Source organism: Uloborus diversus, chromosome 5 (assembly GCF_026930045.1).
Source record: "Uloborus diversus isolate 005 chromosome 5, Udiv.v.3.1, whole genome shotgun sequence".
Lineage (NCBI taxonomy): Eukaryota > Metazoa > Arthropoda > Arachnida > Araneae > Uloboridae > Uloborus > Uloborus diversus.
This window is the reverse complement of record NC_072735.1, coordinates 76,711,705-76,783,793: the sequence shown is the minus strand read 5'-3', so window position 1 is coordinate 76,783,793 and position 72,089 is coordinate 76,711,705. Positions and strand designations below refer to the sequence as shown.

Sequence of the window (72,089 nt, the reverse complement as noted above, 5' to 3'; positions counted from 1 at the left end):
TTCATACCGTATAATATCGAATCCGTGTTTTAATAATCACAAATTGTGTTCCGTGTAACATCGAAGCCGTGTTATACGAGATACTCCTATATTTAAATGTCGCACCTAATTCGGGACAGACGGAGTATCTTAAAACAGCAGAAATTGTATTTTTACTTTGACTATATTTACTTTTATAAAAATCGAAAGGTTCTTGTACCCTTCCAGTCAAAATATGACTAATTGCAAAATTCTGCAGGAGGTCTTCTTTCAAATCTTTTAATGAACAAGCTGTTACTATTGGATGTTCGTTAAATTGCCATTTCAAGAAGCAGAGTAAGTTAATTGCGCAATTTTCTTCTCATGTTTTAAAATCTTTTCGTTTCCTTTTGGAACACGTGATCATATAATTTCATGTATCCATGAATTATGTTGTTAAAAGATGCATTTGAAGTTCATGTTATGCCAGGCATAATGTGTTCAGAATAACAATAGCTGGGAACGAACGATTTTGAATTACAGAAAATTGATACATTTTATAACAAGTTTGAATAGCATTTTGTAGCTGATGTTTCGTTTCTAAGACCTCGAAAAAATGTTGAACCTTGTTGTTTCATAAACATCACGCTCCATAGCAAAATTGCATTCACGGTAATTTCAATAATGCATAGGTTCACAAAATACTGCTGAATTATTTGAATAGCATAAATTGTTTTTTAATTTTTTCAATAAAATAGAACATTGTTTTTAAGAAATTATCTTTATTTTAATTTGCTAAAATTAAAGTATTAATATGTATGAAAGAAAAAAATATGCACAATGTAAGAGACTAATGCATAGTGTAAGAAATTCTAGATTAATTTTAGAAAGGTTACTGACTTTTAACGGGAAACTTTCCGGCGTTTTGCTTGACAGGTCATTGGAAAAAATTAGTCACAATACTTACCCCTTTTTTTCAGTGACGTTTTCGGTTTTTTTATTTATTTTTTTTACAGTGTATAAGTACGTTTATTCTTCATGTACATCTTTCTGTTTTACTTCTTATTTGTACCAGATTCTAGAGGTACTTTGTTATTCCGAGATTTCAAGGCCCGTAAACAGTTACAGTCAAAAAACTTTACAAATTAAAATATGACAAATGATTCGAATACATTTCACAAAACCTTCGTAAGGGAGATAATAGTGGTAAATAACTAGTATTTAATAAAGTCTGTAGGTTTTGTTTTCTCCTGCATGCTTTCTATTCGCTTTCTCTCCCAAATTTGCTTCTATCTGATCTGGATCTATGAAAAATTTGTAACACCACAAAGGTGTATGAAAAGTTGTTGCCATGCAAGGTTTTCTTGAGATTAAAACTGGAAAAATAAACTTTCGTATTTTCTGAAGTTTAAATCATCCAAAAAAGCATACTGTTGCATTTACTGATGTTTGCATTTACTGCGTAAATGCAAACATCAAGTTCAAAAAGAAAGCATCAAATTTAATTTTCGACCGTAAAAGAATGAAAATAGAAGTACATTATGGCTCAATGTTTTTTTTTCGTGAAGAATTGAATTAAATCAGGCAACCAAACATTAATCTTAAAACATGATGTAAAAAATTGTTCAAAGTTTTTTTTTTTTTTTTTGGCGGGGTTATGAAAATAATATGAGCTTAGGTATGTAACGAAAAATAATTCAAATTTCATTGGCGAAACTGCTTTAAAAAATTTGATAAATATTTTTGTTTAACAAAGTCACCGTGCCTCAAAAGTTAAAACAGAAGACTATGAAAGTTCATAATTATAATATTTTCAAAGTCCTCATTTAATATTATAATAATTTTTTCTTTACTTTTTTGGCTGATTAAAACGAATTTATAATTACAATGCTTGTGTTTCTATTTTTTGCAGAAGTATATTTTTATTTTGTACGTATCTTATCCGAAATCTAAACTATTACTAATCAGAATTTCAGGTGTCAAATCAGATGAATATATAATTAAAACTGTAATAAAATTTAACTTTTGAAAGTTAAAAAAAATGCAATAACATTTTTTTCTTTATTGCAATACATGACCGCAATCATTTATTTCTTCTTTTTTTTTTTAATTTTTTTTTCTTGCTTTTGAATTATAAAAAACTTGTTCAATTACTTTATTTTATTGTTTATACTCAAAGATTTCACTTTCAAAATATTTCTTCTTCCTCTTTAATGCTTCGAAAAGCATTTACCAATATACACATAATTGCACATGTGACAAACTTTAGCGACATGTCGGTGAAAAACTGAGACACTTTTAATAAAACTGCATAACTTAAATCTTCATGAATGTCTGAACTGTCACTACGAAACAAATTTAAAAAACTCTGCATGCTGTCTGAAAATTTCTTACGAACTGTCAAAGATAGTTTCCAATATCAGTTTTGATATTTTTAAATGATAAGAGAAGATTAAATTTTAAAGTTTATGCGAAAAGAAAGTTCAATTAATTTTGAAAAATATGCGGATTCAAGTTTATCTATCCACAACGAAATTGGAAAAAAATAAGAAAGCACAAAATTGATCTTAAAGGTTATGAGATATACTGAAAGTATTTCATCTTACGAGGAAATACGTAACTACAGTAAATATCTTGAAAGAAATATTTACTGATACAAGCAAATACAATCAAATTCTTTAAAACTATTTTTAGACACTTTGAGACTAACTGTTGGAGGAGAATTTATATTCTTTAACATCTTCGTTCAGTTTGAAGCAAAATTTCAAACAACAAACAACTAGTTTTCTTATGTGTGGATGCATACTTCAAAGTAACAAATGAGAAACTAAATATACAAAGAAAATAAAAATTGAAAGTTACAGGTGAATGAAGAAATATTTTTTGTAACAGTAAAACATATCAACTACCAGGAAATAAGAATGCTAGAACATATTTTCAGTTTCCAATAGTGCACTGATTTGTATTTAACAGTTGTAACGATACAATGGAAATTTTAAAGAGGAATGTGTGGTTTCCTGTTGTATCATTTCCAGTAAACATTGTTCTTTGAATACTACTTTTCTTCGAATTTATGTATCAGGGCCACTCTCAGAAAAGGTAGTAGGTACTTTCATGAATTGTTACAAAAAAAAAATTCCATAGTCCTACAAATTTTTTCAGCTTATTCACATTACTTTCACAGACCACACAAGTTTTTTTCAAGATATTTTACATCAAGTTTGTTTTTACGTGTTAAACTTTGAAGTAACTCAGAAGGTGAATCTACATTAATTAAATCAAGCAGATTTACTTTTCTCAACTGCATGCTAAAGTTACCATATTTGCCACGATTGCAAGTATTTCAGTTTTATCAATGAGGAGAGACAATCAGAACTGACCTTTAATGGTAGAACTGTAAGTACCTAAAATGTTTCAACTCTGAATATGCAGTACTAGTATTAAATAGAGGAAAAAAATATTTAAAATTATAATTTTAACTTTTTGTTCAAAGTTTCTAAATGATTTGGCTGCTTAAATCGTATCCACATTGCCAAAAAGACAAAAAAAATGCCAAAAGCTCAAAAGTAAGTATGGTAAACCACAAAAAATGAACTTGTAATTATAGCTCCAAGCAAAATATATCTCCAAGAGAAGATATTCATCACAGAAGATGAAACCAAATCCATAAGTCGAAAAAAGTCCCAGAAAATCCAAAAACTCAAGAGGTTTAGAAAGCACCTCGTCCAGTTTAAAATCGATGCACTTTAAAATATGCACAGGTGAAGCCTGACCAATCTTACGCTTGCTGCAAGTCTTTAAAATTGCTGTCCTTATTCAAAAGAGAAAGTCCTCAAATGTCCACTGGAAAAATGTGAAATACAAGTTTTCTGGTGTCTGTTGCCCTCGAAAAATATAGCCCCACTAGAGCGTCTTCTTAAATACCAATCGTATTCCAAAGGAAGTTTCCCCAGATATTTTTCTTTCTCTCCGAGAATACTTCTCTAAAGCTAAAACTCATATCTGGTATAGGAATAAGCAAAGTTGTGAAACATTCGCCTGAGTATCCGCTATCTCATTGGCTGTAACACCGACTTGGGTGGAGCTCATTGGATATGCACTTCAAAATCACGTGTTAGTCTGTTTATTAGAGTTAAAATATACGTCCCAGCTCTGTCGTCAATCTCCCTCCAATACATTGTTACTTAAATTGTTACTTTTATTTCTGCAGATAGACTTGAGTTATTACTTCGGATAAATGCATTCATTTAGAAATTACAGGTATAAAGTTTATAATAAGATTTCGTTTTGAGTCAAGTATTTTTTTACACTCTCAATCTAAAATGTCATTAATTGAAGTTATTTAATTTTTTAAAAGAAAAATATGATAAGCCTGGAAATTTGGGAAAGAGGGCAGTGTGACAGTCCACAGACGTGACCAATCAATCTGTAAACAAGTTTTCAAACACATTTTTTTACTCAATTTTACCAATTACAATTTCAATGCATAGGTACTGTTTCAGATTTATTCAAAGGTACAATTTTTTCAATTTTTAAAACATTACTTTTTATTAGAAACATCTGATAACACAGATTAATTTTTCTGAGAATGATCCAGCAAAGTTTTACAGTATCTTAAATTAAAAATACAATGCGTTCCAATTTCATATTTATTAACATTAATACAAAAGCTCTACATTCTGAGCAACGCACATTATTTTAGAACAAGTGGCCGTTTGCCAAGTATAAACTACTATGTTCTTGGTACCATTCACGTTTGGTCCTAATGGATATTTTAAGCAAACTAAAAGTTTAGAAAGGTTATAAGGCTGTTACACTGTTGAATATTTATTCAAGCAGAAAGATTTTTGTCTCAGAGGCTACATCAATTTTCCTTAATGGATGTTGTTGTATGATTAAGTGAAATAAAATTATATGTTTTCTACACATAGCACGGAGTAGTTTCAAAACACATGATAGGATCTTGAATAAATGTTTCACCAATGCTATAAATTTTTAGGCTTCGTAAAACGTTTAGTAAATGACTAAAAATAGAAATGTCTACATTTTGCGACAGATTCAGTGCCTGACAAGATTGAAAAATGGAAATTTCTAGATTTTACGAAGCGTTCCATAAAGAGATTGGAAAATGCAAATTTCTGTTTTGTCAAACATTCTGCTAAGACATTGAAAATAGAAGTGTTTGCTCTTGTGAAACTTTAAGTTAAGTGACAGAAAAATAGGAATTTCTTTGTTACGACTATTTTTAGAAGAGCCTGTTGTTTTTGTATTGTTTCTTTTGTTATTTTCGTGTGTTAAAGTTTGAACTTATTTGAGCTTGTAATATCAGTCTATAATCGCTGTTATTTCAGTCAAATGAATAAATTTAACATTCATATGTGTAGTGCTTTCTTGGACTGATCGGTAAGGCATCGGACTTGTGAGCGGAGGGTTACGGGTTCGGTCCTAGCCGGCCGAAGATCTACAGTCTTCACTAAGGGGGGATGTTAAATATGCTCGTGGACACAAAGTCCTCCAAGGGAAATGATACCTCTGGGGGTACTGGACCAGGAATTGTTCGGTTTCTGTTCTGGATCAAAAAATTATAGCTGTCTTCAGGGTCTCATCCAACTGGTTAAACCACAGATAGTGGTACGTGTAAGTACGGGGGACTCTTGAGCGAAAAGTGAAAAGGGTAGTGCTGTGTACTAAAGACAATCCCAATCGCGTGTGGAGGGAATGCGCAGTACAGGTTTTGTTCCGTCATCTGCGTGTTCTGTATAATTGTTAGAAGTATGTGTTTTCAATGTCCATGCGAAAAATAAGTAACTTTAATGTCAGCCTGGTGTGAATGTGAATCAGTCCACCTTCAGCGATAAAAAGTGAATCATTTGGGGCTTTCCATATATATATATGTATATATATGTATATATATATATATATATATATATATATATATATATATATATATATATATATATATATATATATATATATATATATATATATATATATATATATATATATATATATATAAATGATGTCACACTTTTTTAACATTTTTTGTCACATTGTCACATATCTTGTTATTTTTATGTCACACTTCTTGTTGCCTCTTCCCTTTTCATTGTCCCAATTTCATGACTCCCCCTCCCTACCTCTCAAAGCGTGACTTCATTTGTGGACAACCTCTTACTTACTGCGAACATCGCAATTCATTATTCCGCTAGCTCACTTAACGAATTTAACTTTTTGAAATTCTGAATTTCCGTCAAATTCCTTTATGATGACTGAACCAATTGGAATCTTGCTACGAGTTTTATAGACATCAGGTGCATTCCTATGATTTAAACTCTGACTCCATTGGGTTCGTCTATCACATGCTAAATGTCTATATCAAATTTATGTTTATGTTTAATATAGCGTTATATCATTGTTCAGTTACTCTAAACATTTCAAGGTTTCATTTAGGAACTGCACACCGTTTCTGTTTTTAAACAAAGTTGAATGGTTATGGGAATGTCAGTAACACGAATGGTTTTCACAGTCGTCATGTCAAAAAGCAAAAAAAAAAAAAAAGAAAGAAAGAAAGAAAATGCACCGTGAAAAGGTGAATAACATTATTTCATTTTGCATTAAAATGATCAAAGATTTTGGGTTCATCTAACAATTATTTTTAGTAGTTTGGAAGCTTTAATCCTTTAAGGACCAAGATAGCTTACGTGTCCCTTATGCTAAAAATTTATTTATAAGTTACCGAATGAGAATAGTCTATAAATTATGTTTACTGAGACATCAAAATCTAAATTTTATCAAAATTGACAAAATAAAAAAATAAATAAAAGAATTGAATTAAAATAAATTAATAATTATGAAATGTTTTTTAAAAAATTACTGTAATTGCTTTTTTTAAAAAATCGCAAATCAAATACATCTATATGCATACTCTCAGGTTTCTTCTTTTATTTAAGATTATACATTACATTTTTGAAGTTGCAGCGTAATAATTAAAGCAAAACCAAATTTTCTCCCTTTTAATAACTTAAAATGAATTTCTGCACATTTTATGCAGTTTAAGAGTGATTAAACACATGTTTATTACATATAATTTATTTTGTTGCATTAACGTTAAGTAAAATTTACTGAAATATACACAGCAAGTCGTATACATATATATTCATAATTAGTTCTGTCAAACTGTTCTTTATGCTAAAGCACGTGTGATAAATTTAAATTAGATTTCTAACTCGATTCTTTCAACTCTTACCATTTACTGCAAAGGTCAACAAATGCTCTCTTTAGAACAAGCGGTCGTTTGCCAAGTAAATTATGTTCACTCTGGAGGTGACTTTTAGCCTTAATGTATTCTTTAAATTATCTAACATTTTTAGAAGTTTGAAAGTCCGTTAGATTCTTCCTAAAAGCAGAAATGTCGCTCTAGAGTTTAGACCCTGAAATTGCGCCATTTTCGTTAATGGATTTTGTACAACTAAATGAAATATTTTATGTTATGTTCGAAGTAATGATGTGGTTTTAAGTGACCAGGAAGAGAAAATATGCCACAAAATAAATGACTTTTTTTATTCTCAAGAAATAGACGATTATGAGGATACTAATGACTCTTATTAAGTTCATTTTAAAAGTAATTTTCGCATTTTAAGAAAAATAATAAATAAGACTTATAACACATTAATAGTATTTATTTTTCTTTTATCTAAATTAAGTTCTAAACGTTGAAAAATTTATAATCTTAATCAAAAAAAAAAGTTAACAACTAAATAGTAAATAAAAGAAAGCAAAATTAAAATACGGTAATTTTTTTTTTAAAGGGAGGGGGGTATCAAACAACTAAGTTCGTTTTTCTTGGTTTGAAAATATTACATTTCATATTCGGTCAAGTGATGAATTTGATATCAGATTAGTGAACCGGAGGAGGTTTTGTCCACGTGACTGGTCAAAAACGACAGAAGAAGAAGTTCTTTAATTCAAAAATAATGATTTTTTTCTTTTTTTAATTCTTCATTCACTAGGGTGTGCGTATTCTCTGGTCAGATTAAGCTAATTTTTTGTTAAAAAGTACTGCTACACTTAACATACCATGAACTTAACATCATATCAGCAAGAAATTTAAAAAAGAAATTTTGTCTCCTTATGCAGGAAAACTTTAAAACGCACTTTATTTTTCGTGCGGCATGTAAAGCCTTTTCCTTGACAGGTATTGAGCCTCTAAGCTTTTTGTGACACATGACAAAACCATCTCTCGAGCTTGTGGTCTATAAGAACGGATTTTTGAAACTTCAAAATATGTGTTTGAAAAAGGCGCAATCTTCTCGAAAGCTTATCTCAAATCAATCCGTGAAAAAAGTTTTATATTTGCACTCTTTTCAATATTTCGCAGTTTTAACAAGATTTCATTTTTAGATGTGTTTTCAGAGAAAAGATTGCCGTTTTGTGCGACTAGATGGGGAAAGGTGATTTGACGCTAAAATTCAGAAGCTATTGTTAAAGTTTGAAATATTCATACACTTCCAAAATAAACTTCTTTTATACGACGGTGCAGTGTTTTCATACCTATCGATTGTGCATTTTATTTTCGCAATGCCTTTAAGCTTTTATTTCATGATAGATGAAGGCTTTTTAAGAAATAAATAAATTTGGGCTAATAAATGTTGGTTATTTCCTGCTGCTATTTTTTAGTTTTAAACTATTTTGGCTTCGCAAAAAATATCAATTTGAACAAAGCCATAACATGTAACGGAATATATAAATTCAGAAAAATATACAGAGTGTCCGAAAGGTGCTTGACATATTTTTAAAATTCATAGAAATCAGCAAATTGTCGTATGAATATGCAGTTTGTGCCACATTACTTCACGGGTTCCAGAATTTTGAACGACATCGTAAAAAAAGGAGAAAAAAAAGAAAAAGTGTAATTATGAGTAATCGCAGTATCGTCACAGTAAAAAGACAACTGTCACGTGAGATGTTTAATCATTTTATTAAACAGAAAGCAATACCTATCATTACCATAATTCAGTGTGTGTACCGTTTGTGGACATGGGATAAGCTTAAGTGCCGTTTAGATGTGGTTCAAGATCATACGGTGCACACATTGGACTCTAGTAATAAAAGGTATTTTATCTTAATTACACTTTTTTCTGTTTTCTAAGCCTTTTTTTTCTTTTTTTGAGAAATCACATTGCTTATTGTTCTTATTTGACTGTTTTTGGCGTCTTTTGATTTTATCCCCCCCCCCTCTTTCCTCTGCAGCACCACCGTCAACCGGCCCCTCTCGGTGCTGCTCTTCTAGCGAACACCGTCTCCAGGTTGCGTTCATATCCTACACACACACGCATACATATACACACCTACAAACACGCACACGTACATACGTACACACACCTACATAAACACACACATACACACACACATACCCACACTCGTGCCTGTTGCACACAGACAGAAACACACACGCCTACATACACACACACTCGTGATTGCGAAAAACATAATTGAATTCAAGATATCAAAATTCAAACTAATCTTTTTTTTCCGATGTCATAAAAAAAATATTCTTGAACCTGTGAAGTATGACTGCGCAAACCTCATATTGATGTGACTGTATGTTGCTTTTCTATGACTTTTTAAAATGTGTCAAAGATATTTCAGACACCATATACTTTCAAATTATGAAACGTTGCTAGAACATAACTATCTACTTTATCTTGTAACGCTAGACGTTAAAGTTTGCTCCATATTGTAAGTCCTACTCTTAAGCCCAGTTCACAGCAGTAGACATACTGTGCGACTTCAGTAGACATACTGTAGACATAAGATAAATAAATACCTTTGTGCTGAATAGTAAAGTCAGAACAAACAACGTAAGTAGAAGCACAAATTTGAAAATAACCGCAGACACGTGTTTCGGCGTTACAGGGAACGCCTTTTTCAATGCAAAAATAATGAGCTTATGGATGAAAAGACATCCGACAAAAGCCAAAAGCTTTTGTCGGATGTCTTTTCATCCATAAGCTCATTATTTTTGCATTGAAAAAGGCGTTCCCTGTAACGCCGAAACACGTGTCTGCGGTTATTTACAAATTTGTGCTTCTACTTACGTTGTTTGTTCTGACTTTAATACTGTAGACATACTGTGCGACTGTGCGGTCTCTCGAGACGTGTCTCAGGTTGTCTGCGTTGACATGTTTATAAACCAACCCCCTTTCTAGAGGCTTGTTGCGAAACCAAAATTATAGGTATAAATTATCCCGATTGGAATGGGACACCGTATGCAACTTTTAGGGATGCTGTGGAAGGTTTTGACAATGTAGATGTAACTAAGTGTCATGAGGCAAAACGCGTCTCAGTCTTTCTTCAGCTTTCGAGTGGTGTAATTCGGCTTGAAAATTTATTTTCCAAAGTTTATCAGTTCTTTAGAAAACATGTGATCTGAAGAGAAAGTTTAGAAACTAATTGAAGAATACCAGGACTTGTAATTGTTTGTGGCATGGTAAGAGTCCCGACTGCAAAAATCGGGTTAAAAAAAAAAAGAAGTGGCTCTGAAAACTCTGGTTGCAAAGTATAGTGTGACAGTGTCGAAGGTCCATGGTTTTTAAACATCATTCAACCGAGAGCGAACTTTCACAATTAGTAGGCGTCAGCCGGTAGAAATTCTGAAAATTCAAGTCGTCTTCAAGTTTTAATTTATTTAATAATGCATTTATCAAACCTAGAACCTTCCACGAGCACTTCACTCGTCCATCAACATCTATGTTTTCGCATTCTTTTAAACAATATCTTTGAGAATTGAGACGATTGAACTGAGAAGTTCACATGCTTTCTAAAGAAAATCTGCAGATTTCATCTGTAGATTTTTTGCAGAAAGCTTGTTCCAAATATGCTCAAATTTTCTGCAGATTTTTTCTGCGGATTTTTTCTGCAGATTTTGTGAAGAAAGCATGTTTCAAATATACTTAAATATTCTGCAGAAAATCTGTAGATAAACTGCAAAAAATGTACCCAGCAAATTAAAAATAGTAGATAACAATTAATAACAAATGAAATCAATGCAATAAAAATCCGAAAACATTTTTAATTTTAAGTTTCGACATTTCTTTAATAAAAATGAGTAAATTCACTGCAGAGTGGTGTTTCATGTTCGTTTAACAAAACATATGATTAAAACTTGAACTACGCATCCAAAATGAAATTTTAAATTTTATTGAATTGAAGCTTATGCAAATTGAAATAATTGAACCAAATTTGTCACAAAAATACATCGCTATGATTGTAAAATTAGTATAAAGTTTCAAGACGAAATAATAAATAGAACTATTTGTAAAAATAAAAAATTCCGAAAAATTCCTCCAAATCGACCACGTGGTGGAAAGTAATTAAGTTAATTAGGCTGGTTATTATTGAGACATCGTAACACATTTTTTTTTATTAATAGATATTGACAACGTAAATGTTCGCTCAAAATTTTAAGTCAATCGGTGAAAAAGAAAAAATTTCAAAAATTAAAAACCTCCGATTAGGCATAACATTTCAAACTAACCCTAATATACTATACACTTATTAAATAAAACTTAATTTAATCAAATAATAATTGGTGAATTTTAAAGTGTCTTACCTTTTTGTGAACGAGGTATGAATCCAATATGTTTTCATGGGTTTCCAATGATGGAACTTAAAATTTCCCTAATTATTTGTTTCCGTGACGGAGCAAAAAAACAATACGCGTCACCTGGTCGAGGGGTAATCTACTCTCGTAGCCTTGTGCTTGTGGCACCCGAATATTGCGGGACGGACCGAGGCCTCCGTGGACGGTAAGAGGCTTGGCGTTCGGTGCGTTAGTACTCGAACGGCGCGCCGTTCGAGAACATTATTTCAAGTCATATTTGTTCTTATTTAATTTCAATTTCCTGATTTTTCTCCAAGTGAGACAAATTTGACTCTGTTCTAATCCGTATCCTTCTTGAAAATGACATTTTTGAAAGCCCTTTCAAACCATGTAATAACTTGCGTTATTCAATATCGTTTTGTTTTCAAAAAAAAAAAAAAAAAAGATGTATTGTAATTTCATTTTTATTTGATTTGAATCATGCACTTATATTAAAATTGATTTTCATGTCATATTATTTGTATAATACAATAAACAGACATTTTTTATTTGGTAAATGTTTCAAACGTGTTGAAATGCTTTTAAATTTCAATTTAAGTTATCAAAATATAAATCAAAGTTCTTGGGGGAAAAGTTTAAGTAATTTATTACTGATTTTAATAAGAAAAACAAAGAAATGTGCTAAATTTTCTAAAAACTGAAAAAAAATATAAAAAAATTTAAAGTGTGAAAAACTTTTATGCTGTAATAAAACTTTAAGAAATAATTTGAATTGAAATACAGCTTTCTTTTTGGTGACCATAAAATATCTACAAACGTGCAAACTATTTAGAGAAAACTAAGAGAATTTTTTGTGTAGATTTTCTGTAGATCTAATTGAAGAAAATTTGCAGATTTTTTTTACCTTTAAAAAATCTGCAGAATATTAAAAGAAGACTAAAAAGAAAACTTTTTTGCGTGGATTTTCTGCAGATTATTTTGAAGACAAAAAGCAGATTTTGCTTGTCGTCTAAAAATCTGCAGAAATCTTGAAAAATACTTCAAAAAAAATTTTTTCTGCAGATTTTCTGAACATTATTTTTAGCTGGGGGACAAGACAAAGAACGATTTTTCTAGCCGCAGAGACCGTGTATTGAAACGTTCTAGAGTGACTACTTTTGAAAAACGTAATAATTTCTACATTTTTGGTAGTTAAGGTTCAAAAATAAGCATTTTGTTTGGATGAGTTATTCTGAAATCAAACCTATTATATAACACCAAATCTGTAGTAAAAAAAACTATAAGCATTGTGTTTGTTAATATTAGACATTTTTCGATTGCAGCAGTTTTACTTCTGGTTGGCTTTTGTTGAACAACTAGATGAAAAGGAAAGAAAATTTAACGCGAATGAATTGCAAATAGAGATTTTATTTTCCATACTTACAATTTTATTACTTTCAAAAACTCGCTTTTGTGTAGTAATTTCCACATCATCGGAACAAGACAATTCCTGAATCAATCGAGGCAAACGATCTGGTTTCTTTTTTTATACGTTTTCCAATACCGGTCCTTTTTGAAGAATCACTGCAAAAAATATATTTCTGAAAATTGGAAACTTAAAAAAAACATAGGTCACTTTTGTGTTATCTGATTGATTGTTTCAAATCTGAAATTGTCATTGAGAAATGAAAATTACCGGTTAGAAACATCAAATATGTGAAAGAAGGGCAGAGAAATGAGAAAAACCACTACAAAACATTGCACTTCCGAGACATGAAAATTTATACACAGTACAAGATTAAAACGTGTTTTATCTGTATGAACATGAACGACATCAATCAACTGACCAAATAACCAAATTCTACGTTCAAATTTTTTCTTGAAAGGATTCCATTTAGTACTGAGTGCCCAAATGAATGTGGAATATTTCTTTATTTGCTCAAATTTTGCGCTGCTATTTAACGATGGCGGATTGTGAAATATGCAGTGAAAATTGACATCTACATCACGGACTTCTGCAGTGAGTCTTTCGAAATATAGACATCGAGTGAGCTAAAGTGCATAGAAATCGACGACGCACGAAATTGAAATGCAGCAGTTATGCACATGACAAAATACTGGATGAAGATAGAATTGCTTCCATTCAGAAAACTAGTAGGGCTCGACCGATGGAATTTTTTGGCCGATGGGCCGATGCCGATTGTTGGCCGATTGTTCAAAGATGGCCGATGGCCGATGGCCGATTGTTTTCCTCCAAATGGCCGATGGCCGATGCCGTTGGCCGATGGCAAAAAAAAAAAAAAAATAGAAATAAATTGATAACAATGTCAGGGATTTAAAGGATCATTGATTCATTTCACTCTACTTCCTTTCTACGAATAAGGAATTGTAATCACAAAAAAAAAATCAGATTTCGATCTAAATTTCTATTTTACGATCACCCAATTGAAACTTCACAAGTTTTTTTGGCACATTTGTACACGCATATGTACCTAAGAACATATAGATGACCGAAATATCCATTTTGAACGCCTCCTTAGTTAATTATCGTAAATTCTCTTGTGATGTTTTCATGCGCGTAAACTTGCGTCACTCAAAAACGTTATGAAATAGTAAGTTGAAAACACATACGCACGTGGTATCATCTAAAAGTTCGAGGGCAAGTTGTATAAAACCTTACCCTGAATAGTTCACATTACCGAAGTACATCTATCTACAAAATAGTCACCTTGAACGACTATGCACTTGTGCCAACGTTCGTATAGCTTTTAGAAGGACTCCTGGAAGACATTTATCGCAACCTCTTGCGCTACTGCTTTAACTTCATCGTGGGGAAGAAGGCGACTTTCATGTTGAGGATGCACGGTTTGATTGGTCAATACTCTGATATGACAAACAAATAACATAACGTTTTATCGGACTTAGCTCCGTGTGACTTTTACCTGTTCCCAGCAAAAAAAAAAAAAAACATTTGCATGGACGCCGCTTTCTTTCGTCAGGAGAAGGTAAAGCAGCTTCACAGAACGTAGCGAAAAATGGCTTCCAGGAGTGTTTCCAAAAGTTATATGAACACTGGCAGAAGTACATAGTAGTTCAAGGGTAACCTTTTGAAGGTGGATGTGCTTCGGTAATGTGAACTATTCTGGGTAAGGTTTTATACAGCTTGTCCCCGAATTTTTGAATCGTACTACGTACAATCTGTATAGGGTGTAGTTATACTTCTCCTTTTTTGACTGCTGTATGATGGAGGACAAAGAACAACAGCTATAAAAAAAAAAGAAAAAGAAGAAAAACAAAGAGACTGTTTAATAAACAACTGATTTTTTTTTAAATTGAACATATAACTAAGATTTCAGTAATATTTTAATAATGTATGGATTTAGGTACACTGAACACAGTTAAAAACATTAAATTATATTGTTTAATTATTCGAAAAGTAAATAAATAAATAAGAATAAAACTATGAAACCGTCAACAAATTACGCAATTCAAGTGGAAAGATTGCACGTAGACATTTTTTAGTCATCAAATTAAACAAAAAAGGTAACAGATAAATTACAATATTAAATCATAATAGTTATATTTTTATACTTATTTAAAATTTATGAACTGAAAAGTTTGCATTTTTCATAAAAGCTATAAACAGTGGCATAAATTTTGCGAAAAAAAGAAATAGCCATGAAAAGAGCGAGGTTCTTAAAACGCAGCCACAATAAACAAACTCAATATTTAGACCAAGTTAATAACTGAATACATATACTACTCGATCTGATGTTTGCACACGTAATATTGAACAATTTGATTATTTAATCTCTTATGAAGCACTACAAACAAATTCAAATTAAATTTTTCAACTAAACAATAATTTTCTGAAATTCAAAAATTTGCATAATAGAAAATCCTTGAAACTGTTCTATAACATACTATTAAAAATATGATGAAAACAAAAATAACTTATTCATTGATTTTATACAAATACATAAAAATAGTTACTTACAAGCAGAAAAAAAAATCGATCGCTATTAATGATGCCAAAAAGATAGCGTATTACGAAATATAGGTGAAACAAGTATAAGAAATACGCAAAATGATATTTCTTGATCAAAATAAATAATTGCTAAATATTTAAGAAATAAAGTAAGACAAAACAACGTAAGTAGAAGCACAAATTTGTAAATTACAGCAGACACGTGTTTCGGCGTTCCAGGGAACGCCTTTTTTGGCTTTTGACTTTTGTCGGATGTCTTTTCATCCATAAGCTCATTATTTTTTGCATTGAAAAAGGCGTTCCCTGGAACGCCGAAACACGTGTCTGCTGTAATTTACAAATTTGTGCTTCTACTTACGTTGTTTTGTCTTACTTTACTGTTCAGCACAAAGGTATTTATTTATCTTATTTAAGAAATGCTTGAAACGACGAGTGTGGGTTAGGGGGTCACCCTCTGATTTTGGAGTAACTCACAACATTAAACTTCGACCCCAACTTCGGCCACGTTTTTTTAGTACAGAACCGCTACCACCAACGCCTCAAAGAGTTTTTGAAGCTACTTCAGCATTTCCGAAGAAAAAAATTCAGAAGTCCTTTTGATTTCCGAGTTATGCCACCATTGAAAACGTCTTTAATCAATTTCTTACATTAATGCTCTAAATTCTTCCTAAACAATAGATAAAGCTTGAAAAGAAACTCTAATTTATGGATGATGTTAGTTTTAAGCAACTCGGATGTATAACTATAGTTTAATTTCAGAATTTGAGGGGGGGAGGGGAAAGTGTTCTCGGAAATAAAAAAAAATAGTCGTAAAAAATCGAGTTCAAAATAATCATAAACATTGAGCAGAAAAACCCTTTTAAAACTTGCACCCGAGTTTGTTTTGACATGCAGTGGCGGATTTAAAATATAGCAAATGTTGCAATTGCGCGTGAGGCCCCATAACCATAGGGGAACCGTAGGAGTTACAACAATGCTTATGATAAATGTTTTACAACTTCTGTGATAGAGAAATAGCGCCCCAAAATGTATTTCGACGGGCCCCAAACTTGTAGCTCCGTGAAAGCGATACAGAAAAGACTGCATAACTGTGATTCATATTACAAATATAGAAAAATTAAAAATTACCTTCGGTTCAACGGGAATCTAACAAAATGAAACAAAACCGGTTTCGCCATCTCATATTTGTTTCCATATTCTCCAATTCGGCAATATATCACCAAATGATCGTCAGTCTGAGACGGTATATGAGTTTTGCATTGAAATAAGTAATTTTTTATCCACAAAAAATGAGTAAATAGGATTTTTAGAACATCCGATCGAAAGCAAAAAGGGAAGTGCACAACTGGAACGTACGCACATCCCATAGGCGAAAATTTAGCCTTCTACAGCTTACCATTTTTGAGTTTTGACTTATAAAAGATAAATACGTACATCCATCCGCAAGAAACAACGCAACAATTAACGTTGCTGCGTTGTTTGGTACTTGTTGTAGTACTTGAATGCAGTAATAAAAACTCTTGCAGTTGTGACTAAAATAGAAATTCATACTGAAATTTAAGTAAACTATTTATATAAAAACAATAACTCCCTTTACTTTGTATTAAAAAGTAAAACAACAAAGGTCCTTTTTTTTCAAAAACATCGGCCAATTCCATCGGCTTTTCGATGTTTTTTAAGGCCGATGGGCCGATGTTTCCTGAAAGTTAGCATCGGCCGCCGATGCCGATGCCGATGGCAAAATTGTTGAACCATCGGCGCCGATGCATCGGTCGAGTCCTAAAAACTAGTATGTTGTGGCTATCACGAAACTTTCTTCTATATCTTTTTTATAATTCTGATCCTTCAGGATACTTGACGAGGAAGCAATATTCCCAACAAAAACAAAATTACGTACGCCAAAACTTAACGACCATCCCAATTCCTGATTTATCTCAAAAGCGAAGCAAAGAATGGAAATTGAAAATTATTTTAAAAGCCTTGCTTAAAAAAATTACAAACATTTATTTGTTAACAAACGCAAGATGGCAACAGTTAAAAGGTTTAAATCATCGCGATTTTCTTGTCATTTTTCAACGATTAAAATCATGCGAATTACGCAGATGAAAGTTTATTACGATTTATCTTTCTTATTGTTGCAATTATAAAATTATTTTTATTCACACAAAAAAAAAATCAGCTCACCATGGAGCGATTCTGATTGGCGCCAAATTGAACCAACGCCTCTTTACATATGGATTCACATTTATTTCAAATTTCATCCAGAACGTATCATTACTTCTTGAGATATGGCACTCACAATGGAAAACAAAGAACGTTCGATTGCGCCACCCCCTTTTCAGCTATTGACGCCAAAATAGAATCAGCTCTTATACCCTCTAAGGGCTACTTGTCGATAAATTTTTGTTTGATTCCGTTCATTATTTCTTGAGCAATCACAATTGACGACAAAAAAAAGTTCTATAGCTCAACCCCCGTTCGAGTTATTGACACCAAAATTGAATCAGCACCTGTACCTGTTAGGGGTAACGTATGGACCAAATTTTGTTTGATTCCGCCAGTTACTTCCTTTGGAATAGCATTCACGCATAACTCAAAAAACGTCCCATTGCTCCACTCCCCTTGGAGGAATTCGCGCCAAAACCAATGGGCACAAGTTCACATAGGGACATATATGTGTACCAAATTTCGTTCGATTTCGTGCGGTAGTTTTTGCTGTAGAGCGGCCACAAAAAATTGGTCACACACATACGTGACACACACGGACACACACATTTTCCAAAAATGGTCGAAATGGACTCACCACACCTCAAAACGTTCAAATCCGTCAAAATTCGAAATTCGAAAATTTGCACGAATCCAATACTTTTTTCTATATCTTTACTAATATTATAAAGAGAGAGGGCGGATTTTTGTGTGTTTATATGTTCGAGGTAATCTCCGGAGCCCCTGCACCTATTTGAAAAATTCTTTCACTATATGAAAGGTGCTTTCTTACTGAGTAACATAGGCTATAGTTCGAAAAAATCCGATAAATAGTTCTTTTTTAATTCCAATTTAGGCCAAAATTTCACGTAAATTGCCTATTATTGGCTATTAAAGGGGTGAAAAATTACTTGCACATATTAATATTTTATATCGTTGAAAAGGGTAGAATTTTTCGCGTTCTAAGCAATTTGTTTCAATGCTCTAACTTCATTACGACAGGAGTAATTTGCGTTTTTAGCTCGAACTTTTTTAGGCTTAGCTGAAATTTTGGCAATACTTTCTTCATTAAATTTATCAATAAAAAGTGAAGGAATTGTCCCACAGTTTTCTTTTTGACACCGTTGGAAAATGCGATATTTTTTACTCCAGAAATATCTCGACCTATGGTCGAAAAAATACCCTTCTATCTCCAAAGGAAAAAAAGTTACAAGTCGTTAAAAATAAACTTCGAATAAATCTAATCCCCATTAAAATTGCTAATGTTTTGTTTTGCATTACCATGGTTACGTCTTTTAGCTTCGCTTCATTTTAATTTCTTAAAGGTCCACAAACTTGGCGCCACGGAATTATAAAGCAGTGGGGAAATATTTTCACCAATTCTGCACATCTTACGATCTACGTTATGATAATTCCCCTGGACAATGTAGAAATTGTGGGAAGATTTTAAAAACTAGGAGACTTAGCAATTTTCCCTATTATCGCCAAATTTGTGGACGCCAAAGACCAAGAACTAATGTACTTCGGCCATGGCCTTGCTAATAATGACAGAAGCAAACGATTATAGCCCATAACTGACGATAGCGCCAAACCCCCCAGTTATCGAAATATTTTCGAAATTACTAATGAAAAGAAACCAGTCCATCGAAAAGCAGGAGGGGATGGAAGTTGTATTTGTACGCGCTTTTACATTTAATTGTAAAGAATAACATTACTATGATTTAGCTTTCAAAACTTAATGATATCCAAACAAAATATCAATGTAAAAAGTAGCCAAGTTCGATCGAAATGAGGTTCTGGATAGACGGTGTCACCGACAAGATTCAGATCTCAACGGATAACAAGTTCCATAGCAGTTTCTCATGGAAATTGGATTGCCTCGTGTTCTTCAATTCATTTTGAAAACTATTTTTTACTTTCTCTGATCCTGGATTTAAACTTAGCAAAGTTACTGTATAATTGGAGTGGGCACATGTTTTGGAAGTTGTTTTTTGACGACTAAAACTTGCCGCAATTGCAAACATGCTCGCCGATTTTCAGAGTAAAGAAAGGAAATACACCATTCAGAGCATCCGAGGTTATCGGACACACGTTTACCGGCATTGGAAGCGAAGTTTCTACCACAAGGCTACGAAGACCCCCAACGCATAATGAATGAGACATAATGAGTGATATAGTTTACAAAATCATTCCAATAAATTAATGAAAAAAAAATTCTTTCGAGAAAATTTTGGCGGACAGGGGTAATCTTTATATCAGGATTTTTCTTAAAATTACTTTATGGACTATGTTTGGAGCTCAGACAAAATTATATGTGCACATTTTAACTAACGAAACAGGATCTTTCTTTTTATTTCGGAGTGGAAGGAGAAATTTACACTTGCTCTAAGAGTTTTTTTTTTTATTTAGTTTTATAGCACGAGCAGAGCCGTGCGGGTACTCCTAGTATTAGATATAGAAAAAAGTAAAAACTAACTTATTTTCAACTAACATTAACAGTTAAAATTTCGTTTACGTTTAAAACGTATTTTTGGATTGGATTTTGATACTTTAATGTCAAAACATTTTCAGTACGTTTAATGGATGCAAAAATTCTTCCAGAAAATGTAACATCCAATATAAGATTTTGCAGCTGTTAAAAAGGAAAAAACGACATATGCTTGAAATATTTGTCACAAATAATGTATCTTGAAGAAAGTTTTATTTACTTACTTGTCAATACATTTTATCCGGTAGGATAAGGGTCTATTTGAAGGTTTAAAAAAAGAGTACTGTGGTGTGAATAGATTCCATTCGTTCCTCTCATAACGCTTTTTTCCGGAAAATATTGAATACCGTATAGCAAAAAAAGATACTTTACGTTTTATTCAGCGCACTATTCGATAAAAATAGTCTAGTTTAAAAAATGCGTTTCTGAATTTCACAAAATATTATTGACTGATACGACAGTTTTATTTTCAAATTTCATAAAGAGAATAGCAGTAAACTTTTAAGTTTTGCCTTGAAACGACAACGTAAAATGATTAAAACTTCGCTATGAACTTTGCGAGTCGAACTGTAAAACAGGTTTAAATTTCGTAAAGATTTTTTTAAACGAAGATACTTGCAAGGCCCGGCGAGAGGCCATGTCAGCGTAGTCGGAAGCTAGGGTCCCGGGCGTTAGGGGGAGCGGTGACACCGACGAAAAACGAGCTGATGTGTGCATCACATGACTTCCTTTTACTCCAATTTAATGTCATTTCCCCATTAATGGCAATTTTAATGTGATTCAATAGTTTACTCTCTAAAAATCATCAGCAATGGCCAAATTGAAACAGATTTTTTTTTTAATCGAAAAATTTACTTGGCGACAAAACTTGGTGACCAAAAGACTCGCGATATATCGCCAAGGGTTTGCCAAATTGTAACACCACTTGAGTTTACATCGAAATTAACAATAATTTCCCTCCAAAAAGGGGCAAAAGACCCTTTTAGAAACACCCGAATGCAACCAAAACGGGAGGTGCACAACTAGACCCGACTAGAAGTCTACGTACCAAATTTCAACTTTCTAGGACTTACCATTCTTGAGTTATGCGACATACATACGCACATACGCACACATATGCACATCCGCACATACTCACACATACATACATACATACGTACATACGTACATACGGACGTTACGAGAAAATTCGTTGTAATTAACTCGGGGGTCGTTAAAATGGATATTTCGGGTGTCGGTACGTTTCTAGGCATGTATCCACGTGTGATCGGGTCGAAAAAAAACTCAACATTCATTCGGGGGTGAGAAAAAAATGGAAATTAAGGTAGATTTTTGAGTGAAAATGTTTTCACGAATACAATACTTCCTTTTTTGTAAAAGGAAGTAAAAAAAAAGAAAAAGAAAAACGAAAGAAAGAGAGAAGAAAGAAAGAAAAATAAAGAGGAAGAAAAGGGGGGGGGCAAAAAAACTCTATTTTGACTAGAATCAACTACATGTTTAATAACGTAGATAAAACGCTCCGAGGAAAGGAGCACTGCAAATTTAGTAAACTATTTCCATTTCACATTGTCTAACTATTTCACTTTACCCAACATTCCGTTATTTGTCGTTTCGCTTGTTCATCGTTCGCAAATTCAATGATAAAATGATAGATGTGCTGTCACTTACACCACCACGCAATAAATATCCACTTCGGGTATGATGAAGTTTGGTTATAACTTTAAAAAAGTTGTTTCATTGTCCATTACATTCATTTGTTTTATTTGATTTTTCTTTATGGGCCGTGAAAAGCTTGACACTTAAAATATTCAGTAGGGTAAATTTTCAAATCTATAATCTTTAAATCCCTGATTGGAACTCTGTCATAATTCATACACTTAAAGAATGTGTTGTTCTAGCTATTGAATTTGTTTTTGTTAGAAATGGTAATAAATAATAAATACTTCATAAAAGTTAATATTGCGATGTAAAAGTGCTATGGATAAATTATTAGAACTTTTGGGCAGAAGATAACCATTCGTAAACACATTATAGGCATTTGCCTCTTTCCACACTAATTTACATTAAGCTAATTACAATGAAATTAATTTTGAAGACTGTTTCGATTTTTAAAAACTCTACATTCATTTTCTTTCAAAAATTCAGCAGATTGATCCTCAGACAGGCGAAGAATACTAAATTGTTGCCATTTTATTACTAAAATTTCATTAGTGATTAGATTTTGTTTAAATTTTTGAAACAATCCATGCGGCCAGGAGAGCATATGTTTTAGTAACAGTTGCATATTATAATGTATCAGAAGGATAATAGAAGGAATAAAATTGGCTTCACGATCCAAAAAATCAAACAACACTTCAGTGGGTTGTAACCTCATAGATGTCAAAGACTTGAGGAAGGAAAAATGTTTCATTCCTTGAAAGACATTAAATCACCATCAATTTCTACTGCTTAAAATTCTAAGACTAGAAGATACTTTTTTGTTATAGTTAATGAATTAAGTTCTTAAACAAAGTTTTCTCATTTATTAACGTCAGTGCACTTTGAAAATCTTGTCTTCATTGTGTCTTATCAATCTGAAAATGTCAGGTAATAGTTAATAAAAGATTTGTTTGCTTAATGTGACTGAAAATGAAACGAAGGAATACGGAATGAAAGGAAAAGTGAGTAAATCCTCATATTGGGTCCTCGCATTATTGAGCAATCAAATCGCAATTTCAGCTCGAGTTGCATATATTCTTGATTTCTATGCTTGTCTTCTCATATGACATATTGAAGAATAACAGCTCAATAAAGATATTGCCACTTCAGTCTTATCGAGAGAACTGTGAGTGGAAAGGCTCCATTTACTTCTGACTAGGGAACAACACGAGGTAGTGTAGTAATGGAAATAGTTGAAATAAGTATCAATCGAAAGGGCACATTGAGGCTATTTGAAAACGCATGAGTTTGCCCTCGAACCCCAGTTATCAAGATATAAGGCCATAAAATTTGTCGAAATTTTGAAAAAAGCGCCAGATTTAAAGACTAGGCGAGAATTTGAAGATACCAATTTCTCGCCGACGATTTCATCCTCTGCATGTGGTAGGACCTCCATCTGTAAAGCGTGTGAAAGATGCCTCCCATTACTCACCAAAACTCGCTAAATTTGGCAGTTATTCTTAAAATTTTGCCCGATTTTAAGACCTTATACTTCGATGAAGGGGATCCGAAGTCAAATAACTTATGGATCCAGAAGCACGTTTCACTACCCTCTTTAAAAAGCTACTAATTTATTTTTATTTTCATCACTACACTATCGTATGGTTTCTTGGTGAGTTATCATCAGCTTTCATAAGTAACATGTGAACAAATCAAAAAAGTCAGAAACAATTTTACGTCTAAGAGCAAATAACACTTACAAATACTGTAATGCCTTTTTATTATGAGACTCTTCCTTCTGAAATTATTGGTATTCAGATTAGAAACTTTTTGTTTACCGACGTACGTAGAAGTTAATAAGCAAGCGCACAAAACATCGTTACAAGAAAAAGAGACAATCGCGGGACCATTTTTTATGTAATCCCAACTGCTTCGCATCGAAGAGAGTCCAGTCCAGGTGCCTCCCTCTGCAGGGAAAAGGAGCGTGAAAATTATCTGTGCCATTGATATCTACGATTAAATGGTGGCACATGAAAGACTGGATGCCCAGTTGTGAGAACTCCTTTGGTCTATAAATGGCTAAATAGTATATCGCAGCCCCAATAGACAGAAAGAAAAAGAAAATATTTTATATCAACGATTCATGAGTGTTTCCAATATTAATTGATTGGTTAATGTTAGAATATCCAAAATTTAGTTACATTGCTAAAATGTATTTTATAATTACCAATAACCAGTACTTAATATGGTAATAGTGCCGTATAAAATGCTGTTGCAACGATCCTAGCTTTGTCAAGAACTTCAAATTGTTCCAAATCTTGTAATAACTGTCGAGCATCTCATAATGAGACCGTGGTTTAGTTCCTTACGTATTGGTACGGTCCTTGATCACTTACCCAACTCAACGCAATGGTGACTAATGAAGGGTTTACATTATTAACACAAGTACATATGAATATTAACTGCAACCACACACACAGACACAAAGAAAAAAATAAACATAAAAAAGAGACGTCTTGTATAATCTACAACATGTTCGTGGTCTATTAGAAGAGATATTGGCAACTGTTACAAACGTAATTCATTACTTTAAAAGGGTTTAATACAAACTATTGCTGAGAATATAGTAATTAAAGTGTTAATTATGGAATTCTAACTGTCGTTCATTATATTAAAATGTCTTTACTGAAAAATATTGTCGTTGAAGTTAGGGTTTATTTTAGTAATTCCTGCGCTTAATGTAATGCTTTAAAACCAAATCAGCATATATTATTTTGTTTATTCGTTCTGAGGTATCCTTGTAAAAGGAACATTTCTGAAACAAATTTCTCAAGTATGTACGAAAGGAATCCCAATGGCGATTTGAAATTAATCAGATGCATTCCCTAAAGAGTGCTATGATTGATATTCGCTTCATTTGAATCGATCTTCTATTTGAAGCAAGACTTCTCAAGAGTAGATTTGTGGTGATGAATCTCTTTTCGAATGCCAGCCGTCACACGTCTACTTTATTGCGCATACTGATTGTATTTCAATGATATGCGAAATCTAACTTCTAAAAAAAATTACCCAAATTCTTAATGTATCGTAACATATTAATCTTTTCGAAGTTACGATTCCTTAAATTTTATTGTATTAAGGTAAAATGATACATTTCAGCGAAAAAAAATTTACTTTTGTGTGAACCGCGCTAAGCCAACAAAAATCTGCATAAAGGTGGCAAGGTTGCGCTATCTCGTTATAGGTATCTTCACGGCATATGTTTAAAAAAAATAGCCAAACTGGTCAAAACAAAGCTCTTATTTGCTCGTCAAATGTTGCCAAAATCAATATTGTTGAAATTTAAAATTTAAGCTTCGTTTCCAAATAAGGCACTCCATGAAATAAGACAAATACAATGAAATCATGTTACAATGAACTTCAAGGGACCGCAAATTTTATTTCTTCTATCAGGGATTTCATTGTGATGGAATTCAAATAATTCAATGGCAATTAAATCGGGACTGAAAATATATTTCCTTGAAACGGAAATTTCGTTGTATTGGTATTCGTTGTAACGAGGTTTCACCGTAGTTACATTAACATGAAAAAAAGAACCAAAAACCAATTAACTAACCCATTAAATACATCAACTTTGGATGCGTCAGAAGGACTATGTAACTTATTGGATCTGTTTTAGCCTTGATGGTTACGCTACAATTTGTTTCTTTAGTTTCATGTTCACTTAGCATAAAAAATCTGAAAAGGTAAGACTGATATGTAAGTAAACTTTTTAATTTTATAGGTCCTCAGCTGTGTAACATTGAAATTCAAAACACAAGAACATTTGAAGGGCTTGCTGCAAGAATGTGATATGCCACATGATGTGAATTTTTCAATAGGCCAATTTCAACTTATAAAAAAATATTTGTTGAATTTTTCAATGGTATTATACATTCTATATTCTGCAATACTAAAACCACATATGTTTTTCTCCAAATGACATAATCCATTGTCATGTTTATTTAAATTTTAGTTATGAGAAACAAAAATGTTGATCGAAAGGTCGCTCCTCACGGCTTGTCACATTTCTGCCCCGAGCCCTTCATTTCAAAACGAGCTGACTTCCTTTTTCTCCAATTTAATGTTATTTCCCCATTATTGACAATTTTAATGTGATTCTAAAGTTAACTTTCTAAATATCACCAACAGTAGCCAAATTGAAACCAGATTTCAAAAAAAAAATCGCCAAATTCGTCGTCAAGTTGACGAAAAAACTCGGCGACCAAAAGACTGGCGATATATTGCCAAATGTCCACCAAATTATAACACCACTTGAGTTTGCATGGAAATTAACAAAGATTTTCCCCCAAAAAGGTGCAAAAGGCCCCTTTAGAAACAATTGAATGCAATCAAAAGGGAAGGTACACAGCTAAACCCTACTAGGAGTCTACGTACCAAATTTCAACTTTCTAGAACATACCGTTCTTGAGTTATGCGACATACATATGCACATACACACATACGTACAAACGCACATACATACGTACATACAGACGTCACGAGAAAACTCGTTGTAATTAACTCGGGAATCGTCAAAATGGATATTTCGGGCGTATATGCCTTCTTAGGTATTTATGCACGTGTGGTCGGGTCGAAAAAGAAACTCAACATTCATTCGGGGGTGAACAAAATGGAAATTAAGGTCAATTTTTAAGTGAAATTTTTTTCGCGAATACCATACTTCCTTTTTTGTAAAAGGAAGTAAAAATACATCGCGGTGTTTCAACATCTAACGGAAACCCTTGATTGCAAAAACTTGAGATGCCAGATACGAAGGCAAAAAAATAAAAATAACTTGAAAGGGTGGCACAACCATATCAAAGTACCAAAAGTAGTTAACCGATGCTATAAAATATTTAAATCTAAATCTTTGCCTAATGTTCCTGCTACTGCCTTCGATGACAACCAAACAAATGACTTGTAGTTGTCTTATTCTTGTACTTAAAAGAAATCAATTGTAAGAGGATTCGTAATGGAGAACATATTCAATTATTCACATAGCAAAAGCAGATGTCTAAAATCAATGAAAGCAAACTGCACTATTCCAAATGGAACATCACTTAGTGTCAAAAGCTTCACTTTATAAAATCGAACAAACTCTAGACGGGAGTTGTCTGAATGATAAAATAATGGATTTCTAAACTCGAGTCCAAAGATTTATCATATATATTTTGCTTCACTCGAAAGCAGAAGCAGATTGCATCAATTTGGTGAAAAATTGGATTCGTAGAGTGCAGCATTCTTTGACACAGAAAAGTAAGTACAGCATATATGCTGATTATAAACTTTAGATATTTTTATGTATGTTTATCAATGTTTTTAAGTAAAATGAGCTGATGCGGTCATCACATGACTTTCTTTTTCTCCTATTTAATGTCATTTTCCCATTATTGGCAATTTTAATGTGATTCAATAGTTTACTCTATAAATAACCCCAATAGTGACCAAATTAAAACCAGATTTAAAAAAAAAAATCACCAAATTTGTCGCCCAGTTGGCGAAAAACATGGCGACCAAAAGACTGGCGATATATCGCCAAGTGTCCGTCAAAATGTAACACCACTTCAGTTCATCGAAATGAACAATGTTTTCCCCCCAATTTTCATCAATTTTTGAAATTGCTTGTATTATCATATGCTTTGATTTTCAGAGGTAATTTTTTCTTGACTGGAATAGACTACACATGTTACTATATAGTTAAAATATTACTAAGTAAGTGGCACTAAAAGCGGAGGAGTAAATATTTCACCGTTTCACTTTGCCTCGCTATTTCACTTTGCCCCACATTTCCTTAATAATCTTATCCAAATATCGCAGCTAATCTGGCAAAAAAAAAATCGAACTTTGCTTCTCAGATTAATAACTCACTCGTTCGGGACGGAGATAGTCTAAAATTGGAAGATATTAGGTAGAAAACATTAAAATAAAGGATAAACCGTAATAAAATGCCACTTCGTTCTTATGTACGTTCTTAAAAGTACGTTCTTATTTTGAAGTAACAATGGAGCAATGGATCCAAATTTTGATGCGAGAAAATATGGAAAAGCAAAAACTTAAATGTATTCTTTCTAGTCTTTAAACTGCTTGTTTGCATAATTTTGCTGAAATTACATTACTTAGGTCAATGGGAGATAACCTAAGGACTTTATCTTTTATCCACATGAATACTCTCATAGTGATCAGGTTAGCTTCACAATCTTGTGCACAATTCGGTGCCTCGGAGCCAGACTAACGTAAGTCACATAATCGCTACTTTACCGCAGAATTTTTGCAGAAATTCACTATGAGAGTATTCAAGTAGTATTACATGAATACTTTCATAGTGATCAGGTTAGCTTCACAATTCTGTGCACAATACGGTGCCTCAGAGCCAGACTAACGTAAGTCACATAATCGCTACTTTACCGCAGAATTTCCGCAGAAATTCACTATGAAAGTATTCATGCAGTACTACATGAATACTTTCATATAATGTAGTACTACATGAATACTTTATTATGAATACTTTCATAGTGTTCAGGTTAGGTTCACAATCTTGTGCACAATATGGTGCCTCAGAGCCAGTCTAACGTAAGTCACATAATCGCTACTTTACCGCAGAAAATGAAAACGTTTGAGTGGTGCATACAATGCATTGGAACTTTATACTAACGCGCTCTTTTAACACTGGTGATTATGGGGTCGTTTCCTAAATTTAAAAAAAAAAATTCTGAAAGAGCATGCTTAAAAACATAGGATTTAACCATTTTTTAAATAATTGGACAAAGTTTAATACTTTTAACAGTTATTTTAAACGGTTTAATTTAATTGTTTACGCTCCTGCACACGACATCGCAAATGATCACTCTGTTAATGTCATTCACTGATGCCATTAGCAGAGCGCACTGCTTAATTCGCATTTTTACTCACGTGTACTGACAACAATATGGTTAATAGCAAGCGTAGACCGCAATATTTAATTCGCTTCTTGATTATCATAAAGTGGAAACACGGTAAACAGATGCGCCAAAGTACATCATTTTTGACGTCATAAAGATCACGCCTTGTTTTCAAAATCGGACATTTCAAAAAATTAATTAAAACTTAAAAAACGTTGGGAAAATAAAAGGTTTTCTCTTTTTTTTTTTTTTTTTTTTTTTTTTTTTTTGCTTATTCTATCAATTTCGGTGACTAAAGGTGACACTTTTGACTGAAAGTAACAGCCCATTACAAAGGATTTTTTTTTTATAGAATGACGTTCATATGGCTCGATGCTGAATAGAGTTCAACATACAATGCACTAATAAACTGAAAATTGCAATTTTTGAACTTACGCTAGTCTGGCTCTGATGTGTAGAATTTATTCTTAAGTTCCCAATAAATAAAGTTTATCGTACAATAAACTCGTAGCTTCTTGAAAACTTTCTCCAACAAGAAGATAAAACTAAAAGGGACTTTAAAATTTAATGTAAAAAGTTTTTTGGGACATTGTTTCTGTAACATCTATAATTAGTTTCATAAAAATATCATATTTTAACTAGTTTTAGTAAATCAACTCCTCACAGGTCCAATTACATATTTCTCCCGTCGATGTAACTTGACATATGCGTGGGTTTTAATGACTATTCAATGTAATGCTATGAATGTTTTAGATTTTCAAACCTTTTCTACTAATATTATACTCAAGCGCAAACAGTACCGTATGTACAAAGAATGTGGTGGGCATTAACTGTACGGCTGAAGGAACGTAATATTAACTTTTTTATTTCAAGGAATTCAGTAAGTCTACAATTTTTAAGAACTTATGTGGGACGTTGTAAGATTAAAGTAATATTTCTCAAACATGGCCAGAAAAAAAGTAATTTATTTTAAAGGTTTACAATTACATTTAGGATTTCGTAAGAAATACGTTTCTACATGTGGTGCAAATCTTGAGATTTTTTTTTCCTTCTTCTTTTCTTTTTAGGGAGCTTTTAGGCTTTTGAAATTTAAAGTGAAAAAAACACAGCAACACTACTTACTGTTCAATAGTAGTTATCTTTATGAAAAATCTCTGGCCAAGTTACAGGGAAGTTATTATATGAGTAGCAAGGATTGCAGTCACAAATTGATAAGATTATGACGTCTCACCACGTTGAGACGCACTTGTGACGTGATTCATGTGGCTTCAATGTGACATAGCTGCAACAATTAACTAATGTGTGACCTGTAACTTAGTGACATGATTTATGTGGCTTCACTGTGACGTAGCTGCAGTAATTAATGTGTGACCGGTCACTTGGTGACATAACTTATCTGGCTTCACTGTGATGTAGCAGCAACTATTACTATTGTACCAGTGGAACATTATGAAGACGTCGCTGCTACGTAACGCCGCCATAAACACATTCGTAAGCTGTTGCAACCAGTTAATACCTGTTCAGTGACGTCTCGTGAGCGTCACGTTGAAACTTTCACAAAAGGGTTGCATTTAAGTCAGTGATTTATAGGATGCGGAGAGGTCTTCGTCAATTGACGGTCATAAAACGTCACTAAAAAGGCTTCAACTTTCTACGAATGTGTTTATGGCGACGACACAAAATAACATTGAAATGACGTCTTCATAATGTTACAAAGTGACCACTCATTTGAATTTAATTTAAGTTTTCATTAAAATGTGTATTTCGGGGATGGTTTACTAATGTGCAATTTCATTTAAACAAATTTTTCATTTGCTGCGCAAAACACCCTACAAAGCGGGTCCGTCATTTAGAGCGGTCAGGGGCGCTGATTGAACCCCCCCCCCCAACTCCAAGGCTTTGAAAACTAATGTTTTGTAAAAAAAGTGAGCGTGGTTTTTCTGCTTTTCGATAAAATTTGCATTGAGTATGCACCTTTTGTACCCCCCGCCCCTCCCCCGCCCCCCGAAAAAATGACAGATCTGCTGCAAGTAATCCGAATATGTTAGATTCTTGTTTCATTGCATGAACTTTATAAAGGACATAGACCCTGACCCCCCAAAATGACGAACCTGCTACAAAGATTCCGACTATGTCATTCTTGCTTTATTGCAAGAATATTATGAAGAACATGGGTTCTACTTCTATACAATGCAATAAAATTTTAAAGATTATCAGACACATTATTTAATTAAAATTTTTTGGCTCAACAACGGACGTATTTTGTGAGATACGTTTGTTTCTGAGCAAACAGAAGCGTTTCAATATATTTTACCGATAAAATTTGCATTGCATTAAATATGTACCTCATGACCCCCCCCCCCCCCCTCCCATAAAAATTTGAAGCGACGAGCCTGTTTTGTAGAGTGCTTTTTGGGCAACAATGATTCTTCTGTTACAGTGGAATCGGCCGAATGCATCATTACTGCAATCATTTGTGCAGAATGATTCTAATACATGTGATCTATTTCAAGCGAACTTTTTGGCAACATTAGTGTGTTTTAAATCCCAGGTATTACCAGAACATTCATCAATCTACTCATCATGCCATCCAGCTCCAGAGAGAAACCAGCATTCAGGAATTTCACCACTCTTGAGGAGGAGGAAGCAGCAAGAGGAGATGCCAATGATGTGGTCTTTATTTTGACCAGCTCTTTTCTCATCTTCACCATGCAATCCGGTGAGTAAGAGTCTCTCACGACTAGCCAAAACAAACTTTCAGATGGTCAGAGGTATTTTTTCCTTTTTCTTTTTTTAAATATTTTTTTAATCCTGGTTTTTAATTCGTTAAGCAAGTAACAAAATCAGTTTGCTCTATCCAAGCAAGGACGAGGCCAGAGGAAACTCTGGTGGAGGTCCGCAGCGGTTCTGACGTGCAAATCTATCCAAGTAATTACTTTGCTTAGCTTTAGCTTTGCTCATTCGTATTTAACCTACTCATCTTGTTAACTTATTAGTGCAACTTACAGTAAACAAGCATATGAAAAAATAGAAATTGTGTGCTTTAAATTGATTGTTAGAATAATTTCGCACAACGATGAAGGCATATAGTTATTAATGATTTGCCTATAAATAAAATTTCGCCATTCAACATTGCCGTTCCGTCTGTTCCTTTATTTCTTTTTTCTAAGTAATATTTTTTTCTTCACCATATTCCGGAACCTTACACTCCGTTCACTAAAGTACAATATTTCGAATTGGTTACCTGCAAAGTGTGCAAATTCACACTTTACAGGAAAAACTACAGTGTGGAACACTTTTCAGAAAAAATTTTCTTCTATATTGTTGTGAATCCAAAATAGATGACCCAATCCTTTTAAAAGCACAGCAGTATTTATTTACGAATATTTTTAAGTCTTTAACAATTGCTAAAATATCCACACCAACTAAGCAAATCACATAAAACACCCTTAAACACAACTATAAGAACGTATTCACCTCCAAGTACAATGAAACATCAATACAAAATCAGAGTGCATTGATTTCGCAACAACAGAGATAAAGCAACATGCCTTATGTCTCATTTAGAGCCAACTGCCAATTAACTGACCTGGGAGCAGCTCCTTATATAATCTTAGCAGAAATGATGACAAGGTTTCAACTACTGTTGGTGAGTTCCAGGAAAAAAGTGACATGACACTTGAATTTTGAAACTTAATACTTTGTCACTTGCCATGTAACATTCTCTTCAGAAATAAATGAACTTCTTGAATTTTAACTTGTTTTTAACAAATAGTTTGATGATTTCCAGAAAATCGAGGCAAAATCAAGTTTTCTCTTTGTATTTTTACAGAACAAAAAGTCTCTTTTTCGTTACATACTGTAATTTTAATAAACTTGATATCAGCATATAATATTTAAGTTAACTTTTATCTTTAGAATGTCTAGTTAAGCTTTTTGGTAAGTAATTTAAAATTTCTTTTTTTTTTCAACCATGATAATGGTCTATTACTAAGCTGACAATTTAATGTCCTTCCGTTACCAAAATAATACAATAAATCTCAATTAGTTCACCAAGAACCTATTGGGTATAGAAACTAATGTTTTTTATGCAAAGCAGAACTATGCTCCTCATCAAGGAGGCAAAGTTAAAATTTAATAGATATTTAATTTATATTGTTTTTAATGGTAATGGAAAGACAAAAAAATGCGTTAGCGGAAGGACATTTAACTATAAGCTGATAGAGGGTAAAATTTTAGAATGCTAGTATAAAACAAACTAGTATTTTTTAAAGTTAGTAGTCACATTTAAAACATATATAAGTAATATTTGTACGAAAATTATGTGTGCTTTTATTTGAAAAATGAACTTTTATTTATTTATTTTTTTAAAATGGTTCATGGTTTTATTTCTTCTATTGTAAGTGATGAAAATCATTAAAATAACACTTAAAAACTCCTCAGCGTGTTAAAATCATTTTAATATGACATGTTTGTGATATCACAAGCCAATTCAAGCAGAAACGTGTGCTTAAAAACTTGAAATTTATATTGGAACAATACAATATTGAAACTGCTTTCAGATTTGTTGCCACAAGGTAGAGGAAAGGACTGTTGAGAGCATTGATTTAACCGTTAAACGCACTGCGAAGAGATCAGTAAATTCATAGATCGACTGTCAAAAAGATGGAGAAAAAAGGATTCAAAAAGATCCATTCTCATCCTGACACACAAAATATGCACTATTTGAATCCTGTAACAAGTTATGTTATTGAATATAGTAAGTACTTCAACAAATTTAACGACATTTCACTTCAAAGTCAACAGACTCTCAGTTATAAATAATGTTAAAAATGAAGATACTGCTGAATCAGAAACACCAAATCATAAGAATATGCCAAAGGGTTCATTAATATTTGGACAAGTTTTGCTAGTTGGATGGAAGAGAAAGAAATTAACAAAGAGCAATGTTGGATAAGTACTTCATATAGAAGATGAAGGAATAGGAATAACTTGTTTGAGAATGCATAATAATGTGGGAATGATCTTCGTGTTTGCTGAGAAAGAAGATAAATGTTCTATGGATAATGATAAAATTATTGAGTATTTAAAGAGTTCAGAATTGTAATAGCTGGCTCAGGCATTAGATATCATTGTTATTATCTGAAATTATCTGAATAAATGTTTGTAATCTGAAATTTACCAAGTTTAATTGTTTTGGACTTTCTTGTTCTTCCGTTACTGTCCTTCCGTTACCCTTAACAAATTCATAACTTATATGCTTAAAATAATTATTTTTTAAAACTAGAGGTGGAATTGTAATGATTGAACGTCCCGTATGTGCTCTAAATTTTATAGAATTTTTCCTTTTATAGTTTAGCTGAACTTTTGGGGAGAATATGATCGCATGAAATTATGTGCAAAAATGTCCTTCGGTTATCGTTTTTGATTTGATTTTAAAAAAAGTTACTAAAAAGCATTCTTGGCTTTGGCTTTTTTAGCAACTTACTATGATGTGTGTAAAAGTCTATGCATCAGTTTTTGAAAAAATATGTATTTTGATACGCTCACAGACAGAAATGCATCGATTTTTTTGTAAAACTATCCTTCCGTTACCGCTGGAATTCATCTGTTGTGTATTAGATTCACTCCCCTACTTTGGCGGTATATGGCGATTACTCGCCAATTTTGGCACAAAAAATTACTTTCTACTAATGACGCTAACTTGGAAACATTTCTTAATATATTTCCTGCTAAGCTTATAAGCTTTTTAATGCTAGCAAAAGGAGGCAAAATCAACATACAAGTTAAGTTTTAAAAAGTAAGGTAATTTCGAATGAGAAATTATTTGATAAACGCAAAATTTACTATTTACCAAGATTACAAAAAGTTAAGAACATAAAAATATAAAAGTAACATCTAACTGCGAATTTTGCAACACTATTATAGGAGAATATTTTTTCGTTTCTGTTTCTCTTTAAATAGTATAGCCCTATTTTTAGCAAAGCATAATCCCTATTGCACATAATACTTTATTCTGCTCGTTTTTGCTTCAATTGCATGTTTTATCATACAGTGATAAGGGGTTGTCAATAAATGATGTCACACTTCTTTTCATCCTTTTTTATTCCTTTCCCCTCTTTTGTCACAAAGTGTCGCACTTCCCCTTACCCCGTCTCTACCTTTTGTCACAGGTCACGCTCGTTTTCATTAACATTTTCTTATTAAAAATACGTAATAATACGTAAAAATACGTAACATCATTTGTGGACAGCCCCTAAGGCTCTTTATTCTCCCAATAGGTTATGGTCTCTTAGAATCTGGAATCGTCTCACGCAAGAACGAGGTTAACATTCTATTGAAAAACGCTACTAATGTTCTGATGGGAGGCGTCGCATACTGGGCTTTCGGATTTGCTCTGAGCTTTGGCGAAAAATATTCGGATCTCTGGATTGCTATCGGAAACTTTTTCACTACCGCAGATACTACAGAAATGGGAATCGTATACTCCAAGTTTGTTTTCGAGGTAAATCCTTTTTGTTTAAACATAGTTGAAGTTTTTGTGCCTTTGCGGAGAAATTTTATAGAAAAAATGTTGGTAAACCTTATACTGCTATGCTTATCACAAAATCGCATTTACAGCTGAGCTCAAAATGAGAAACTGCTTTTCAAAATTTTACTCCTCCATAAACTTGATTCAGATGCCACTATTTCAGATTTTTTTTTTAAAAAAATATTTCGCTTTTACAAATGAGGCAGTGAGAAGCAAAGGGATGTAAGTGGCAAAATTTAAAAAAATGGACATAACTAGTACACATGGTTGATGAACCTCTCCTCTGTCTTGGGACAAGAGATGGTACTAGTACCCCTGGTAGTTGCTGCTATACAGCATGATTTGGGAAAAAAATTCAGTGAAAGCCTACCGAGGATGTTATATTAAATGCGTTTTACTCAAAACTTGGAAATGTCCACCTACATCTCTTTGCATCTCACTGCCTCAAATGACCATGAAACATTGCGTTTCGATAAAATGTGCCGCAAAGAGATATTAGACTGATAGGACTGACTATTAGAACGTATAGAGAATCTATAGATAAGCAATGGCTTTCTTGACTTAGAGATAATCAAATAGCATATGTTCTACGTTCGAAAGAAAATGGTCAACACAACCATTGGCAATAACCAAGGGCGAGCACGGGTTTCCATTTTAGGGGGGGGGGGGGTCATGCTAAGGAATGACTCCCCTTCTCCCCCGCCAACTAACCTACCGTTTTGGGTTCGAAAAACTTCTGAAACTAATTGGATGTCAATAAAAAGCACCAAATTGACCAGGAATGATTCACGCAAAACGCTATTAGTTAATTTCATAAGCAATGAAAAGAAGCATTTTAAATGCTGTTGAAAATCGTTTGAACACAATGTGGATGAAAAAAAGTTTCTACGGAAAAAAGTTCTTGGGGGAATCATGACCCCCATGACACTCTCCCTGTATCTGCCTCTGACAATTACTCAATTTTGTTAAAAAAAAAAAGTGCAGATTCGACTCTTTTGCATAACACGCCAGTGTAAAAGAAAGTTACCATTGCCAATTCGTCAAATGAAAGAACTTTCGAAACCATATTTTTTAAAGCAAATAACAAACTGTTCCTTCTCTGCGGTGTGTTCGTTCACTCATAGGTATACCGCGTTTCACACTCATATTGAAAAGAAACTCGAAAAATATTTCTCTGGTATTGACTACAAATTCGAACGCTATTTTCCCCGGGGAAAATGTTACCCCTGTAACAATATTTCCTCGCTACGGTTTCCACATTAACCTAGAAATCTATAGTAAAAAAAGCTAAACATATTTACCCAAAACTTCTACGATTAAAGCAGGATTTTCAAACTTCTATATCAAAAAGTGAAAGAAAAGTATTGGGAAAACAGATTCTATTACTTTAGAGCTGTTACAAACCAGAACTTGCCTAGTTCAATGCATCTTAACAAAAGCTTTTATTGACAGTGATCTCAAACGATAAGATATACTGAAAAACCAATATCTCTTTAAAGATCCGAAAACTAATTTTGGCAAGACATTTTTAGTGAAGGCGAAGTTTGGTACTGTTTTATTTCGTTTCTTATTTTTTACAGTTCTATGTTTCTTGCTTTAAAAAATGAGATTTTAAGAGATAGTTCAAAACTCTAGATCTAACGTTGTAAGGAATTTTTTGAACTGCACACATTTAAAAAAATATATATATGCATGTATAAATAAATTGAACGTTTTACTCAATAGTATACGCTACCATACTTTAAAAGGGAAATGGGAGAGGGGAAAAATAATGAAAGGAAAAAACTTTTGAAAATGCGAACGAAAAACCAAGAGTAGAAAAAACTCACCCTTCTATTTCAACTCCCCCCCCCCTCCAAAAAAAAACATATATATATATATATATATATATATATATATATATATATATATATATATATATATATATATATATATATATATATATATAAAAGATGCTAAAAATGCCAGTCAAAAACAAGCAAATAATAGCTCTAAAATTCGGATGACTAATTCTTTAAACATTGTGTTCTAATCAATTTAGAAAGTTCAAAAAAGGGAATCTTGGGCAGGGAAAAGAAAAGAAAAGGCATTTCAGATTGATATAAAAATTCAAAGCATGAGTGGATTTCTCATCCTCAGATTGGAAGATTTGTGACGAAATTGAGCTTAAAATTTGATTTAAAATTTTAAAAAACTCATAACTGAAAAAATCATTTTTTGTTCTCATCTACGGGCTCACCACTATAATTTTTTTAGTGTATTTGACTTTGACTAAAAGCTAGAAGTCCCAGTGTGGCACTCACCGGGCAGAGTTATGAAATCATTTTCTACACTTGATTTTACAAAAAAAAAGAATATTGGCAATAGTGTACACAGCTCATTGCATCATTCAAATACTCTGAAGTTGCTCTTTGGGAGCTATTTTTTAAGTTGTTGAAAGTGTATTTCTTGCATTACGGTTTTCCATACAATACAACAAATCATAGAAATCTTGTGAGGTTCTGAAGTACAGATGGAGAGTTTTTAAACATTTTTTTAATTTCATTGTGCTGCTTCAATGTTTCACTACTTTTGTTTTAAAAAAAATATTACAGGTGGTTCTAAGAGACCTAAAATAGCAGCATAGCTGAAAACCATTCCAATCATTCATTTTAAGTGGATTTAATCATTATTATTTCTTGATAGAAAGTCGCCCGTCAAGCTATGGAGGGTGAAAATTGCTTCTACTCTTCTACATTTGAACGAAGCAATTGCCTGTTTTGTGATAGTTTGGTAGTTGAAGTGGTAGCCCTAACTACAGTGGATTAACCCTAAACTGCAATAAGTAGCGTTCATTGTTGACCATTTTTTCGTTTCTTCATTCCCCTGAAATGACAGTCTTACCAGTAAAACAGTTAAGCTACCAGATCGAGTTCAGCCTTGTCACAATAAAGCATTTACCTGCATGTTAAACATTACCAAAGCATAGTATCAAATTATCAGGCCGTGGCGCGAGTTTCATTGTTGAAACACGCGGGTTACTCAATCATCGGCTATTATTTATATGAGGATTTTGAATAACTATTATGCACTAGTTTAGGAATGTTTGTTCTGTTTTATAACAAAAAATACAATAAACTTATTAAAATATGAATGGGGCAGTTCAAAATAGACAAATTGTATATCAAACCAACCCCGTTAATGAAGATTTTTTTCTTGTTCCTTTTCAAATCCGCGATGACACTTTGCGTTGACAATAATGAGAGAATTTCATTTAATACTCCAAATACCACCAGAAAATTACACTTGTCCTCATTAACATTCAGTGACATAACAACTTCATTTTAATACAGATTAATGAGAACATTTCAAACTAAGTTCTACTATTATACGGGCTTCTACACTTAATTATACTGATACAGAAGTGATGATGTCTAATTTGAATAAATGACTCTACAAAGTGACATTTTAGTTACAATAATGTTGTATTACATTTGCTGAAGCATAACTGTGAGCATTTTACGAATGAAATTTACTGGAAGATTAAATTAGACAAATTGCACATTTTAAGGTGATAAATAATCATAAAAGACTCACGCTCTCTCTCTCCCTAACTTTAAATTATTTTCCTAATATCCCTAAATATCATTAAAATATCTTTGCTTGAGTAAGAGAAATAATTAAGTCTTTAGAGGAAAAAAAGTTATTCATGAAGACATTTACATCAGTGGATATTTATTCATTGAAAAATTACAAACTATAGTTACACGTATATCAAGCGAATAGTTTCATAAACTATGCTTAACCAATAGCTCCCTTTAAGAAAAATTGTATGGGGTTTTGTAAAAGATTAAAAAACAGTAGAGAAATTTGGAGCGATGATTGGACGGGTGAATTGCATCGCTTCTTAAGCAAGTCATCAAGGCAAAAACTTACATTCAATTGCGCGTAATATTAAAAAAAAACTTTTGATAATGCTGGAGCTCTTAATTTGATGTCACAAAGTTTACGGTTGAGCCATCAAGGCAAACGATCGCTGGCAATACTAACGATGAATAATAATATACATAATAGTATATCCGTAAATTTAGTTGTAAAAAATAGGGAAATGTATTCATGGGAATCAGCTTCCAAAGATCTTGATTAAAGCATACAAACTCTTTGCTGCCTGAGCTCAGTATGCTAGGCATATATCGGAAGTTATATTTCAAGCTGCACTCATTTATTCATTGCAATAATGTGAAATTATTTGCCATTTTGTAATTATATAGCATTCTTTTTAGACTTAAGTATGACTTTCTAGCTTTTCAACTCTTTATCTTTGTAGTAGATATTTAGAAGACACACGAAATGAAAGCACTTTTTTAGCAATCACGAACTGCCATTTTGTTTTCACTTGATCGATGAATGACGTCCGCGGCCTTTGATTTTTATTCTTATATGCTTATAATGCAAGCGTTCATGTGCCTCAGAATTAAATTATTTATAAATGAGCTTGTCGACTTTACACAATCCTTTTTATGAGAAAACAGTATCCATCACACAACATCCAGCATCCAGTTTCTAACATTCATTTGAATTTTGATGTCTTCAAATTATGGTTGCGATAAAAGCCATTAGTAGAAACTAGAAACCCAGCGAGCTGGGTCCTATTGTAACCAGTGATTGCGAAAAACATTATTGGAATTCAAGATCTCAAAATGCAAACTAATTTTATGTGTATCGATTTTTTTTTCTTTCTTTCAGCTGGCCTACGCCACCACAGCCACAACTTTGATATCGGGAGCCATGGCCGAGCGGTGCAAATTTACCAGCTACTGTCTAGTGACTGTAATGATCATTTTCGTGTACAGCATTCCGGCGGGCTGGATGTGGCGGGAAAATGGATTTCTGGCATCCTTGGGGGCAGTGGATGTTGGAGGATCGGGAGCTGTCCACCTTGTCGGTGGATGTTGTGGACTTGTCGCTGCCACTATCCTTGGTCCAAGAGCTGGCAGATACGATAAAGGGACAAAAGAGTTACCTTTAGGAAATCCAACCAATGCGCTTCTTGGACTTTTCATGCTGTGGCAAGTACAATTTTTAGTCAGTTGCTGAGATATATTCTAAAAACACGTTCGGTTTAAGACTGCAAACGAGCAACATGTTTCGATGCAGCGGTATTAATTACAACCGTCCAATGACAAGTTCACATCCAACAACAAGGTGTTCCGCTTTTTTGAAGAATGTTGTGGAATTGTCGCTGCTAATATCCGTGGTAGAAGAGTTGGCAAATACAGTCGGATCCCGCTACAACGCGATCCGAATTACGCGAAATGGCTATAACGCGAGTTTTTCATGAGTAATGAATTTTTTATTGCGGACACAGATTGTTTGCCTGCAACATGAAATTTATTGGAAAGAAGCGGCGTAGCATTAGACTGGGCTTCGTTGAAATTAAATATTGGTTTTGTGAATGGACTTTCATCCCTTTAGCATCACTGAAACAGGAAGCTCACACACTATATTAGTCTAAACTTCAGTTTATATAAATAATTACTCCGATTCTTCGATTCTTAACGCTTTCTTTTTTTTCTTTTTCTTTTTTTTTTTTTTTTTCATTTTACATTTGAACGTTGATAAAATAGAATAGCTCTCAAACGCGCTTTTTCATCTAAAGTTGGCGAAAGTTTAAAGAAAAAAAAAGAGAAAGTTTCTGACCATTAAAGAAAAGGTCATGATTCTCGATATGCTTAAAAAATTAAAAAGTGAGGCGAGGGTAGCACGACAATTAGGTATGAGTGAATCTTTGATACGTACAATTAAAATTCAAGAAAAAGGAAATCCGTAAAAGTTCAGAATTAAATTTTAATACTGAAGCTCGCAGAGTAGTGTCTAAGCAAAATACAAACATCATGAAAATGGAAGCTGCTCTTGCATTGTGGCTTGCGTTCCCACACTGCACAAAGCATTATCTTCATCATTTTAAAAATTATAACTAAGTTTACATCTACTGTTCAGTGATGTTGTAATGCAGTAATGTACTTAAGGCAAGTACCGTACAGTTTTAATTCATATCTCTCATAGATCATTGATTTTGTGCTTCATAACAGTAAGTTATGGAAAAGCTTTTTCTAAAATGCAGTAAAAAGTCAGTTCTTCATTAAAAAAATAAATAAATAAAATTAAAAAAACAGTAATAGTATATAGTTAAGAATGGGTGTTAACACATGTCTGAAATAATTGGGTACGCTTATAAAATATCTCTTAACATGCGTTGTTCCACAACGCGAAATTTCGAGTTGCGCGAGGGGCCTTGGAACGCATACCTCGCGTAAGTCGGGATCCGACTGTACGATAAAGCAACAAAAGTGGGGACTGTGTCGCAAGGCAAAAGAGTTTTACTCTTTTCAAACGAACAAATTGGAATTATGTTCTGAAAATTAGACTGTATATATAAAGAAAGAGCAATATATTACAATTTGGGGTCAAAACTTTGCGCCGAAAACTTTAAAAGACAAAAGTTCGCGGCCAAAACTTCGTCGATCCATTACTTCGCGCGGTCAAAACTTTCTCGATTCATTACTTCGCGCTGTCAAAACTTCGTCGATCGATTACTTTGCGCGGTCAAAACTTTTGCCTATTCAGAACTTTGCTTGGGTAGAACTTAGCGCATTTATTAAACACATCATATAAACTTAGCAAGCAAGTAAAAATGTGTTTTTTTTTGGGGGGGGGGGGGTGTTATCGTTCAATGATTTCCAGGAACGCATTAGACACACACTATAAAAATCTAATTTTTCATAATGAATTACTTGATCGCAAGTTAATTGCGTAAATCCTAGATGAATTACAGTATAGCAAGTTAATGAGGTAATAAACTGATATAAATTTGAAGATTAAATTAAGATTAACTGATCACTTTTCAAAAAACGATTAATTGGTTTTATAATAACAATTTAATGTTTTATAGATGGCTGAAAAATTTTTGACGATTAAAAATTTTGTTTTTCATTTTAATTTTTTTCTTATTTCTAATCCTATTTCAAAACTAGTTTTCCAAAATTTGTCAATAAAGTTCAGAAGTGATCCACCCCCCCCCCCCTCCCAACTTGCTTTCCGCGGTGTTACTCATCATTCGCTCGCCTACCCGAGCGAGAAATTGAATGATCGAAAAAAAAATTCGAAATTTTAAATCCTAATTATGCAGAGAAGATGTTCTATAATACATAGATTCATAGAAAAATAAAATAAAAAAATAAAATTTTCAGTTAAGAACTGCCACAAGAGAGATGAATTTTAGAAATTTGAGGCAAAGTGGTAGATTAATCACTACTGTCGATTAATCGGCGCATCCATACATACAAATAATGGACAATATCATTTTCCCCATTCCATTTTAAAAAGTATTCTACGATCAGGAGCATAAATTAGCACTAATCAAGCTTTTAAACTTGACAAAAAATGCAAATAAAAACTATTTTCATCTTCCTTCTCATTTCAACTTTCAAGCATGATGCATTGAACTTCCAAAACATTTAATTTACCATTATAATATTTACTTTTAAATCGAAACTGTAAAGTCAACAGTTAGGGAAAAGTTTTGTAAGCACGAAGTTTTGATCGTACCAAGTTTTGTCCACGCGAAGTTTTGACCGTGCGAAGTTTTGTCCACGTGAGAAGTTTTGACAGTGTGAAGTTTCGATCGCGCGAAGTTTTGTTCACGCGAAGTTTTGACCACGTGAATTTTAGTTCACGCGAAGTTTTGGCTGCAAAGTATTGTCCGGCGAAGTTTTGACCCGTTACCATGCATTGCACAATGAAACTGGCACTAAAACATTATTTTTTATTTTTTGAAGTAAGTTCTACCTCCAATAAAAAGTCGAAATTTTTAACTTTTTTTTTCATGGGGAAAGGTGAAATTAAAAGACTTTTTTAATGAAATATTTTCTATTCAATCATTAAAGATTTTTTGATCAAATAAATGACTACATAAAAGAATGAATCAATAAATGAAAAGAAAATGAAACAATAAACAAATAAATGAATTTAATGTATCAGAAAAAATAAATGAGTGAATAAAGTTATGAATGAGTAAAAAAATAAGGGAATGAATAAATAAATAAATGAATTATTAAATGAAGGAATGTATATCCAAACCTGATTTTGTGCGGTGAATAGGGACCGCATAAAAAATCGTTAGTTTTAAAGATAGTTTTGTCCGTTTTAAAATAATTTCGTCAATTAACTCCCTATCTGATTGAAAATTTCATTTACCGCACAAAAAAAAAATCGCACAAAAACAGGTTTGGGTGTAAATGAAATAACTAATAAATGAATACGTAAATTTTTGACAAAGGATTGCATGGGTAAAAAGGATAAAAGAAATGAGCTATTTCACTTTACCCCGCATGCACTTGACTAACTGTCCAAAGCATTTAAAATACAAATTTACTTAATATTTAAAAAATAAATGTTAAGCCGAATAATAGAAGATCTCAAGAATTATTTAAATTGTTCATACCAAAAACTTTATAATTTAATAATGACAGAAATATTTTTTGACTTACAATAAAATGTTGCGATGTGAATATCACTTTTTGAATATTGGTTTTATTATTATATATTTTTTAATTTGCAAAGATGGCTTTTTCTTACTGGAATACACTACATGCAGTACTACATAGTTAAAATATTATCAAACAGGTGACTCTAAAAGAAAATGTTTCACCATTTCACTTTGCCCCGCTATTTCACTCTGTTCCACATTTCCCTGCAGTATTTTAGTCAATTTCTGAGCTTTTCAAGGAAAAAAAAGTAGATTCACAGTCAACAGCATGTTTTTGTGCAGCAATGACCAATCTTTTCTTTTTATTACAATCATAAAACGAAAAGTCTACAACAACATCCACTTACAAAGCAGGTAGCCAGAGACCGATTTACACACCTGAGTGCTACGGCACGAACAGATATGGTGCCCCCCCCACACACACACATACAAAAAATACGAAGGTAAGTGTTGGATATTATTTTGATAGAAAGAAAACTTTGAAATATCGATTTCATACGAAAAAAGTTAATAATTAAGATGTTTTGCAAAGAAATCATTTAATATAAATTTAAAATAATTTTATGGTTTTCATGTTAGAAAATTTTTTACAGTAGCAGATGGAAAAACTATGATACAAATGGTAAAGGTAAATCATAATGTGCTTTCTGCGCATCAATGATTCTTTATATATTTTCTCCTTTGTTTTCTGTAGTAAATTCATCTATAATGTCCTCATAATCAAGTTTTTGGTCAAACTTCCTTCTATTGATAACAGAGCTAATAAAGATAATTTACCATCAGGAATGAGAGTACGGAAAGGACACTTAATTCTCTTCAATAGCGAAAATGATCATTCTCTATAACAATTTTCTAATATGCTTTCATTTAATAAAATAATTTGTCAAATGACAATTTTTTTTTTGTTTCCTTTAGTTAGAGGTCCCGAACACTGGTCCCTAAAAAAAATTGACGACAGAAATTTGGTGCCCCCTTTCCTTTGGTTCCCCGGGCCCGGGCCCCGAATACCCTGCCGTAAATCAGTCCCTTCAGGTAGCCTCGTTGACCGACGTTCGAAAATATCCTTGTCACCATCCTTGGCCCACTAGCTGGCAGATACTGTATTAAAAAAAAATTACCAGGTGCTAAACCAAGAGTTGTTTAGTTTCTGGTTTGGATCAAAATTATCGAAATGGTGATAACTGGTGCTTCCATTTATCGTGTGCTACATCAAATAAATCGGACTTCCTCCTCAATGGTGCTCTGTGAAAACGGAAGCTGTATCTTTCTGCCTTGAATCGGGTAGCAGTCTCTTCTCTAGATCAGATACCGGAGAGGTTTAAGCAATAACAACATAACGAATTTAACCTTCATTAAAAACTACGATCCCGAAAATCTATTGAAGTGGCATATGTGTGACATAATTCGCTCAATATTGGTCAATATTCATTTACTCCAGTGGTATTTTTCTTTCTTTGATAGTACCACACAAATAGTAGTAGGGTCAATATCTTCTTTTATGACGAGTAAAATTACATGCAAATTTACAATGAATTTGTCCAACTCATTGCCAGTCTTGTTCTAAAAGGTCATGCATACGAAAGATCTTGTTTAATTTTCTCATTAGAACAAATTATTTGATTTTTTGAGAAGCAAAAAATATTAATTGCTAATTCTACTTCATTTCTTTTATTGTTTGCTGTTTTTTCGATTGAAAGATAAAGCAATATTTGCTAACATGAATCTTTCTGCAAACATTGTTTTTATTCATCATAAATGGAAAAACCATTCGTTTGCTTTGTTTTAGCTTCAAAAATTCAATAGGCAAAAAATAGTCTGATCAAAGATACATCCTTCTTTTGAATTAAAGATGTTTGAAAAAAGCAGTTTAAACAAAACAAAGTAAGCACAATTAGAATCACCAGAAACTTTATGCCTTTAATTAGAAAAATAAGTAATCTAACACAGCGTTTAATTAATAAATTATGTTTGTTTAAGAACATAAAATATGCATACTCATACTTTCAACTAAATTTCGTCGATGTGATTTTATGGGTAAATAATTCTTTTTGTGCATTTCATGTGTGTTTTGATTAACGGAAAATGTCCGGCTTTTTTATCTTACGAATGAGGGAATGTGTGTGTGTGTGTATTATTATTAATATTTATTCTGACTTCAAAATGATTCTCTAAAGCAGCGATTCCCAACCTTTTTTCCCTTGCGAACATCTTCTAAAAGGCGAAATAAGTTGGCGAACCCTTATGCAGTAACAAGTAACAAGAAGAAAAAAAAAAGTCACGCATACAATAAAATTTGGAGAAGTGTTTTAGTTTGATGTTGCTCAATAGTTCATACCAAAAACGAAATTATAGCACCAAAATATGTACAAACACTTTCTAAAAACTAAAATGATAACTAGTAAATGAAGGAAAACAAATAACAAACCCAGTGATTATTACTTGTTGAGCTTTAGTCAACTTAAAAAAAAAAACTCTAAATGGGATAGTTGTAGAATACAGAAGCTCTCTCTCAAAGTTTGACTCAAATATCTGACAGTTTCAGTCTTAAATTAGGTTCTCAACGTTTAATTTGCTTCTGTATTTATCTCTTTGTGTGCTTTTTCACATTGTAAAAATAGAAGATAAAATCTTAAAAGTGTTTTTTTGACACAACAGTACACTTATTTGTAACACTAAACAGAAGTCAATTAAAGAATAATTTATAAAAGTACTTTTTAAAAAACTGTCTCAGACTAACTATGTAATATTTTTTCTTCCTACAAAATTTGAACAGCATTTAAATTTATATAGTTTTGAAAAGGACTGTACGTCTGGCTATTTGGTATGAATGTACTGCGTACATTAACCGTTTAAGTGGCTGAAGCATTTTTTACTTCCTTTTACAAAAAAGGAAGTATTGTATTCGCGAAAAAATTTTCCCACAAAAATCGGCGTTAATTTCCATTTTGCTCACCCCCGAATGAATGTTGAGTTTATTTTTCAACCCGACCACACGCCTAGGAACGTACAGACACCCGAAATATCCATTTTGACGATCCCCGAGTTAACTACAACGAGTTTTCTCGTGACGTCTGTATGTACGTATGTATGTGCGTATGTGTGTATGTGTGTATGTATGTTGCATAACTCATGAACGGAATGTCCTAGAAAGTTGAAATTTGGTACTTAGACTCTTAGTGGGGTCTAGTTGTGCACCTCCCTTTTTGGTTGCATTCAGATGCTCCAAAGGGGGATCTTCTGCCCCTTTTTGGGGGGAAATCATTGTTAATTTCGATGTAAACTCAAGTGGTGTTATAATTTGGTGTTTTCTAACACCAAGAATAATCTGTGGTGTTCCACTACACGACACTTGGTGTAAAGTATTTGCCACCATTTTTGGTGTTGAGATACACTAAATTTTTTTTACAGTGAACATATTATACAAGTTTTAATTTCCCAATTGATTATTAACAACACAAATACAAATAACTATTTTGTATATGAAGATTCTCAACTTTTTATTTTTAATACGAGGAATGGACATTTATGCCTATAAGTTGTTCAAAAAAGTAACTTTCTAAAACACTTAAGGAAACTAAAATTATCTGTATATTAGAACAATAAAATTAACACTTTTCAAAAAAAAAACATAAAAATGGAACAGTTTAAGATTTTAATCAAATTTATTCAAGAAAATTTCTTAATCAGTCTTAAAAGTTTGGTATACATGAAAACGAATTACAAAAACAAGCGGAATATAAAAATTTCAAAAATCACGATACAATAACGATAAAGTTTCTCGCTCCTCAAAAAAAAGTTATATTACAAAAAAAAAGTGTTTACTAGGCCTTACCGTTTTCCCGGAAAGCGAGCCACACACATACACACACAAACATGTTATTTTATTATAAATTGATATACCGTAAACCCAGCCGTAAAGCAGCCATGTTTAAAATGGCTGCTAAAGTTGTAACGATCATTCATAAAATAATATATTCGTTAGTTTATCTTTCGGATGGACTAAAGACTTTTCTAACAATGGTGCAAAGTAGCTTTGGTTTACGGTAATTGACGTTTCATTACAAATAAAATTTAACATACCTTTTGAAAACTTATATCCTGCGCACACGACGATTGTGTGTTGACGACGTTGTAACGTGCTTGAGACTGATTAATGTTTGGTTGCCACCGGCTGTTTTCCAATCTTACCCCAAAGTTGGTGTCAACAGATCCTCAAATGGTGTTTGCGCATATGACGTAAGTGTAAGAATTCACCAATATCGGTGTTTGGTTTCAATTACACCACTTTTGGTGAATAGGAAAGCTAGATATGGTGTTGATTTGAAATAAAGCGTTGATTTGCACACTATTTTGAGTTGCTTAACACCAAACTCGGAGTATTATTACACCTCAGTTTTTACAGTGCAGCTGTAAATAAATCTCATGTGCTTTTCTCAAGAACTGTGTCGTCATTCAAAGAAAGTTTGAAGCATCACGAACTCTTAACAATATTTTAAATTAAAATTCAGCAATCTTGGAAAACGGAGAACAGGGAGGAATTGCATTTTTTAAAACATTACATTGGAATGTCTTTTGTTTATTTTTATTATTACTTTTTTTTAATTCAAAATATCAAACATTCCAAATATATTTCGAATGCAATGTTAAAAATCACAGTGATGCTGGGGGAAAACCAGCGTTTTTCACGACATCACATGTTTAGGATTTTCGGGGCAAATCGGAACACATATTTTTGTGATTCCGTTTCTTTCCGCAGATTACTGCGATGATTTGTTCGACGGCACAGCAATACTTTCACGTTATATATGAAAATAAATGCATGCCGAAGCGCAAGGAGGGGAAGGGACTGGAGGTAAACCCTACAGTAGCTTTGGTTTTTTAAGCCATATTGCCAGCCCTTGTGTGTTAGCTTACTCGTATATGGATGTATGGATCGCTAATATAGTCGGATCCCGACTTACGTGTGGGATGCGTTCCAAGCCCCCTCGCGCATATCGAAATTTCGCGTTGTGGAACAACGTATGTTTAGAATTTTTTTATAAACGTACCCAAATATTTCAGACATATGTTAACAGCCCTCAAATTGTTTCAAACAATTTCTTAACTATATATTACCATTTATAAAGAACTGACTTTTTACTGTATTTAAAAAAACCGTTACTATTTAACATAAATTACTGTTATGAAGCATAAAATCAATGTTCAATGAGAGAGACATGAATTAAAATAGTACGGTACTTACATCAAGTACATTATTGCATTATAAAAGCACTGAACAGTGGATATCGTAAACTTAATTATAATTTTTAAAATGATAAAGATGATGGTTTATGCAGTGTGGGAACTGGCCTTTTTAAGCCACAATGAAAGAACAGTTACCATTTTCATGATGTTTGTATTTTGCTCAGACACTACTCTGGAAGCTCCGGTATTAAAACTAAATTCTGAACTTTTGCATATTTCCTTTTCTATACTTTAAACTTACGTATCGAAGATTCACTCATATCCAATTGTCGTGCTAGCACTTTTTAATTGTTCAAGCATATCGAGAATCTTGACCTTTTCGTTAATGGTCAGAAACTTTCTCTTTTTCTTTCCACTTTCCCCAACTTTAGACGAAAAAGCGCGTTTGGGATCCATTCTATTTTATTAACTTTCATTTTAGACAGTTTAGACTAATGCAATGTGTGAACTTCCGCTTTCACAGATGCTAAAGGGATGAAAGTGCATTCCAAAAACCAACATTTAGTGCCGACGAAGCCCATTCTAACGTTCCGCCGCTCCTTTCAAAATATTTCATGTTGCAGGCGAGCAATTTGTGTCCGCAATAAAAAATTCATTACTCATGGAAAAACTCACGTTATAACCATTTCGCGTAAGTCGGATCGCGTTGTAGCGGGATCTGACTGTACTCCACCTCCCCTCAGATAACACCTTCTTGCTGCAGTAGTGAATGTATGAATGCCAAAAAAGGCTTGGTCAAACTTTTTTTTCAAAGGTGGGGGGGGGGGAGATGTCGATAGAAACTATTTCCAAAATTATTGTTTAAAAATTTCAACTCAAAATTATTCTATTCAAGAGAATGGCAAAGATTTCATATTGCCTACAACTTTTGAAAATAACAGATTTTGGAGCCCCAGAAAATCCCCACCTTCCAAGCACATTAGCTCTAAAAGACTTCCTTATTAAATACTTGGGGGAAAACATTCATTTCAATTATATGTGGCTAAAGTCCTGTACCCAAAAAATGACAAGTTTTTGGGGAAAATCTACAAAAAAGTGCACAGTGCCTGCATATATTAAGAAAACATATTGTTACGAGTTCTATGCAACTTCAAACTTTCTTCGAAATGACGATTCCAATCTTGATAAAAACACAATGAATTTATTTACAAATATTAACAATAGAGCAGGTAACAATTGCAAACATCCAGCAATTAATGCAATATCGTTAAACACTGTACTTAACTCAGTACACCACGCATTTAAGTCCAAAATACGTGGAAAAGAACAAATTCGAAATTCACAGCGCAAGCGCTAATACATTCACAGACAGCAGTGAAAAACGAGAAAACAGTTAGAAAGCAAAACTGACTCTCCTCTCATTCACAAGACGCTTGGCGTTTTATACCTAGCAAAGAAAAATCTAGAAAATTCTAAAACGTTCTACCAATTTCTCATATTTTCTTTTTATTCCACTCACAAATCTTATCATTCAGAAATGGAGGGACCATATACTTCAATCGAATGTAAGGGGGCTGAATATTCATTACACGAAATTATTTACAAATTAAGTTACTACGATAATTTTGGATGAAAATTAATGAAACAATCGCCAAATTTAGCCACATTTCAACAAATTAGTCATAACAATAACTGTTCACAGAATTTGTAACAATATCAAGAAACGGACGCGGAGACAGAGTTCCTTCCAAAAGATTTCATAAAGAATTTTCAGTCAAATTAAAATATTCAAGTATCTTCTCTTTTCAAGGATTTGAAGACTATTATAAACTACATAAAGAATTAAATATATATTGAATCTTCATATTTATCAATTCAAACACATTCTCTGTCGATGAATTTTAATTTTTATTGATTTCTAAAAAAGGTTTTTTTTTTTTTTCGAATTTTTGACAAATCATATAGCTACTTACTTGCTTTTTTTTTTTTTTTCGAAAATTACTTCCTCTTCCTTTTTGCCCCCTTCCCATCACTATCACCATTAAAGGTTACAAATAAAGATTTTAGCATGTGTTTCGGTTCACCCCTTTCAGCAGATAAATTGGAACCCCGCTAAAACATCATACGTATAGGCAACTTTGCATTAATGAAAATCACGCTGAGAATACCGAAGATGATCAGAGCTTTCAAACCGTGCCGGTGGATGGAGCTGGGTGTCCACTTACAGGACAAAATGTCAGTTAGAAGATGACTGCGTTGGCGACGGAAAGATGTCTCACCAATGAAACAAGAAGTTGATAAGTTTTTTGCTTTCGGAGGGATTGGACAGGACAATCTCCTTACAATCCCGACCTCGCGCCAAGTGAATTCTATCTCTTTGTGCCTTAAAATAAGAAATTGGGAAGTCAGCAGTTCAGAACCGATGCTGGGCTTCATCAAGCCATATCGATGTGGTTTCATATTCCTGACGATGATTTTTTCCATGTAGGAACTCCAAGTGTTTCTTTAAAGGTCCATTATATGGAACATTAGCGGGAAATGTTTCTGTCAACCTAGCTGTCATAGGCGACTGGTGCACTGAAAAAGTGGGGGAACAAAAGATGTTTGTAGGTTTAGTGGGTGTGGGCCGAGAAGCCCTTTTTGTGTGTGTGTGTGTGTGTGTGTAAAATTCGTTTAGATTAAGGGCTTTTAACATTACTGATTCCATGACCTCCAAAAAATGTGGAACATGACCTCAAAAAGAGGGGGGGGGGGTTACACCGTAGACTTTCTCCTTCGAATTCAAAGTTCCATTGTTATGAAATAAGAAAAATTCTATTTATTTGCAATTTTTAGTTTTTACTTTCGTAAAATAAATTAGTCGACCCTATGAAAACTCATTTTCCAATCGATCACTTATTTTTAACTCTGAAGAGAGAGAGGGTAAGCCCCCTTTACTTTTAAAAGTGAGGGGGCAGTTACCCCCCCTCTCCCCCCGTATGAGGCGCCTATGTCAGCCATCCTTTAAATGACATTTTTTTATGTTATTGGACACCCAACTCCATCCACTGGCACCGTTTGAAAACTGTTTATATTCGTTATCCTCAGAGGGATTTTATTCATTGGAAATTTTCACAACCGTCAAAGCTCTTGTTACTTAAGCTTCTGAACCCCCCCCCCCTCCCCCCCCCGTATATTTCAATACAAACTGTTCAAAATGCTTTGTGTTTGCATAAAATTGTAAGAACAAAACAAGACGGAGGTTTCTAGACAAGAAATTAACTAAAAAACCATTTTCAATTACTTTTTTTTATGTTCAAAGTCGAAAAGTACTCTGAACACTCCATTTTGCAGTACTTATTTAATTAGGAAGCGAATCATACGGACTAATAACATACTATCTTCTCAAGCAGGTGGGGATGGTTGGGTTTTAGCGCCGGCAGCACCAGTGGAATTGTGGATGACAAATGGAAGTATTCTTCCAGGTAACAACATTGATTTAAAATCTATTATTATAAATATTAATATTGCATAGTTATAGCAGTATAACAAATGAATTTTTAAAGAAAATATCACATAAATCCCTACTATTTACAAGAATTTTAATATTTAATTTAGCTTTGTGTGGTCATTTTATTTTATATGAATTGCGTGTAATATCAGTTTTTATTACAATCATTCAGAGAAAGTTTGAACCATTATTTCTCTATTTTTAACTGCTTCACCCGTTTTTTAGTAGTTTAACTGTGTTTGTTCCTATAAAATGAAAAAAAAAAAACACTCCTTAACAAGTGTATAGTTATGAAACGAATAAATTATTATTAAATACATTCAAAATGAATTGTTAGCCTAGTTTAACGATAACTTGTCTTTTATGGTCACCCCACTTTGAGTCACATCAGAAATGGGATGCAAAATAAATTATTTTTATTAAATTAGTGCAACCAAAATACAGCAAGCTAAAGCTTCTAAATGTTTGGAAAAAAAAAATTCTGATGGGGCTGCGTTAAGAGAGCTGTCTTTTGCAGACCTAAAGCGTTGCCCGGAAATAGTATCCTTTCTTTCATGTTTTACCACGAGAATTTGACACTCAGTTTCACCACCAGATGGAGGCACCTAAGCTCTATTCGATACAAAATTGCCTCAGGAATTTAATGTTCCTTGGAATGCTAACATTTGATCGCAATTTGACTTTTTTTGAAATGATCTTTTATCTGCACTTTGTTACTGGAATTTATATAAAATGAAATCTATTATTCTACATAAAATATTATTTTACAGCAAAATTAGTTTCATATAAATGTGTCAAAAACCGTATTTTTACTGTTTATATTACTATTATCATTTTCATTTGCCCAGAGCTTCCGTCACGACTGTTTTAGCATCATCTGGGGGAGGATTAGTTGGAATGATTTATAGGTACGTTTTTGTCACATTTACAAATTAATCAGGACTATACTTACTAGTCAATCCTTACATGTATACTGCCGTGTTAAGCACAGAAGTCGTATTGTAACCATGTGGCTCGTTGTAGCGTATTTTACCTACGTACAATGCTCTATGGTCATTTAAAAATGGGAAATATTTTTTTAAAAATTCTGAAAACATGGCAACTAAATCAAATATATGGAAGCGTGAACTTTAGAATGCTGTTTTTAAGCTTTGAGTTTGACTGCAGATACCACTTTTGTGCTTAGCACGGCAGTATAATCCTTTACATGTACAGCCCTATGCATCCTTGTTCCTTACATTGAATGTAATCCTGATACATCGTACACCTAATACAACACCGCCACAAGTCCAAAATTGTCGATTTTGAGTTATATGTTATATACATGTCCTGGTGCATTTTTAATAGTTCTATTAAAATGCATGACACTCACAAACGAAAAAAAAAATTTACCCTATTTTTGAGATGTGTCAGTGTGTCACTATACGAATTCAAGCTAAGGCGCAAGATTAAAATTTTAAGGCGCAACATTTTCTTCGAAAAATAGTTTTTGCAGATGTGACCGTGTTGTACTAGGTGTGCGATATATCGCACATCGGCAAGGTGACCCAACTCAAAAAAAAAAAAAAGAATTAGAGAAAATTAGGGTTTTATACGAAATAGTAGTTTTAAGTGATTTAATCTCAATTATTACAATTCGCACAAAATATTATAATGTGATGTTTACTGGTTAGTTTTTGTTGTCTAAACTAACGGTGCACATTTGAAATTCAAAATGTTTCTTTTAAGTTATGAAATTTTAATGACGTGTCACTATCAATTGTATCGTTGTTACGCCAGCACTTACCAGTTATGTAAAGCTAACTTTGTGCGAGTTTTGTGGCAAGAAAGAGTATTAAACTTAGATTTTAAATCAATATTTAGTAAGTTTTCCCAAGGCTTCACTCGATACGCGTCTTATCGCGATAGAAACACGTATGAAATGGAGCTTTGCTTTTCCCAAAAGTTTGAGTTGTGTCGCTTTCCTTGGCGGGGTGTGATATGTTACCAGCAAAGTATGAAATGCCGACATTCTACATAATGACTTGGTACTGTATGCAATACCGGTCCTTCCTAGGCAGAGCATCAAATATGAGAATTATTATGTACTATCCCTTGGCATTGTGTATAATATTTAGGCATTTTAATGCCTAGAATGACAAATGCTGTTTAGACCAATGTATTAAAAAAGGTCCATATAAAACAATCATATAAATGATGTGTATTTCTCAAAACTTCAAATGTTTTTGTGAAAAAATTATGTGCCATTAAAAAATTGTATTAAAAATGAAAAATTATATATAAACGTTGTTTAAAACAAAATTTGTGCCTATCTTATCAAGATAAACAAAATGTTCATATGAAAAATACGGAATTAAAATTAAACGTAGTTGCTGCAACATTGTAGTCTAGACCTAGAAATGAATCGGAGATGTATTTCATACTTTTCTGGCATCATATTAGATTTCGTTATAGAATAATAGAATGCCTAGGAAATGTATGAACTATAAATCGTTTCATACACTGCCCACTGCCGGCTAGTTTTAAGCATTGTATAAAATGAAAAATTATCATATAAGCTTTGTGCTATTATATGATTAAAATGAAAAACCAACGTAAATAAAGCACAAATTTCGAAGAAAATACAGCATATAGCTATTTCGAGGCTACAACGGAGCGCGAGAAATGACAACAGCCACTTGGACACCGGTATTTATACCAAAGAGGGTCAACCAATAGGAATTCAGGACACAAGACAACAAACAACCAATCAGCAAACGACCTGTCAACCCCAGGCTCAGTGCAAGGGGGAGAGACAACCAATCAGAAGCCAGGAGACAAAAAGAGTGAGATACAACGAAGAAACCGAAAAAGCACAATTATAGAAATTGCTTCCAAATATCATGAAAAAATTGAGTGCTAGAAAAATCATTGGTAAGAGTATAAAATTTTTCCATTTAGCAACTGAGGTATTTAAAGCATCTCCTGCAAGTATGGACTTCGTTACGCTGGGCAGACTAAATGGGCTTTTAAGCACCGTATGAAAGGACACGAAAATTGTGTTAAACATAAAGAACTTGCTCGTTCTTCTATCGCTCAGCATTGTTGAACTTCTGGTCACTGTTTTGATTTTTCATCTGCAAAGATTATTTGTAAATGTTCTTCGGTTTATGACCTCGATTTCTGGGAAGCTTACTATATTTGGAAAAATTCTCATTCTCTTGTCAATGATTTTTTCAGCACTCCATTTTTTTCATGATATTTGGAAGCAATTTCTATAATTGCTTTTTTGGTTTCTTCGTTGTCTTTTTGTCTTCTGGCTTCTGATTGGTTGTCTCTCCTCCTTGCTCTGAGCCCGGGGTTGACATGTCGTTTGCTGATTGGTTGTTTGTTGTCTTGTGTCCTGAATTCCTATTGGCTGGCCCTCTTTGATATAAATACCGGTGTCCAAGTGGTTGTTGTCAGTTCTCTCGCGACTTTTGGTTGTGTTGGTGAGCTTTTTGCACTGATAAAGAGGCTCCATTGTAGCCTTGAAATAGCTAGATGCTGTATTTTTTTCAAAATTTGTGCTTTATTTACGTTGGTTTTTCACTTTAATCATATTGTATAAAATGCCTGAAATCAGCAGAATGCCAGATTTTAACTTTTCCGGTTACATAAATATTAGTATACTAGGATTGGCAGCTTAGCTTAAAAGGGAAGGTTCTGGGTGATTTAACCAAGACCCTTCCCCTCCGCCATTGTATACTAATGTATTTAAAAAAATTTCTCTTGAAAAAGGAGGTAAAATTGAAAGAATGCAAAGTTTGCTTTTGCAAATCTGGGAGATTGATTACCTTTTTTTCCTTACAGTTTCGTATTGCGAAGAGGTATTCATGACGTTCCGATATTGATGAATGCTGTAATGGGATCTTTAGTGGCGATATCTGGTGAGGAAATAAGAAAATTTTGGTTTATTGATTTCTTTTAATTAAAAAGTCCTATATTTGTGCTAGTTAATATTTTCCCCCTTTAAGTTATAACAAAATAAATTCCAGTTAAATGATTTTTCAAAATAATAATAATAATGTAAATCCAACAATTTTTTAAAATATATTTTGATGTGTGATTTGTTTTCAAATATTACACTGAATTGATGCACATGTTTGACTCCGAAGAAAGCACCCTGAACTTCCGAAGTGATTTAATGTGTGCGGTAATTCCGTTTGGGCCTCTTCCCTTAAAAGCGACCAAAAGAAATCAAGCCCGTAATTTCAAATTTCACCCGGGAGGTCAAAGGGTATAAGCAAGAGCTTTTGCTCTATGTACATTCCTATTGGTTCTTTATTGGTTAATAATTTGCTCATTGGTGTTTAGTTAACCTGCTATTTTTACTTTTTAATCTGTTTGCTTATTGATCTTAGCTTTTGTCAGATGTCTTTTTATCCATAAGCTTGTGCATTGAAAAAAGCTCTTTTTATAACTCCGAAGCACGTTTCTGCAGTAAACTAAGTAAGTTTGCTTTTTGACATTGTTATTTCATACTTTACTTTTTAGCTCAAAGGAATTTATTTAATTTCTTCATATAAGTCAGGACCGTCCCAAAAGATTATGGCACCACAGCAAAAAATTTCTTGCGCTCCTTATCCTCACCCCCCACAGAGGATAGTGAAAAAAGATCCCACGGAAAAAAACCCAAAATGTTTAGATAAGTTATTACACAATTGAATATGAAATCTAAAATCTATGTGTATCATAAAAAACACGAATTATATGCAATGTGTTACATTTAAAAAACTTTTTAAGGAGAAATGTAGAGAAAAATAAAAAAAAAATCCTAATGCAGCGAAAGTTTAGTTTGTGGCTCCCTCTCAAACTTTAGCCGGGTGACGATCTTCCCCGTCTTCCGACGGCCCTGCCCGCCGACAACCAAGGCCCCCTGTTAGTTTGGTCGAAAGATCACCTCTTGCCATAAAAAATTATAAAACTAATACTGCTCCGACTCCAAGCAGAGCTCTTCTAAAGGCCAAGTCCCTATTTTCCGACAGGCTGATATGGCCTCTCGTAGGCTTTATATGTGATTCATATACCTCATATTTTCATATTTGAGGCAATGAGAAGCAAAGGGATGTAAGTGGCAAAATTAAAATTTGAAGATAACCAGTAGGGGAAAGCATGGTAAAGTGGATACCCCTGGCAAAGCGAATATTGCCTATAACTCCCAAATTGTTCGTTGGTCGGCAGCCGCATTGTCATAGCAAAAGTTATCTGTTGCCGCTCCGTGTGCGGCAAACACGTCTAGACGAGTTCGCGTCGTGCGGTGCCAATGAACTGACAGAGTATGTTTTTGAGAAAATAATATTAATTTGCAGAGGTAAGTGTTTTGTTTATAACTTTAATACTATTTGTGACATGTTCTTTGTTGTGAGAAGGATATTATGCATGCTGATGTAGCTTTCAACTATCCGTAGACGACGATTTTAGACGAGCTGGTTTTTTAGTAATTTGGGATAACCTCAGAAATGTACCTGAAAGGCAAAGCGGATTGGACAAAGTGGATACCATATTCATTTTGCCCGGTCCTGACAAGTCACTTCATCCGAACCTGGAAATCCTTCAATTTTGTGATCTCAAAATAATGCTACCATTGAAGACAGTCCTTATACTCCCACGGAGTCTGAAATCTCTCCTGGGGGAGGGCCTCCCCTGGGGTCCTAGGCAATGATGTTCCCGCCGCTTCATCCAAACCTGGATATTCTAAGAACTAGTGTAGTCTTTCAGTTTTACGAGCTATTCCTCAGTCTGCTAAACCAATAACAACAAGCTACAAAGATCTACACTCCTAACAAAAACTCCAGTAAAGGAAGATCAGAAACAAAAATTTGAAAAAGCAAGAAAGACTCATGAAGTCACTAGATGATGTTCAGACTAAAGCTTCTCAGAAGACTATTAGCATGACTGCTACCATTACCAAAGACTGTAAATCAAATATCTCTGCCACAATACATAAAACTGAAAAATAGAATAATATAAAGATATAAGGAAAGAAATTTGAAGATGTGTTAGGTGCATTTTCTGTGGTGAAATGTACATTGAAAAAGATGATCCACCAACGAAAAACTGTACACAATGTCGTCTTTGTACTCAGAAAGAGTGTTCAGCATTCGAAAATGGTTATGAATTTTGTTTGTGATAACTGCAATGACTAGTAATGTAGCAAAAAAAATGTTTTTTTTTTCTTTTTTAATAATATGCTCCTATAATTTTGGATGTTGATTTTTCTTAGTGCAATTATTAGTAGTGTAGCAAAAATGTTTTTTAATGTGTTCCTGGAATTTTCAATGTTTTTTTTTATTCTTAAGTTCAATTTCTTTACTTGTAATAACTACAATAATTAGCATAGTAGCAAAAAAAAGTTTTTTAATATGTTCCTTTAATTTTCAAAGTTTATTTCATTTTTAAGTTCAATTTCTATGTTTGTAACAATTACAGCAATTAGCATTGTAGCAAATAAATGTTTTTTGAATTTGTTCCATGAACATTCAATAGTTACTTTATTTTTAATGTTTAGTTTTATGACAAATAATGTTGTTGTTCGCTTTGCCCTAGTACTGAATCCACTTTACCCGGGGTGTCGTGCAAAGTGGATATTCATGCCATTGTTGAAAACTTGACTAATATATAAAAGTTTAATTAATATTAACGACAATCGTTATTGCATTACGTAAGCTCATTAAACGAAGAGTGATTATAAATATTTGTTTCAATTTCCCCAGTTATAACTAAACGACAATAAGCAAGGAAAGTTTAAGGTATTCACGTTGCCCGGGTTTCCCCTACAAACGGTAGTTGAATCTCTCCTCTGTCTTGAGACAAGAGATAGTAATAATAGCCCTGTTGTACAGTATGATTTCGAAAAAGAATTCAATAAAAGCCTACCTAGGACGTTATCTTTAAACGCGTTTTACTGAAAACTTGAGAACGTCCACTTACATCCCTTTGCTTCTCACTGCCTCACATACATATCTTTAATTTCTCCCTTTATGCTTCTGTTAGAAAATATTACAAGCACGTTTCACGAAAATTTCTTGTGACTGCAATATGCTCGAGAAATTTGAATAAAATGATGCATTAAGAAAAGGATTTCATATGCATGTAGTTCAAACGTTCAAACAATGCAAATATTCAAAGCAATTGTTCCAAATGTAAATGTCGCATATTTAGAATTTCGACTCTTAAAAAAAAGTTTAGGTACCCTGAAATCTTAAAGAATGTTGGATATATTCTTCCTTGCATTCGTTTTCCTCTGAAATTCAAATTTAGTTAAGTGGGGGAGGGGACTAAAAGTGTCTGAAAAACTGGAGTGTAGATAATAAATGCGTATACACATAACATTAAATTATTTCAAAAACTATTTAGATGATATAAAGCGAGTAAAAGCTATATAGTGGTCTAAGTCCAAATCACTCAAAACTGATAACTAGCAGTTGTAGCATCTAAAAAGTTCTGCAAAATATACAACGAAAAATGTTTATATTATGAAAATTAAAGCATGATAAATGCTACATTTTGCGCTAGACAATATATATATATATATATATATATATATATATAGTAGTACCCACACGATGATGCCCGTGCAAAGAAGTTAAAGGAAGTCCGTTGAATAAAAAAAAATCCACGCCACCCCCACCCCCCACCCCCTTCTGATGTGGAATGATTTTTTTTTTCAACTAAAATGCGTAGACACCTTTTCAAAATATCTATTAAAGTGTCTTTGGAATTTAAAACTATTCGCCAAAACACATAAAAATATTAACAGTAGCTTTAAAGCTCAAAATAATCCTTCAACTACATAGTTCATCGCTTTACGCGCCAAGCAACTACGCTACCGTAACCCTGCCCTTTAGCGAGTGAAGTGTTTTTTCTTCCCTGCAATTTACAGTGTTTCACCAAATAAACAGCAATGTCATAATAAAAACGCTATAAAGAACAATCACAATTGTATAATAAGGGCAGATCAAATTATTTACTGAGATAAGTAACTATCTTCAACTATAAGAACAAAAACAAACGTTGAAGAGACAAGGAAAGCAAAACCCAATGGAAAAATTCTACAAAATCAAATTATGTACCAGAACATCGAAAAAAAACGCATTCAAAAATCTGTTCGCTGATCACAACAACGTAGTATGGTCATGACTCCTCGCAGCTATTGACACTCTCGACCAGCGCTCTTTCGAAAAGTTAACTTACTCTGCCATCAATTAGGAATTCATAAAACTAAACTTACCCCGCCATCTATTAGGAATTCATAGAAGTAAACAATTAATTAAACATTAAATTTGCTATTACAAATATTTCAGTAAATCTGACTTTTAAAAAATAGCCATAGCCTTCCTCAATAAATGGACTATTGAACACAAAAAGAATTTTTCAATTCGAACCAGTAGTTTCTGAGTGTAGTGCGTTCAAACAATCACTTCAGCTTTATATTATTAGTTAATTAATAAGAAAAATAAGACAATGATACGTGTTTATGTATATTTTTTACAAATGCTTTGTAGCATCGTTAAGGATTTTCTCTGAAAAGTACCCTTGAAATTGGCCACATGGCTGACTCGAACCTACGCCTACTGAATTGCGAAGCCCGCACTTTCAGGTCTAGCCACCATTGCTAGCATATTCTGCGTTTCAAGCATTTTATATGTTACAATATAAATTTTCCTGTTTTCATAACATTTTTTATTGCTGATCCACTCCTATTAGTCATAGCGTGATGTTATATAGCCTATAGCCTTCTTCAATGAATGGACTATTCAACACCAAAAGAATTTTTTGATTCGAATCAGTTGTTCCACATAGCGCGTTCAAACAAACAAACTCTACAACTTTATATTATATTAGTATAGAAATATATATACACAACGTCCCCAGTGCTTAGAGTTTTGACTATTTGCACCACTCTTGTTAAAAGAGTTCTTAGAAAAATAAACACTTGCATGCATGTGTAAAAAATTTAACTGAAGGAATTAATTATATCAAAGCTGCAAATTTCTAAGAAAAACAAAATTTGTTTATTAATTACTGTTTTGTTTCGTTGTATTCTAACGGGATTTTTAAGAAAGTAATTATTGTTTCGCCTTAAAAAAGAAATAGCTTAACTATTTCTGAAAATTGCATATTTGTGTTTTTTTAAATATTTTGGAACTTAAAGGAAAATATATTTTATATAAACAGAAATGCAAAATAACTCTCAGTCATGAAATCACATGAGGATTGCAAAATTCAATTAAATGACAGTTGAGGTAGTGAGAAGCAAAGGGATGCAAGTGGCAAAATTAAAGTTTGGAGATAACTAGTACAAATGGTAGGTGAACCCCTCCTCTGTCTTGAAGCAAGAGACAGTACTAGTAGCCCTGGTAGGTGCTGCTGTACAGCATGATTTAGCTGAAAAAAAATCAATGAAAACCTACCTAGGACGTATCCTTTATAAGCGTTTTACATTCCTTTGCTTCTCACTGCCTCAATTGAAGTTTCAATTAATATTCATGTTCATGAATGTCCTTCAAAGATGAGATTGAGGGATACACTATAGATCCTTAGAAAATTCAGAAAATTGTGATACCTGGTTTGACCCTGACTCTCAACTCCCGTCCGTTGTCGAGACAATGAGATTACAAACAGAGACACACAGAAGTACAGAGAGACGCGCGAATATTTTAATACGATAGATTTTCATTATTTATTTGCAATCACGATTGCTTATTGCTTTCACTTGACCGTTGAATGTGACCCAAACCTTTTTGAGGTCCACCGGCCTCCGCGCGCGAATGCTCCTCCTGGGCAGTGGTTGCTGCAGCCTACTCCAGCTTCTCTTCCTTCAACGCCTGGAAGTGTGTCGCCTGGAAGCACATATAATATTTAGCATCCATTATCCAGCATCGGGAATAAAGTTGAATTTTGACATCTTGAATTCAAATTATGTTTTTCGCAATTATGACTGCGTTAGAAACAATTTGTAGAAGCAAGAAACCCAACGAGTAGTATTGCACTTTGTAATTGCGAAAGACATAATTTGAATTCAAGATGTCACAATTCAACTTAATGCTAGTCGTTGCTTAGGACTGGATGCTAGTCCCTACCCACACCCTTGGTTCATTCATTAAAGAATCACACATTTTATTTCATAGGTCAAAAAGCCATTTCTCCATGCTGTATAATCTTTTGTTATTAAGAAGAGTCAGTACCCCCCTGTACCGTCAATGTTAATTTGCACAGGTTCATGTACCTTTCCTGAAAATCGATTAAAGATACAATAATGAAATTTTTTCTGTACCTTAAGTAGACTCTTTTCTCTATACTGAAGTAAAATTTTACAGAATGAAAACATTCTAATGTGTAAGTCACTGCATTTTTTTTTCCAAAAAATGCCATTTTGCAACACGAAATCAGCTCTATTTTTCGTATATGAGAAATAAAACAAATTCAGTATATGCAATTAGATGTATGGAATACGTGGTAAAAATTTCAAAGCCTAACACAATTTAGTTTCTGAGAAAAAGGAACATTTAGTTTCAAAAACCATTTCGAAATATTGCAGTTTAAAGGGAAAAATTATGCCTCATCTTATTTTAACTTACTTCTAATATGAGCGCGATCAAAAAGTTTGTATCATTTAAACAGTATTTAAATGGAGTTTCAAAATATATAAAAAACAAAAAAAGGAACTTTTGAAAGTATTTAGGGCACTGACTCCCCTTTATTTTGTAGGTGGATGCACCATCGTTCGCCCCTGGGAGGCTATCTTGATTGGGGCGGTCGCCGCCTTGTTAGTGCTGCCTTCTGCGCCCCTGCTGGACATGCTGCACGTTGACGATCCCACGTGCACGTTCGCAGTGCATGGAGTCGCAGGAGCTTGGGGTCTTCTCGCTATCGGTCTATTTTCGGAAAAGGACTCCATAAGAAATTACACTCGGGGCAAAAATGGGCTCTTCAAGGGTGGAGGATGGGGTTTGCTGGGGCCCCAAGCTTTGGCTTCTGGAATACTAATTGCCTGGAGCACAGTCACATCCACTTTGCTGCTTTATGTGAGAATCTTTATTTTCCATCAATATTTTTATTTATGAAATTGATACTTTGTTTTTATTTATGAAAGGTATATTTTAATTTTTAGTTATGAAATATTAATTTGTTTTTGTTTGTGAAACTTTGATTTTTATTGACTAAATACATTTCAAATCCCAATGGTTTAGTATTTAGCATAATCAATGCTCTGAATAAAATTTGATAGACTTTTTATTTTCAATATTCTTCCCGTAGGGGTTATTTATTTTTTCTTCTTCGATTTATTTATTTGTTTTGTAAATGGTAAGTGGATTTGGATAATTTGGGTATACGGGGTAATTTAGGTATAAGTTATATTTTGTTAACTAATTCGAAAACTAATCATTTGATATGCCTACAAAAATTCAGTTATAAACATCATCTTTACCTATGAGTATATGCCAGAAGCATTTTGCCAATACTATAATTGAAATTGCTAAAAAATAAGTTCAGCTCTATGGAGATGGCAATACAAGGCACACCAACTGCTCCCAAATAGTGCTTCTAATTAACTTGTTACTCTATATTTTCCACCTTTAAGTATGTAGGCAGTTCATTCGTTTACTTCAATTTGTCGTTGAATCGAAACATTTATCATTATTTGCTTTCATTTAATTAATAATTTTAAATACTGCGGGTAATTCGGATAGACATTATATTTTACTTATCAGAAGAAAAAATAATTATTCTACTGAACTACAAAAACAGGCACTACAATGAGTTGGAAGATGGTTCAAATTTACTCAAATGTTTTGTAACAAAAACTACCTCCCGTCAGTAAACGGTTTGTTTGCGCTATATTTGCGGCATTTTCAGTCTAAAATCTATCTTAATACTTACAATTATTAATGCTTGGTATTCATACTATTCCATTATTTCCATTGTACCTACATTCAACCTAAGTTTGAAAACATTGAATAAGATTGTTATTAAAAACATGCTTTCCTCTCTAACCACTACTACTATACAAAAATTTCTGCATCCACGGGGTCATTTGAGTATGCTTTGCCATTTATATGCAAATTGATATACATTTACATGAAATTTGTTGAAAACTGTTTGTAAAGTTCCAGTGATGAGGTGAAATAAAGAAAAGAAAAGTAAATTTTTATAACAGGACCATAAAATTCTAAACAGGTCATGTTTATATTCAAATTATCCCCCCCCCCCCGATTAAAATGAAGACGAAGAAGATGAAGTGATACTCAACTCATAAATGATATGTTTTAAACACATCAAGAATTTAAAGATAAGTTTATTTTGAAATATATATGCTTAGCAAACTAAAATGTGCTCATAATTCTAAAAATGGAGATTTAATATAAAATAAGACTGCATCAGCGATTTTGGGGTAGCAACAGATTAAAATTTTAAGTTCAACTTTGATATAAATCGTATAGCAGAGGAAAAGGTGTAAATATTATTTGTTTTTGATTTAAAATTACTTAAAACTCAAAACATTCTAGATTTTTGCCTTTCATTAGCAACTTTTACAAGTATCCTAAATGCGAGAAGGCGAAAAAATTATTAATATCAATGACTTCATGTCAAAAACTTCGATTAACAAAAAGCTTTTAATAAAAGCACCAGAAAGAAAAAAGGGTTGTAAATACGGGCACTCTTCCAAAAAGCCATCAAAAATAGTTTCAAAACAGGATAAAACCACACAAAGTTGTAGAGAATTTATTTATCACAGGCAAAAGGATATTTAGAGAAATCGCAAACGTAACTGGATCTTTCGACCCCGGCAAAATCTAAGTGCGCTCACATTCGGCACATAACACGTTTCACCCACAACTCTCAGATAACTTTTCATCACAAAAGAAGCAAGTTGCATCGCTTGAGAAATAATTTTTGTTTGAAAAAAAGAGATGGTACAGTTATGGGCACTCTTTAAATGGACGCTTATATTTACACCAACTACACCTAAAGCTCTGGTTTCCTAGAAGCGAATCGCCGATCTTCGACGTCGCTCCTCGCCGTGACGCTGAAATCAAAGTCAAGTGGATTCCGGCGTAACCATTCACGATTTCAATTTAGCTCGGGCGCGCATGCGCAGAAGAACAAGTTTTCGCCTCGGCGAGGAGCGACGCCGACGATCGGCGTGTTCGCTCCTAAGAAACCAAGGCTTAAGAAAGGTGGACACTATCACATGTGACGTAAAAGAATGAGTGACAAAAGGTGTGTTTCAAAAAGTAGCTTAAGATATCCGATTTCCAGATATCCCTGTGAAATTGTTTTATAAGAACATGAAAAGAAAACGATTACACATGCCTCTTAAAAGTTGCAGTCCGAGAAAAACACTAATTTGCACAATAACTCATGCTGCATATACACTTCTTAACAACTATCTTTTTCCATTTTTTATTCTGTGAGATTATTTTTTCAAACATAAAACATCAACTTTGGGAAAAACATCAAACGCAATATCGGTGTTAAAAAAAAAAAAAAAAAAAAAACATCGACCTGAATACATTATTATCACATCCGTAATACGTGAAAAATACTTCAGAGAGGTTGTTTTCTTTGCAATCAAACTGTACAGGCAAAGAAACGAGTTTTACGGCATTCATAGGGTTTCATTGAGAGTTGAAGAGGATGGGCTTGAATTGGTCAAAACGTTTTCGGAATTAGACAATAAAATGATGTGGCCATTTAAATATTCTGAAATATTTTTTAAAAATTCAACTCCATCATTTTCTCCAACATCGAGGTGAAAGAAAGCAGAAACTTCCATTTAAAAGACTTACTTTGCATATTATATCTTATTATCCGCATTATATCTTATTATGTAGTACTAATGAACAGTTTAATTTTTTATAAAAAATATTTACTAACAATGTTATTTGCTATTTTAACAAGAAAAATACTGTTTAATAACGAATAATTTTATAAAAGTTAAATTAAACTAAGTAAGCAAACATTTAAGCAGTAAGTTACCGTCCCTAAACCAGTGCTAAGGAATTTACCATAGCTATTCAATAAATAAAAAATAAACTTACCTCTTTGAAACGGAACCTAAAATAATTTATTTTAAAAAAGCATGAACAAATCGCAGTAACGATGATTGCTTCTGAAAATCATTAATAATGCCCTACCATAAATAATAAGCACATATTATATGCAATACACATTTGTTTCAAAAATGGTTACTAAAGGGATTTATTTATTTCCTTACAGTGGTTTGCTTTCTGATTGGAACTGAATGGGGAAATTTACTTTTGTTCTGTTGCAAAAAAGAACTTAAATTATCCGCCATGCCGGAAAACTCGAATTTCTCGGCATGTTGGTCAACCTCGCTTTTTTCCAGCGTGTCGGATAATGCGGGGTAATACGGTAACACTTTTGTTCTTTACGCAAGCCTATATTTTTCTGAATAAGATGAAACTTGCTGAAAGCTTCTGAGCTAATTAGAGCATAAATACCTATTGTTTTATCAAATAAATTTTATCATAGAGTCAAGACACAAACGGAAGAATGCTTCCAACTGCTTTCTGCTATCTTATTAATAGATAGCACCATCTACAGTCCTAGTCGTCAATTCTCAGTACCTCCCATAGCCACTAGGGAGCAGTGCCCATATTTACACCTGTGCCCATTTTTACACCTTTTCCTCTATTATTTTTAATCAAAAATATTTAGTTTTAAATAATGAATTTAATACGTGGTTTTTATTATTATTTATTATTATTAAAGGCAGGTATTGGCAAAGACCCTGCTTTATTTTTCAGAAATTGTTCTCCTGACAAATTCTTAGAAGCAGATAAAAACTTATAAGCTTAATTTACTTTATCTTACTAGGCATACTTTCTATTCGCTATTACAATTCATCTAACTACTATAATATCAGTCAGCCAACTGTGATTTGAGCATTTTCTTCTTTAATCATGAGACTTTCACCCTCGGGTGACTTTCATTAGCAATTCTTTAAATGTTTCGATGTCTTAATCAAGTTATAATCTAGTCCAAGACAAAGTTCCGACTTTCGATTTTCCAATGCAAACTATGAGATGAATTGTTTTTTTTTTTTTTTTTCCCGCCAATTAAATATTGAAAGAACGTTCTGATTTTTTTGCGAAGGGCCTTCCTTTGGTATATGAACCCGACGTCTAGCTGAAGAAGCCTCCACATGGACGGTTTATTTATTTATTTTTTCTTGAAATACATACATGTACTGTCCGACCACGGATTGTATCGAAAGACAAACATCCGGTTTACAGGCGGAAATGGACGTCTCTATTAATTTTAGGGATGTGAGAGCATGCATATGTATATTAGCCTCATTCAAATGAGCAGAACACGAGCCTAATTTTGAAAATGTCTCTTTCTTTTCGCAAAACATCGAATTCTAGATGCTGAAATGTCTGCAATTATTAGCAAGTAAATACGTTAAGATTTTTAGATTTACAGAATACTTAAACATTGTTATTAACCTATAGAAATTGTGAGACATTTGTACATTTTCCCAGAAACGCATTTAACCTGAACCACCTTCTGTAAATACGATATTTCAATTTACCTTACACGACTAGACATTTATAATAATTCATTTATGTACTTTTTCTACGTAGACAATTTTACCATTTGCTCGCAAAACTTTAGGGTTAGGCTACACTTACCCTTCAGAATCCCCCGTACCAACCTCTACACATTATTCACCTAGTTGTAGAGGACCCTGAAAATCACTCTGTCTCTAGGTTCAGAGTAGGAGCTGAGTACCCCCTTTTCCAGCACCCCTAGACGTATTAATGAAGTGTGAGGCTCTCAATTGCATTACTTTTATAACATGTACTTAATCATTTACTAAGCAGTTGCTAGTGATAAAATGAACCAAAAGACGATGACCAAGTATTTGTAGAGTACATGCTCATTAAATTCATGGGTCCGAAAGTCCTGTGGTTCGTCTTAGCAGTTACCATGGGTGCAGAATTTTGGAAGTCTTCTGCCTCCCCTATAAAATCATGCCTAAATTTTGTAGAGGTGGTGCTGTCATCGTCATCTATTGAGGCTTGTCGGGCTCCTCTCCATTTGAGAACCTTCTTCTCACAGTAGCCGCTCACTTCAACCTTAAAATTTTTACTCGCTATGCTCGAAAGGATCTTCTGCTCCCAAGTGGCATTAGCAAAACCTCCACGATCAATGACAAACGATAATGACATTACCTATTGCATTGCTAATCACGAAATTAATCAGAGATTTATTCCCCAAAACATTTTTAGGAATATTATTTTTGTATAAAAAGATTGCAGGCGATCAAAATCTAAAATTGCAATCATTCAAAATTATTTTTCCCGTCTTTTCAGCCTTTGCATAAGTTGGTGGGGCTGCGGATGCCTCTAGAAGAAGAAATCCTCGGCCCTGATTATGTCGACCACTGTCTGAAGCATGACGGAAATGCCAAGCTTATCCAAAAATTCAAAGAAAAACGAAGAAGGACAAGGCTGCAAAGATTTTGAAGATTTAAATGTAATTAAGAAAGTGAGTATTTGTGAAGGGAGGAAAACTTTTGATGTTCGATTCAGTCAATTCCGAAAGTGATGTACAACTTCAAAAATGCTGCTTCACGTAATCCAGCACGGTACAATCTGCGACCTACTTCTTCATTCTTGTTGGCTCTAACCTTTCTTACTGGAAAAATATTTTTATTTAACATTAAAATCGTTACCTTTCTTACTGCTTAAAATTTTTAATGGAGTTTACTTCACAAACACGTTTACAGTCTTAATTCGCTTATAACGCCTATTCTTGAACTTACTGAACTTACAGTGGACATAAACTTTTATCAAGGAAGCAATACAAATCATCATTGGTTTCTTGACTGTAAAATGCAGAGGCATTTAACTAGTGTGCTTACTTTATTTAGTTCAATAAAAGTTTTTGAATGAAATATGAGGCACTGAGATGCAAAGGGATATAAGAAGACTTTTTAAATTTTTGAGTAAAATGCATTTGAAGTTCAGATCGTAAGATGGCCTTTCAATGAATTTATATTTCTATAGCATGCTGTATAGCAGAACCCACAAGAGTTACTAGTACCATTTCTCTCCCTAAATCAGAGGAGAGGTTCTCCTACCATTTATACTGATTATCTCCAAATTTTTAGTATTGGCACTTACAGGGTGACTTGAAAAAGACTGACTGTTTTCAAAAATTTATAACATGAGAACGGTTAATGTTAAAAAATAACAAATCCTTGCAGAAAATTCATGTGGTGGGTCCTAAATTTTTTCCCTCAGAGTTCCAAATTTTAGTTCAAACATTTTTTAATAGATGGCACTGCACATAGTAAGCCAGTAAGTCAAAAAAGAAGAATTGAAATTCATCGATTTTTCCTCCGATTGCGACACGGGATTACATCCGACGATTGTTTGAAAATATTGTTTCGTTCTTTTGTTCATTATTTTCGAAAAATTATGGTGTAATTTTCTATATATATACATATTTTTTTTTTTTTTTTTTTGATTCACGGGCTTATTACCAGCAGCGCCATCTATTGGAAAATTTCAACTAAAATTTGGAACTCAGGGGGGGGGGAATTTACGACCCACCACATTAATTCTCTGCAAGATTTTTTTTTTCATCATTTACCGTTTTCTAGAAATTTTTAAAAACAGTCAGTCTTTTTCAGGACTCCCTGTACATCCCTTTCCTTCTCACTGCTTCATATTTTATTCCTTTTTCTTGCAAGAATGCGTCTGCCCCTCACATTTCTATATTAAAGTTTGCTTGGTCCTCTAATAACTAAAGGTTATACCACACTGATCTTATCCAAGACTCCCATCGGAATAACATACCGTCCCTGGTATAGTACATGGGCGTTATTCTTCTCACTTATTAACTTTAGTGTCTTTTTTAATTTCAATAACTATGATATTTGCGTCTGTAAGTATAGGTCCATTGCTGTAACTATAAATTATTTCTCTTTAAAAATAAAATTAGCATTTAAATTTGTAAAATTGTACTTAAAATACTAGAAAAGTTCATTTGTAAAGTTTTAAAAGTTATATTTTTGATGTATTTCATGAAGTAAAAAGTCCTCTTGCCTTTACTACATCTAGTGCGCTAAATATTTTATTCCTTTCTCATGTGAATAATAAATTTTAAACACATTGACAGGCTATTTCCTATGTTTTACTGCTTGAATCATGACAGTTACTTAATACTCCTAGTTTTCAATTTCAATGCATCTAACTTCTCGTGATACAATTGTTTGTCATATTCTTCAAGACACCGTTCTCCAGTTGCAGTCAACAATTTTGGAACATGTTCTGCTGGAAGTGATTCCCTACTTTACTGTAAAAAAATGTTGTTGCTTAGTACCTGCTACAGCTTCTGAATTAAAAAAAAAAAAGTATTACTCAAATATAACTCTTTATAACATGACTGTGCAAGTCGGATGGTGATAGCTTTGAAATTTGTATGAAGCTGTGATATTTAGAAATATTTCTGTATCGATGATGTAGCACTTTTATTCAAATGTAATACATGAAGAACTAGGAGTATCTGTTTATCAAATTTCATGCCAAAAAAATTTTTACAGCAGCAGTTTTCTTTTGTGAAGATATAACAAACAGCTCTTTGAATGACTAAAAGATTTTACCAAGGTTTCATTACTTTAAAGAGGGTCAACGCAGCTGCTAATTTAAACCTGGGATTTTGTTCTATACTTGTTCTACTTCTTCACCTAATTTCTCTTTTTAATTTTATTCTAAAGTAACTTTGGTAATTATACAAGTTTTTTTTAAAATTATTTAATTTATTTTTTATCATATGCTCTTTTCATCTTCTACTTTGTTTTACTTTTTGTTATTTTCATGTTTTCCTTTATTTCTTAACTTATATCGCCTCTTTTTTTGCCTTTCTGCAGCAGTTAATGCTATTTGTGCAATTTGTTTGAGGTTTATTAACGAAAAGAGAAATGTGACTGATGTTACATATTTTAAACAACTTTTAAATAATTAAATTCAACTATCTCTAAATATTTAAGGGATTCATATTAAAGATATCATCATAAATGAAGAGAATATGACTTTTTATAATTTTTTTTCTAATCTCTTCCTAGATAAATAAGCCACATTTCAATAATAAAAAAAAAGATTGTAGACATAGCAATTAATTTCCTAAGAGAAAAAAAAGATTAACTTTCAGAATCGCTAATGCAACGACACATGGGCACTGAGCAGTGCTGTCAAAATTTGCTTACAAAACTTACAAAAAATGTGTTTATAACTTTTCGCATAGTTTTAGAAAAAAAAGTCTTTTTTATCTCGTATGAAAGAAAAAAATTGCTGATACAATAAAGTTTTTTTTTTTTTTTTTTTTTTTTTTTTTTTTTTTTCCCTAGTTTCATATACATGCCCTTCTGGTAGACCAATCAATGAGCAATCCATTCCTGTCTCGGATTGAGCATTGATCTGCCTATCGGTGCAGTCCGGTGATGCCCAACATACGACCCACGAGCCGCATCCAACCCGCGAAGATGACCGTGTCAGGACAATGTTACAAAGGAGTCAA

General features: G+C 33.2%; 1 protein-coding gene across 1 annotated transcript; it reads left to right on the top strand.

Annotated features, from left to right (window-relative positions):
• Positions 1–31,361: 31,361 nt before the first annotated feature.
• Positions 31,362–69,031, top strand: LOC129222979 (putative ammonium transporter 3). The gene is made up of 8 exons (XM_054857542.1): positions 31,362–31,497; positions 35,060–35,283; positions 40,036–40,358; positions 52,414–52,485; positions 53,360–53,419; positions 56,343–56,419; positions 63,243–63,559; positions 68,879–69,031. The coding sequence occupies exons 1-8, from the start codon at positions 31,362–31,364 to the stop codon at positions 69,029–69,031; spliced, it is 1,362 nt and encodes a 453-aa protein (XP_054713517.1).
• The last annotated feature ends 3,058 nt before the right edge of the window (positions 69,032–72,089 follow it).

What these genes read in the sequence shown, in the direction of transcription:
- LOC129222979 (XM_054857542.1), top strand. Translation starts at nt 31,362, where the DNA reads ATGCCATCCAGCTCCAGAGAGAAACCAGCATTCAGGAATTTCACCACT. An exon ending in ACTCCAAGTTTGTTTTCGAG is followed by an intron (nt 35,284 to 40,035) that starts GTAAATCCTTTT and finishes TCTTTCTTTCAG; the next exon opens with CTGGCCTACGCCACCACAGC. An exon ending in TTAGTTGGAATGATTTATAG is followed by an intron (nt 53,420 to 56,342) that starts GTACGTTTTTGT and finishes TTTTCCTTACAG; the next exon opens with TTTCGTATTGCGAAGAGGTA.